At 38.4% G+C, this 72089-nt stretch overlaps 1 protein-coding gene and 2 pseudogenes across 1 annotated transcript; 2 read left to right on the top strand and 1 right to left on the bottom strand.

Moving 5' to 3' along the window:
* Positions 1–6427: 6427 nt before the first annotated feature.
* On the top strand, positions 6428–7353 carry LOC125359937 (annotated as a pseudogene).
* A 29230-nt stretch (positions 7354–36583) lies between these two features.
* Positions 36584–56186, top strand: LOC125359858. Its single transcript, XM_048357729.1, is given in 5 exon segments — positions 36584–37181; positions 38280–38463; positions 38584–38664; positions 55219–55870; positions 55872–56186. Coding segments are annotated over 5 exon segments (1830 nt in total).
* Positions 56187–66192: 10006 nt separating this feature from the next.
* LOC125359573 lies at positions 66193–68525 on the bottom strand (annotated as a pseudogene).
* Between the last annotated feature and the right edge of the window lie 3564 nt (positions 68526–72089).

Here is a 72089-nt window from a genome sequence, read left to right as displayed (position 1 = left end):
TTACTTTCTGAGTTTTTGTTTTTGATTTGTGTATGTTGGTGAATTTCACTTTTAGTTGCATTTAACTAGACAAGTCTGCTTCTTAAAAATTTTTTTTTCAGGATATTGGCATCTTTAACATACTCGAAAATTTTAGTCGTTATTTCTTTAAATATACTTTATGGCCATTTTTCTTTTGTTCCTATGGTTCTTAATGTTTCTTCTGATTTCAAAGTTTGTCTCTTGAGGAGTCTCTTGATTGTATACCTAATTCTTTTAGGATTCACTTATTCTTTTCTCTTTTAAATTTTCTTTTATTTTTTCATTGAAGAAATGTGATGTTCAGTTGACCTCATAATTAAAATTCTCCTGCCTTTGCCTTACAAATGCAGGAGATGTGCACAAACATGGATGACTTCATTCTTTTGTCTCTTTGTTAAATTAGGCAATTTTAAATATTCTCTTCAGGTCACTGATTCTGCTCTGTGATGGAGCTTATGGCTGAGATTTTCTACTGGCTTTTTCATTTCACTAAACATGTTCTCTGACATTTCATGTAAGACTTTAGTTATTTTTTCATCAGATAGTTTGCTCTAATTTCCACAAGCATACTTCATTTATTGCACTTCATTGTTTGTTATAGGCATTGTGTCATTTATACATGAAAGGTTTATGGCATCTATCCACAAGTGTCAGTGGTATTTTCTCAATCGACTGATCACTGCTCACATAATTTAGCAATGAAAAACTTAAAATATGTAGCTTTTAAAGATATAATTCTATCACATTTTTAAGAGACTATGGTATAAATAAACATGAAGTAGGAAACAAGGGAAAACTTGGGACTTGCTTTATTGTAACTCACCCTTTATTGAAATGTTCTAGCTCGGAACCTACAGTATCTCTGAAGAATGCTTTCATATTCCTTTACTTCACTGAACTATTTTATAACTATTATTAAAAATTGTTTTATTCTATTGTAGTAATTCTTTCCTTTTTTATTGGTTGATTGATTCATTCATTTGATGTAAAGATTCCTTGGTTTCTCATAATCTTTGTGTGCTGGTATTTTCTGTGCACGTGAGTGTGAGACAGACCTTTTGGCTCTTGTAGGTGTTAGCTGGCTCAGGCACTGGCTTTCCTCTGCTGTATCATGAGGCTTCTTACTGCACTCCACTCTCCCAAGTCTTACTGGACTTTGCTCTCAGTAGAAGCTACCTTCTACGGACTTTTAGGCCAGGTTGCTCATGGAATATTCTTCTGGCCAGGCAATGCCACTATTTGTGATCTCAAAATGGAAAGAAATTGATCTCTCATTTCCATTGCAGTCATTTTCAAAATACTCCACCAAAATGTACAATAGAAAATTGTATTCCTCTTGAGAGATACCCAGGAGTTGGATGATTGAACATGCATATCAACTAGTCTAGTCCTTAACCTTCTCTGAAATGCACAGGTGTGGGAGCCCCATGCCTTGCTGGGGCTTTTGTGAGTTGGGGGATAGGTGAGTCCCTGGCTTTTCTTGCCACAATACTTCTGCGAATATGGAGAAGTAAGAGTGCTTTTGACTGTGTGTGGCCATTGATTTAGTGGACATTTTGTCTGAGTGGAACCGCTGCTTATCTTCTTGAACCAAGCATCATTAACCTTAAGATCCTCAGAAAGGCATAGAGATGAAAGTCTGATGGACATTTTTGTGTCTGCTCAGAACTTGTTGTTTGACAAGTTCTATCAATTAACCTAAGGGAGGCCCTGGGAACTCTACTTTCATCAGTAATAACTGGAATAAAACTCTTCATCAACAGTACCAAAAATAATGCCAGGTCAAGTTCCCAAGGGAGCTCAAAGCACACCTCTCATTTTCCTAAGTGGGCTTGTGGGGAAATCAGTGCCAGCGTTTAATAGACATGAAATAAGAATTATCTAATTTCACCCACACCATTAACCTCCTTCTTGCTAGGACATGCTGACACTGCTCTTTCAGGAGGTTCTGTTTCCTTCTAGACACCTAAAGAATTTTGTATGCAAAAAGTAAGCCTTGTCCAAGTCCTTCCATTTCCTTACAAATGGGGCAATGTCATTTTTTTTCTGATAGAGGCATAAAATTCTATTGTGTATATGCTAGGTGAAGTGAGCCAGACCCAAAGAAACATGGACTCTATGGTCTCCCTCATAGGGAATAATTAGCACAGGTTTAGGCTAGTCACAGCAGAGGATCACAAGAGCCTAATAGCTATGCCCTTATGAATGCATAAGATGATGCTAAGTGAAATAAATTCCATGTTATGGAAACGACTGTTATATCACTGTTGTAATTACTTTCAACATGCCATGTGAAACGGTAGCTTTTTGTTGTTGTTTTTGATGATCCTCTTGTGTCCCCTTCCTGTGGTTGTCCCCACGCTATCACTGTATCTCATTTGAGTACCCTGGTACTGTATATACTTGTATTAGAACTAGGGAAGGGAAAGAGAATATCAAAATTGAGAGACAAAGGATAAAAAGATAAATGACTACAAAAGCAGTACTTGCAAAATAATTTGGTGTAAACCAACTGAACAACTCATGGGGGAAGAGGAAGAGGGGGAGAGGGGAGGGGAGAATGAGGGAGGAGGTAACAAACAGTACAAGAAATGTACCCAAAGCCTAAAGTATGAAACTGTAACCTCTCTGTACATCACTTTGACAATAAATAAGGGAGAAAAAAATAATTGCATAAGTTAAAAAAAAAGTAAGCCTTGTTCTTCCAGGTGAGAGCTGACTGAGATTAAAAAGAAAGCTCTTCTGTACTAAATAGCAAATCTTGTATTCATTTTGTCTTGAATTCCGTTACTTTTAGGAATGTTGCAGTGCTGGAAATTAGGGACAGACTTTGATAAATTGGGTTGAGTAATATCACAATTACTTTGAGGTCAATTTTACCACTGTTCTGTGTTTCTTCTTCTTCTTTTTCCCTTCTCCTTCCTCTTCTTTTGGTTCAGGCTCTTAAACTCTGGGTCTGGGCTCTGTATCCCTAAACTAAACTTCTTTTGCTCAAGGCTAGTGCTTGACCACTTGAGCCACAATGGTATTTCCAGCTTTTCCTGAGTAGTTTATTGGAGATACCCTCGATACTGTATATACTGGTATTAGAACAAGGAAAGGGAAAGGGATATCAAAATTGAGAGACAAAGGATAAAAAGACAAATGACACCAAAAGCAATATTTACACAACTATTTGGTATAAACCAACTGAACAACTCATGAGGGGAGAGGGAAAGGGGGAGGAAGTAGGGGAGGGAATTAGGGAGGAGGTAACGAATTGTACAAGAAATGTACCTACTGCCTTATGTATGAAACTGCAACCCTTCTGTACATCACTTTGACAATAAATATGTAATTATGCAAATAAAATAAGTGTCTTACAGACTTTTCTGCCTGGGATGGCTTTGACCTGCTTTCCCCAGATCTCAGCCTCCTGAGTTGCTAGGACAGGTATGAACCATTGGTGTTCGGCTATATTTTCAATTATGTACAGAACAAAATTTCTACTTTTTAATGACACAATAATGGGTATCACTATTAATTCTGTTTCTACATTTTCTTCTAATGTCTTTACATCTATTTCAGATTACTGATAGTTAAGATGATTTGTCTTCTTTTTTCTTTCTTATTTTATTTTCATTGTAAAGGTGATGTACAGATGGCTTACAGTTTCATAAGTCAGGTAAGGAATACATTTCATTTCTTTTTGATCAGTGTCATTCTTCCCTTGTTTTCGTCTCATTTTTCTCCCTCTGGCTCTACTCATCCACAAGTTGTACAGTTCATTTTCAACATAGTGTCTAATCAGTATCACTGCTGAATTACTTCACCCTTTGTCTCACCATTTAAATGTTTCCTCTTACCCGCCCCCAAACAGCTAAACATTCATATAAGGCACAAAGTACAGAAATAGCAAATAGTAACAAAAAGAGAGAAGCAAAAAGGAAACTAAACACAAAAAGTTTTAAAAAACTCATGATTTGTCTTTGTTTTTTTTTTCTAGTAAGGCTAAGAATAGAGAATGAAACAATTCATTATTCTGTTCCTCTCAGTGATATTCTAAGATGATACTGTTGCAGATTTCTGTGGTTGCAATAATTTTGAATTAATTCATATTTCTTTTGGTAACTGTGTCTCAGATGTGGGGGTATAATTTAATTCATAAGCATTAGTTGGAACCAGGTATCATCTTTGGAATTATGGTCTAAACGTCTCCAGAAAGACAGGAAAAATTCAAAACAACTGTATAGATTTACTGAGCAGGCATAATGCACTTTTAGGAAATTGTCCATTTAAATCCTCATAGAATTATATTTATGCATGAATGTTTTAAAGACATGTTACACAAAACAGAGATCTGAGGGTACCTATCCCTATGTGTCTCTGTGTGCTTTTGAAATTAAGATGTAGTCTAAGTGTAAATAATTGTTTACCAAGTCAGTGAGCTACAGAATATATCATTATTAACCTAATGCCAAGTATATGTGTAGATTCTCATTGTCTGATTGCTGATAATTATCATTAATGTAACTGAAATATTTTAGAATATCATATACATTTCTGTCAAAAATACACCAACATTCAGTATATTGACCTCTTTTATTTCCTGAGCCCCTCAGATTTAGCCTTCACTGTCACTGAGCACACACAGCCTTACCATATGCTGGGCTTCAGGGGTATCCTTTTTGTTGATATTTCCCCAAGGCATACCACGCCGCCATTGTCAGAATTCCCTTTTCCTGGACAGTCAAATTAGTAACTACTGTATAGAAAAGTATGTCTAGGATCTCCAGTGGTACAAACGGTTACCCCGGGGTACTGTTAACAAAAGTGTGTCAATAAATGGAACTGAGAACACAACTATAGTCATAAGAGGAGGTGGTGGGTGAGCTTGAATTTCAGAGGGGATTTGCCTGTGGGGACTCTCTAGTAATGGGACTTCAGATGTGAGATACATACATTATGATTTGGGGAAACAAAGACTTGTTCTCTGAATTAACAATATTTCACAATCTTTTAAACTTTTAATCAGAATGTTAGCTGGTGTTCATTCCACATCTAGGGAAATGAAATTACAAACTCATAGTGAAAACAAAACACATAATTAAAAACAGCTTTAAAAACATATTCTCTAGAAATTGAGGTAATAGGACCTATTTGTACTTTCTTTAGTAGAATGCTGAAAATTTGTTTTTTGTTCTTTTATTATGATTTATATATTCCAGCATCAAATATTTGAATATTCTTTTGTTTTGGACAGTTAATAGTTTATATGTTTAAATATTTTACATAAAATTTAGAGTGTATTGACAATAAACTTTATAGACTGTTTTAAATCCTAGAAATAGGAACATGAATAGTATGTAGATGAGTTGCCATTTTCTTTTCATTTTCAGTACTTATAATACCTATTTCTAATTTTAGGGGGTCTATATTATACAATAATTACTTGTGCTAAGGTATTCTTGGGAGAATAATGTTTTAAACTTTAGGAAATACAAATTTTCACAGGCAGAAAGTGAAAAAGTTTATAAATATAACTTAAATTTCTGCAAATAATGTTATTAGATATCTTCATCTTCAATTTCACCTTTTCATCGGCTCTCCCCCATTCATGACATTGTCTTACGGCAAGTAAATAAATTTAGTACTTGAGTGTTTTATATTAAATTTATTATTTGAAACACAATTTTTTCCATGTGTGTTAGAATTATTTTTAACTCAACCATAAAAAATCTCAACTTTTGAGAAAATCATAATAAGAAGGGACAAATGAATTAACAACAGAATGAAGCTAAAAGAGAAGGTTCTCACCAGGAAGAAGGAAATTAGAAACACTTGAAAACTATGGGCAGTAGAATGTTGGGAAGCAAGTAAAACTAAAACAAAGCCTATATATTTTTTTGTCAGTCATAGGGCTGGTAACCTATATTTTTTAAATCTTCTTTTCTTTATTGTCAAAGTGTGCTACAGAGGGGTTACAGATTCATATGTAAGACAGTGAGTACTGGAAGCCTATATTTTAAAAAACACTGTTGAATCAATGTTGAAATGTTTCCAATGGTTGAACTGCTTCAAAACACAGAAGAAAAAAAAAATACATGAAAGAGTATTTCAGCTGAAGCCAACCAAAACTTAAGAGGAACAAAACTTTGGCAGGTATTTCTTCTTCCTCCTCTTCTTCCCCACCTGGACTGTTCCTCATCTCCTCCTTCTCACTTGAAACATTATCCCACCTAACATAGTGTTATCCACAGCTAGCAATGTGATTTGACTAGCTAACTCACAGGAAATGCCGATTTGGAAGACTTTTCCATAGATAATAAAGCTCTGTGGACATAGTGGATATTTCAAACTGCGCTCCCTTTTCTGTTCCATTTAGCTGTGTTGGCCACTGCATCTGAATGTATTTCTAAGAGAAGCCATGTCCAATCTGACTAGAGTGACTGAATTCATCCTCAGGGGCTTTCAGATGTTCCAGAACTGAGGTCTGTGGTCATCCTATTTTTCTTCTTTGTTTATATGTTTTGTCTTCTTGGGAACTTCTCCATTATCATGTCTGTGACTAAAGACAGCAGGCTCCACTCCCCCATGTACTTCTTCCTGAGGAATTTGTCATTTCTGGATATGTGCTATACCTCAGTCACGATCCCCAAAGCCCTGCTTATCTCCTTCACAGGCTCTGGGATCATCTCCTATTTAGAATGTATGGCTCAGCTTTACATCTTTATTACACTTGCTGCTACTTAGAGCTTTCTTCTCACATCCATGGCCTATGACCGGTGTTTGGCCATCCTCAGGCCTTTGCTCTATAGTACCACCATGAGCCAGAAACTCTGCTCTGAACTGGTAGTCACGGCCTGGCTAAGTGGGGCCATTTACTCAGTCTTCCACACTGTCAATACCTTCTCCCTTCCTTTCTGTGGACCCAATGTTATTGAACATTTCTTCTGTGACATCCCTCCTGTCATGAGACTTTCCTGCCCTGATTACCACAATAATGAGCAGGTGGGCTTTGCTGTCAGCAGCTGCATTATCATGAGCTCCTTTGCCCTCACACTCCTCTCCTATGTCTTCATCATCTCTACAATCGTCCAGATCGCCTCTCTGGATGGGAGGTGGAAAGCCTTTTCTACCTGCTTCTCTCACCTGACCACAGTCCTTTTGTTTTATGGAACTGCAAGCTTCATGTACCTAAGGTCCACTTCTTAATACTCCTCAGCCCAGGGTCGCCTGGCCTCCATTTTCTACTCTATCCTCACACCTACTTTGAATCCAGTTATCCATTGTCTGAGGAACATAGAAATGAAGATTGCTCTACAGAAACTGTACTGCCAAAAAGAACACTAAGTCCTAGAAAGCTGCAATTGTGGGTTCTTCAGAAGTTCTGAAACATTACTATGGAACTTAGATGTCGCTCTTCTTCACTACTTTCCTCTGAGGCTTTAAACTGCTGAATGGCTGATCGCAGCATATCTGTTTCTCTCTCTCTCTCTCTCTCTCTCTCTCTCTCTCTCTCTCTCTCTCTCTCTCTCTCTCTCTCTCTCTCTCTCTCTATTTTCATATGGAACACATACCTGTACCTGTTCCCTGAATCTATTCTGATTTCAGGTTTTCAGGACTGTTTCTTAGTTTTTATGTCTCTATCAAGTGCCACTGGGAATGCTCAAAATTACTATTTGGAGAGTTCAAACATCATGTTTTTCTGTGACCAACAAATGTTGGACAAGTAGATCCAGTATTTGTTTCTCATAAAAAGTGATATTTCATGTTGTACATGTATGTGCATTGATAGGTTATAGAATCCGTATCTCCATTTGTAGTTTTACATTTTGTATTGAAATATTTCAGCTATCATAGTATCATGTTATGTCATATCTAATCTTTCCATATGTTAAAAAGACTATTGATTTTTTCAATATATGCTTATAGTGCCTTTGTCAAAAGTCAAACAAATTTAAGAAGGTCTCTATTTTCTGATTTCTAAATACTTAACACCATCACCTGTATTTCTAATTTATCCAAAGGTTCTTCCTGCAAAAAAGACAATTTGAAGTTGTACAACTAGAAAATAATATATTAAAAGCTTTGTAGTCACATTTACACTGTCTAGAGGAAATTGTGGGAAACACAATAATCAAGCAGTTATTACATCAGAATATTCGAACATAAAATAACAAAATTAAACCCAGGATGTAAACCTAGTAACATATAACTAGTGTTAAACTCTCCCCATCCATATTTATACTAGCAGTTCTATCTCATGATTTTTGGATCTTTTTGATTTTGTGCTGGTCCTGGGACTTAAACACTGGGCTAGATTTTCTGGTTTCTAAAACATATGCATTTAAAGTATTTTATCTGAAATAACAGGAATGGCATGTCAAGTAAGAAAAATTCTATTGATCGTCATATGCCTAAATACTTGGAATAGACAAGCAAGAAAATGATTTATGCACATAAAACTGTATTGTATTATTCATGAGGAATTGGATGCTGACCTATTTTATATCCACCTAATTTTTATTTTGAAGCATTGAATGGCCTGGACCAATCTATTTACCCTTGTTCTCGTCTTTGTTTAGATGACATGAATTTACACCTGAAGAAATAGTCATCTGGATGAAGCACACTCTAAGGCTTCCATATAACTCATAAAAGGACTGCTGTTTTGTTTTTATGATTTAGTTTGTGTCCTCAAAGCAATAGACTTGCCATTTATAAGCATCTATTTCATCATGAAATATTATTGCTAGGTTTCTACCTAATGTCTTCTACTAATCAGAAAAAGTATATTTAACATATTAGTCCAAGAATCATCTTCATGCTGCAATGCTCAGTTCTGGGTAATTGACCCATACTGCCACTGTCACTCCTCTCTGACAACTTGCACAATAATTTCAGCATGAAACTTAACTCTTAGATAACATGTATATGACCCCTGGGTCATATACAGATCTATCCTTCAGCAGGAAGTTTGCAGTTTGATTAAGTCATAACACAGCCATGCCCACAAATTACTATTTTAGAGAATTATGACATTATATTTGACCAACTATTGGCACAGAGGTTTCATACTGGCATATCTATAAATGCAGGTAATGCAATTTGATTATACTTTGTCATTTTGTTTTTCCCCTTCTCCTCACATCCAAATGAATCTCAGTGAAGATCATTGTTCAGTTTTCACACATAAAATACATTGACCATCTTCATGTTCCTTCACCCTCTCCATTTGGCCTTCCCCCATGCACTATTATCCATACCAAGGAAAGGTCTTGTTTTACGTTCCTGTAATTCCTATTTTTTAATTAGTGATGACTTTTAGTGTATGATAAACTCAAAATAGTTTCACTGGAGTATTTCACACATGCATTCATAGTATTTTCAAATTATCTTTCTCAAAAATTAAAGTTATTATCACTAAACCTTCACACTCGATTGATGGAGCATACCTCATATATGCCTTAGTTCTTTACATTTTATTTTTTGTAGTTCATGTGCTGTTTATATTCAATTGGATTGTTTTTTATGAAAACTGAATTTTATTTTCTTACTCTATTGTCCTTCCATTCATATTTTATATAACTTTGCCAATTATAAAAATATTATTGAGCATATCTCAAAATATTGTACATCTCAATTCAATAATTTTTATGATTTTTAAACATCCACTAATTTTGTACAATTATTTCCACGCAAAATTACCAAGTTAATGTCTTTAATGTGATCTATGTCATTGAGTCACATATTAATGAATAGTTTACAGGTACACATTTTTGAAGCCTAATAGTATGCCTTTGTAAAATTAGTTTTTGCTTAGTTTAAAGTAGTTTGTCTATTTAGCACTGATTGAATGAAAAAAAATGACATGAATATAATTTTACAATGTGTCCACACTACATAGAAAGTGAAGTTATACTTTCTAGGTGTTTTAGGTTACATAAGGCACATTAAGGTATTATCTTAATAATGCAAGAACAATCGTTATGCTTTTGAAAGTTATATAATACATATAAGAAAACAGAAGAAAAATGGCATCATGTAAAATACACAACCAAAAACATGGCACTAAGAAAGGGAAAATGTAAGAAGAAAATTACAACAAATAGGAAATGGTCATAACAAGCAAAAATTTATGTAACTGTAAGTAATTAGTTTGAATACAAATTAAAATTCACTAATTGAAACAAAGTTGTCAGAGGACTTTTTTTTTTTTTTTTGGCCAGTCCTGGGCCTTGGACTCAGGGCCTGAGCACTGTCCCTGGCTTCTTTTTGCTCAAGGCTAGCACTCTGCCACTTGAACCACAGCGCCACTTCAGGCCGTTTTCTATATATGTGGTGCTGGGGAATTGAACCCAGGGCCTCATGTATACGAGGCAAGCACTCTTGCCACTAGGCCATATCCCCAGCCCCGTCAGAGGACTTTTGAAAAGACCATGATAATTAAAAGAAATCCAATTTAAATATAAAGACATTGGTAGAATATATACTAGGCAATGGAAGAACATGTAGCATGCTACAATTATTCACAAAAAATCAGATAGCTGTATAACTTCATACAAGAAAGTTTGGAACAATTAAATTAATGAGACATAAAGGAATTTTTTAATAGTATGTAGCCATTCCACAGTAAGGTACACCGTTCCTTTACTTGTATGTACAATATTAAAAAAAAAACATCAAAATTCCAATATCAAGAAATACACTAATGATTGCTTTTATATGACATTTATAGAAAATTTTTACTAATATTAGAATATATTCTACACAAATAGACAGAAAAATCATCTTAGAGATTTACCATAGTCTGAATCATAAAACACAGTATTTAAAAATTATAGATGATAAAAACCCTCTGGATGACAATGATCCTTAAATTAAGAAGTCAATAACAATTATTTAAAATCCTTACTACTAGTAAATTAAGTAATATGACCCTTTAAACTATTTGTGTTATAGAAGACTTATTAAGAAAAAGTTTAAGTAAAATAAAACATAAATTCTATTAAATTCATAGAATGAAGACAGTGTTTAGTAATTTACTTCCTCATGTGTGTATATTAGCAAAGTTAAATGCTCAAATCACTTTATGGCCTGCACGAGAAGGGAACTTTTAAGTTGAAAGAAAGTATAATAAAAAACTGGAGAGCTGAATGAAGGCAGGGATACCTGGGAATTGGCAGGCAAGACAGGAGAAGGCATTGTCAAGCTCAGGCAGAAAGTCCAACACTGTGTTAGCCCAGGTTCCCACAATTATTTCCATACAAAATTACCAAGTTAGTGTCTTTAATGTGATCTATATTACAGAGTCAAATATATATGAATAGTTTAGAGGTACACATTTTTGAGGCCTAATACGCCTTTCTAAAATCCCCACCCCATGATAGCTGATGGGCCTGAGGGGATGCCATGGCAATCCTTTGTGTACTTGGACTGGCTTCTACTTGCAGGGGTTATAATAGAGAAGCAGCAGTTAAGCCTCCCAGCTTTCTTTGCCAGAAGACAGATGAGGGGACTTGGAAAATGTGGGCAAAATCCGTTTTGACAGCCTGTAGTGGTAGTCCATGATGGGCTAGCCAAGAATGTTACATGCTGGATCCCAGCCTCCTTGCCTCCATCCTCTGTTACCACAGTCTAGAAGTTTCAAATTGCACTGCACCAGGATGGTGGGTGGCCACAGTAAGCATCCTCACTCCGGATTGTCCACCCAGATCCTTTGTTTCCCTCCATGGCAACCCTGCTCTTGAACTGTAACAAGGCTCCTCTTCAAGACAAGCTTTCCATCTTTCCAGGGCCAGTAAAGCAGAGAGGCAGAGGAACCCTCAGAGAGGAGAGAGGATTGGGAGACAAACCACCCTTTAACAAACAGATTAGGCTTCGATAAATTGCAAATAAATAAATACATAACCTAAAATTAAGATAAGTAAGGGAAGGGGGTGGATGGGTTGGGAGGGTGGATGAGCATGTTGAAAGAGGTGACATTGGTCAAGATGCATTGTATTCTTAAATTGCCTTAGTGGATGTCAATTCCTTTATACAACTACTTAAAGATAATAAAATATTAAAAATGAGAAAAGGCAGGGAGTGGAGAATACAGTCAAGATTTCAATATATATACTATATATAGGATATATATATATGGATATATAGGATATACATATATAGGATATATATATGGATATATGTGGATATATATATGTATATAATTAAGAAGTGAAGGAAGGGGTTGGTTGGGAGGGATAGGTGAAAATGTTGAAAGAAGTAACTGATCAAAATGCTTGCATTCATAAACTGATTTTTACAATGACAACTCCTTTACATGCTTCTTTTTTTCCTTATTGCCAAAGTGAAGTAAAGAGGGGTTACAGTTGCATATGTAAGGCAAGTACATTTCTTATTCAACTTGTTACCTTCTCCCTCATTTCCCCCCTGTTTTCCCATCCCCCCTGCCGTGAGTTATACAGTTGGTTTACATCAAATGGTTTTGTAAGTACTGCTTTTGCAATGTTTTCTCTTTTTATCCTTTTTGTTTGTTTGTTTGTTTGGCCAGTCCTGGGCCTTGAACTCAGGGCCTGAGCACTGTCCCTGGCTTCCTTTTGCTCAAGGCTAGTACTCTGCCACTTGAGCCACAGCGCCACTTCTGGCCCTTTTCTGTATATGTGGTGCTGGGGAATTGAACCCAGGGCCTCATGTATACGAGGCAAGCTCTCTTGCCACCAGGCCATATCCCCAGCCCCTCTTTTTATCCTTTGTCTCTCAATTTTGGTATTCCCTTTCCCTTCCCTAGTTCTAATACATGTCTATACAGTATCCAGGGTACTAGGTATCCAGGTACTAAGATGGTCTCCCTCATAGGGAATAATTAGTACATGTCTAGGATAGTCATAGTAGAAGATCTCAATAGCCCAATAGCTATGCCTGCATGAATACATAAGATAATGCTAAGCTACATGAACTCACAAGTTATGGAAACAAGTGGTATATCATTGTTGTAATTATTTTCAACATGCCATGTGAAACTGTACCCTATTTTTTCTCTCATATTCCCTTCCCATGGTTTTATCCCTGTATCACTGTATCTGATCTTTATATGCTTCTTAAAGATAATTTTAAAAAATTAAAAAATGAAGTCAGAAAAAAATTTAGCAAAAGTCACTAGATCAAGTATTTGAGATCATGGAGAGCAAAACCCCAGGCTCTGTGGAATAGCTGTTTTCAAACATGGGCAGTTCTTTTTTTCTCTCTCTCCATTTTTAGTCACTCAAAATGTCTTTAAATTGCACAGAGTGGTTTCAGTTCAACATGTCAATTATGTGTTCAATGCATCTTTATCAGTGTCCTTTCATCAAGCCCCCTAATCAGTCCCAACCCCATCAGTCCCTTTTTACATATTACATATGTAAAGTGTGTGTGTGTGTGTGTGTGTGTGTGTGTGTGTGTGTGTGTGGTATTTGTGAACCATTCCTCTCTCCATTCCTCCACTGTATCCCCCCTTTAAATTCCACCTCATTTAGACAGAACATACTTCTCCTATTTTGATTTTGTTAAACTGTCAATTGTTCAAAGGGGTCACATCATGGAAAACCACCACTGTGAATAAATGCCTTGCCTGTGTATATATGCATAAGGACCTATGTATAGTTCATATACATTGATATTTTAAAACTTAATTTCTACATGTGAGAGAAAATATGTGTCCTTTGTTTCTGAATCTGGCAACATAAACATGAACTGTTGGTACTACGCAGGGACACAGTGCTGATGGCTATGATTAAGTAGCACACAGCGTGGCATCTGCAGTGGTGTGAGGGCTCTGCTTCAGCTGCTGCCTCTCCCACTTCCAGCTATAAGCCTGACCTAGCCCAGCTGGGCCTTGTGATGAAGACCCAAGAGACAGCAGCTGACAGTTTGGTAAGCTTCTCAGATACATTGTGACCCACAGAGACAGGCAGAGTACTTTATCCCAAGAAGGTAGTTCTCACTACCACAATGGCCCAATTAAACAGCTGTCTAGTGATTCTGGAAAAATCTTAGGATAGACTTTTATCTGCAAAAGACTTCAGCCCTCTGTTGAGACCCCTCCAAAGAAGGGCAAGACAGATGGGACCTCACTGAGAAATGAGAGCTTTCCAAAGGCTTCACAGCCTTAGTTACACTTTCAGGGGGACGGGGGTCTGGGCTGCAGCCACTAAGGAGGATGACAGGCCAAGAGCTGCATTTAACCTTATTTAAATACAATAACTTCTTTTTGAAATGAAGGTTTTATATGTTGCATGCAATATGTCTTTGTCTTCGGATAGCTTTTTAAAAACTTTATGCTTTCTCTCTTTAGAATTTCTCATCTATTTTCTTGATAATTCTTTTCTATCAAAGTTCTCTGCTGATACACTAGAAACAAATGTATTTGGTCTGTTTAACTTTTGATGTTTAACTAAGATATTTTTTTCCCTATGCAGTTTACTCTGCACTCACATAAATATATGGGTATTATTTTAGCTTTAAGGAGTCACCTCTCTCCATCATGTCATGTTATTAAAAATTAATAGGATTTGGGCTGGGAATATGGCCTAGTGGTAAAGTGCTTGCCTTGTATGCATTAAGTCCTGGGTTCAATTTCTCAGCACCACATATATACAAAAAGTCCAGAAGTAGTGCTGTGGCTCAAGTGGTAGAGTGCTAGCCTTGAGCATAAAAGAAGCCGGAGATAGTGCTCAGGCCCTGAGTTCAAGCCCCAGGACTGGCAAAACAAAAATTAGTAGGATTTGTTGGGCCTGGGTAACTACAGCCTTAGTCAGGACACGGGGGATGCAAGGTGAGTGAACCAGTGCATGCTTTATTTCAGGAGGGCCAGGGTTTATACAGGGTTAGAAATCAATTTTACAACTACAAGGGTAAAAATTAATACAGCATGATATCCATCTCAAATACAAAAGTGGAGGATGTTGCTAATATTAGGGAGGAAACTAGTACAAAAGCTTTCCTATTACAGGAGGAAGTTAATACAAAGATTGTTGATATAAAAACAAGGGATTATAACCAGTTGACGCAGAATTCTAATTATCACCTAGCTACTATTTCCTCAAGACTAAGTAACTTTGACCATGACTTCTCTATTTACTTGTGAAGAGACTTTCCTATCTACAGTGAGACAGCTGGTCAAGCAAGTCTCCTCAGGGAGACTCTAAGCAGGGGAAAGGGAGATTCTCATAACAAAAGGTGGCTTCCTTTGGCCGACAAACACAAAGGAACTCTTTACTGGGAATAGGTTCCAAAGGGCCTATTAGTATGCTAATGAAGCATCAGAGTAACTGTGCCAAGGCTAAGTTTTCCACTGGTCAGAGAAGTTAATTCTCCAACAAAGATTTAATTTTGAATGAAGCATAGGTACTCTTGTTTATTTACTAGACTTCCTCAGAAAGACATCTCCCTAGACTTCAGTGTACATGATGGAGAGTTTATATGTAAATGTCATTGCTGGGAACAGTTAAATGTGTGTGGAATTATGAAGCCAGTGGATCTCCCTTCAGAGCTGTGGAGTCTCAGCCTGTCTTGTACACATTGTCACCTCATGTCTAACTCCTAGCTTGGCCCACCATGACAGTGTGAAGATGACTCATAGAAACTCATAGAAATGGCAAGAGTATACAAAGAAGATGGAGGGCACTATAAATGTGTCTGTGCTTGCTCTATTATATTGGCTCTAGAATAACATTTACTGTTAAATATAAGCATGAAATGAAACAAATGTGACTACATGCAATTTATAAGCCCTGCATCCTAAGGATTATTGATAAAGGCTAGCTGTGGTAGCTCTGTATGGAACCACCAGGTTCCTATTACATGCTTGCAAGTCAGATTCCTTCTCCATCTCCACCCCTAGAACAATAAAATGTCAGACCCAAATGAGATTTCTTAAATTAATTAGTTGTCAAAGTGATATACAGAGGGGTTACAGTTTCATATATAAGACAGTAAGTATATTTCTTATCAAACTTGGTACCTTTCCCTCATTTTTTCCACCTTCCCCCTCCTCAAGTCCCTCCCCCCACTTGTACAGTTTATTTACAACATATTGTCTTGTAAGAATTACTGTTGCATTGGTTCGCCTTTTACCCTTTGTCTCTCCACTTTGATGTTCCCCTTCTCTTCCCTAGTTCTGATAAACATATATACAAATCATAGGTACAAAAATCAGTTACAGTGACAGTGAAACCATGGGGAAGAAAGATAAAAGAAAATGGCATAATTTCATATGGTATGTTGAAAATAACAGTAACAATGATAAACCACTTTATTTCCATAACTTGGAGTTCATTTCGCTTAGCATCATCTTATGTGTTCATATGTACTAACTATTGAGCTATTGTGATCTTCTGCTAAGACTATTCTAGACATGTACTAATTATTATCAATGAGGGAAATCATATAGTCTATGTTTCTTTGATTTTGGCTCACTTCACTTAATATGATTTTTTCCAAGTCTTTTCATTTCCTTATGAATGAGGCAATGCTATTCTTTCTGTTGGAAGGGTAGAATTCCATTGTGTACATGTACCACATTTTCTTATTTTTTTTTTCAAAATTTTATTATCAAACTGATGTACAGAGAGGTTACAGTTTCATACATTAGGCATTGGATACATTTCTTGTACTGTTTGTTACCTCATCCCTCATTCTCATTTTCTTGATCCATTTATTTACTGAGGGGCATTGGGGTTGGTTCCATATTTTTATGATGGTAGTTGTGCTGCAATGAACATATTTGTGCTGGTAGTTTTTAGGTGGTCTTGCTTGTAATCCTTTGGCTAAATGCCCAAAGCAGGCTTGCTGGTTCATAGGGGAGTTCTATGTTTAGCCTTTTAAGGAACCTCTACACTGCTTTCACTGACCAGCCTCAAGTGAGGACTCAGCTACATTTCCTTCAGACTAGAAGCTAGCTCAGAAGTGTTTCTGTGCTTCAGAATGCAACTAAGCCTCACAATTTCCTGAGCTACAGGTCACAGGCTTTGCCTCATTTCTGTCTATCTATTCCCTGGTTGTCTTTCTCATCTCACTCTCTCTTTTTTTTTTTAGTTTGTGAGGATGAAATACTTCAAATATCCAATGGTGATCGTTTTGCTAGGAGATCCATTTATTCCGTTGGATCATTCCAGATCTAAAAATGATGGCCCTTATTTTTAGAATTTCAGATTTTAAAGCAGCCCTCCAATTACCATGAAATTCAGTTTAGTCCTTTCAAAATTTAAAAACTAAGACCTGAGAAATATGCTGGAGAATAAGAAAGACAAAAATCCCTTCCTACCTTATATTGAATCATGAAGGATAAGATGTAAAAGTAGTAATTCTATTGTTAATTGTTTAATTACCATAATATATGCATTGAGTATTGTAAGTACTCAATAAATAATAGACATTATCATTTTGCTATCTTATAGACAGAGTCCTTTAGTAAAAATTTTTGTCCCAACACTGAGTTTTCAAGTATTTTTTACATCATATCTTATAGATGCAATATCTGCCATATGTTCTTGTACCTTCTTTTTCCCTGTGACTCACCACATCAATCCATGTGTGGCATTTTCCCCTTGTAACATTGCACACAGTCCACACTTAAAGCATTTTGAATTTCAAATATTCAGAGTAGAGATTCTGAACCTGTAGTTACCATTTATAACTGAGTTCTGATACAGTCTTTTGTATATTTGTAAAGTATTTATTTTAATACATTCTCTTACATTCTTTCTTTACACAGAGAATGTACTATGACATTCAGTTTTTTTCTTAGCATAAACATTATTTTAAGTGCATTCATATTTTACTGTGCACTAAAGCAAAGAAGTATTTAGTGAATGATATGCCAAGTCTTACATTATGCTTCTCTAAGTATAGATTACAGGACAAGTTTGTCAATCATTCACTGATTCAATTTTCTTATCTGTAAAATGAAGAAATGAAGGTAGTACTCCATAAAATACAGGCATGTTAAGAGACTTAAAATGATTTATATGAACTTGATTTTGAACTGTGTTTAAATGACATGACTGTTATACATTGGTAACATTTGTTGTTATTAACTCTTAAGCAAAAATGTATTTGAATATTCTTATTTTAGATCTTCTCATTAACTGACCTCAACCCATGTGGTAATGGAGCTGTTCTACTTCCTCTTTCATCAGCTAGTCGAAATCAGGCCTGTTACATACTCAACAATGACACTGTCCTTTGCTTAATCACTTACAGGACAATTTCATGTGAAAGGACTGCTATCACCAGTCATTGCCTTGGTTGGAGAAGAGGCTTTTTTTTCTTGTTACCCTAGCCCATCTATGGATGCTAGCAACGTAGCTATAACATGGTATTGTATGGGTTAGCTTTGTGCATACCCATAGGAATGGTGAAGACTATACAGAGGGGAAGGCACAGGAGTACCGAGACAGGACAGATTTGCTGGTGGAGAATATCACCGATGGACATGTGCTCCTGAGGATCCATCCCATCTGCCCTTCAGATGGAGGGATTTACAGATGCTACTTCGTAAGCTCCAAACACTTAGATGAAGCCAAGATCACACTGATTGTTGCTGGTAAGCCTAGGAAATGAAAGTTCTCTGTTTTATTTTATTTTATTTCCAGTCCTGGGGCTTGACTCAGGGCCTGAGCACTGTCCCTGGCTTCCTTTTTTCTCAAAGCTAGCACTGTACCTCTTGAGCCACAGCGCCACTTCCAGCTTTTTCTGTTTATGTGGTGGTGCTGAGGAATTGAACCCAGGTCTTCATGCATGCAAGGCGGGTACTCTACCACTAAGCCATATTCTCAGTCCCGAAATGAATGTTTTCTGGAAAATTAATATTGTGTTTGTCTCCAGTTAGTACTTAAACTCAGTGTGAAGGGACAGAGAGCTGTAGTCTACACAACACTAAGATGGAATGCCAGAATAAAATTCATTTGATCAACCCATTCCAAATTTTTCATGTGTTAACTGAAATATATTCATCTCTCTCTCTTTTTCTTTTTCCTTAAAATGATGGCATAGGATCAGGCACTACCAGTAATCTGTCCTAATACTGAAGAATACCAGAAACTCACCTCAATCTACTAATGTCATTCTCATTTCCAAATGTTAGCTAGACAGGGACAGAACAATCTAACTAGCTTTTTGCATATTAGAGTACTTTTCTGGTGGCATTACACCATATCTACCCTTTACAACATCTTCATGCCATCTTTTTGTAGTATAGCTCTATAGCTTTGCACTTTGAAACCCTTCTGCATAGGTATTTCCCACTGAGAGAGGAGGGGCCTTTCCTGATGGGATAAAAGGTAGGATTGTGACTCAACTATAAGTTTAGGTTGAATCAGCTTCTCTGTATAAATATCACAGGCCCTTGTTCTACATTCAGAGAAGAATTTCTGTTTCTTGTTCCTTAAATGCCACTAAGCTGAAACCAACCCATTACTAGACTTTTCAACATTAGGAAAATTTTCCTCCAGTTCATTCTGACAAGTACGCAGTTATCTACGCCTATCATTATTTGGTAACTGGTGAAGAGATGACTCCTAATCCATCATAGGCACTCCAGATAGACCCTAGATCTCAGTACCAGATTGATGGGGTAAATGGTTAGCACTTACAAGATCTTTTACAAATACACTAGTCTACAGAAAAGTGAATTGCTGGTAAATTTTAAACAACTCTGATAATTACTTTCTACTAGACTTTTTTGTTTTATATCTTAGCATCTTTAAATCATTTAATATCATTTTAATATAATTTTATTATCGTTATTAACATGCTGTACAGAAGGGTTATCATTTCATGATACAGGCCAACTACATGTTTTATAAATGTTCCACTAGATCTCAGCAGAGTTGGGGAGAGGAAGGTTTCCTCCCTGGCTAGTGTATAGGACCTCAGATAGTATCCCAAGAGCTGTTCTACTTAGACCTGTGACTCATTCTCAGTGAGAACTGGAACCTCACTGCAGTAGGATTCTCATTTGTGCCAGTCTTAGGACAAACACAGATCCTTAGACTGCATCTTGATCCTCTCTACCCTGTGATCTCAGGCTTTCTGTGGTTTTCCAGCTGTGTGGGTTCTGAAAGCATTCTTTAATTTCCTTTCCCCTCCTGGAGGGGGAGAAATGTGGCCCATGGTTAAGAATAGGTTTCCACTAGAGATGCAGTCTCTGAATAAACCTCAATGTCCTCCTTGAAACTCTGTGAATTTTTCCCTAGTTGGGGAGAAACAAGGCAGCCTGTCAATTAGGCTGATCTTTAGCCTTCCTTAGTCCTTAAGGTCATCCTCTCCTTCCTTTATGTCACTCTTGTTCCTACTCCATAACAATCCCACAGAAATATTCAAGGGTCCAATACACTATATACATTAATTTTAGCTGTACAATAAGACATGTCTGTGCTCTACTCTGAATGGAAATCACTATGCATTACAGTCAATTGTCATCTGAAGCCTACTAATAAAGGGCACAGTCTAAAAGACTTGTTGGACCTGGAGATTTTTCTTTATCCTTTATATTTAATGCCCTGACTTTGTCATAATGCAGCCTCCTTTTACACTTAAAAAATTATCTTTAAGTAGTAGTAGTGCAAAGGAGTTGACATTCAACAAAGCATTTTATGAATACAATGTGTCTGGGTCAATGTCATCCCTTTGAATATTCTCATCTCTCACACCAAACCCCTCCTCCCTCACTTTTCTTAATTGTGTAAGATATGAATTGGGTTTTTGTAAATTGCATTCCACCTGATTTTTCTTCCTTTACACTTTTGAAGAGGACACACTGTTGTCCTAGGCGTAAGTCCTTGGCAAAAAGGAAACAACATGAGTCAGAAGGCTTGACTTTCTAGGTCTCCACACACTGGGAGGAGTTCAAAACCAGGAAAGTTAGATCCTCTAGAATGGTCAGTGTCATAGAATTAATGTCTACCTTCAGGAGCAAAGAGCAGCTAGCAGCAGCCAAACCTCATGACATCAGTATGGGTCTCAGGAAAAATTATTCATGTTACACTCCAGCATCAGTTCCTGGATGTTGAGACTGGCTGTGTTTATGATTCTCCTTGCTGTCTGCTTAATGACTGCCTGTGTCCTCTATGTTTGTATTAGACTAGCCAAAGGTAAATTGGATGAGTGTGGTGAGCTTCATTTGTGTAGAGCTCATCCAACACTCTTTACATACTAGTCAGTAATGGGATTAGTGATGTTTTATATTTAAAATCAAGAAGAAAAGTCCTGAAGAAGAAGAATCATTCCCCCTGAAAAATCTTAGTGTTGGGTTGAGTCTTTGTGGTATGGAGGTTTGAACTCAGAGCTTCACATTTGTTCTACTTGTTTCTCTGGCACTCTACCATTTGAGTCATACTTCCAGCCTGTCTTTTTCTGGTTATTTTAGAAATAGCATCTTTGGGGCTTTTGTTTCTCCGCTGGATTTGAATTATTATGCCCCCTGATGTCAGCCTCCTGGATAGCTAGTATTACAGGCATGAACCACTGGGGACCATCTACCTCTAGGCTTTTGTATTTACTTTCCCCACTTGGTGGAATCTACTTTTTCTTTATCAGTTCTAGATTATCCCTGCTTCTCTGTGGGGACCAGGTGAACATTTATTCTTGTGCTGAATGCTGGATCCCACAGCCAGGTACTCCTCCTTATGACATTGCATGGTGCTCCGTGAATGTGACTAGAAGGGGCATGTGTTTGTTTATGCTGCTACTACCTGTGGCCTGCTCAGTGACCAACTAGGGTTAGGAGAATGACCAACGAGTGTCATTTAAGTAGAAAAATTACTCTTCTTTTTTTAATTTTCTATTTCTTCTTTTTTCAGATTATATAGGACAATAGAAAATGAAATCTGTTTTCTCTTGGTCTATGGATTCAATATCATCTGGTACCTAATTTTCACAAGAACTCTAGTGTCTTGTAATTAATCTCTTCTACTGACTTGATCTTATACTATATTGATTTGAACTTCATGCCTTTGGTTGCCTTACCTGGAATGAAAACAGATGCAAGTGAAAAGCTTCGGCCAGATGCTGCCTGCAAAGGAATACTTGGTCAGACTCTACCTGACTTTAGGAGAAAGAACTGGAGTTAGAGATTCTAAGGACACTCATATATAGTAAATGTTCACTTGACTTCCTAATATAGAGAGACTTCTCTGTCTATTCCATCCCACAGGGATGGAAATGACATGCTGTTTATTAAATGGAATGCAGCACCACCACCAAAACTCAATGCCCAACTAGAGAAAATGTGTCATGTTTCAGAAAGAAGGAGCTCAAATCAGCATGAGTGTGTCCGAGTGCTGTCAACACAATACTGTTAGAAGCTGACATGTTTCTGGTGTGACCATTTCCTCCATGGATGAGGATATTGCTCAATAATTTATGTTTCACTTCATGCCTTTGACAAAGCTGTGCCATGTTCACAAAGTTTATGAAATATTTTAAACAAGATAAAAAGGCAATATTAAAAGCATTGTTTCATAGCTTTTGATGTAAATTCTTTAACCTTAGACTTCATAGTAAATTATAGAGTTCTTTACTCAGATTCATATATTATACTCTTTGCAAGATTATTGCTATTTACTGCCTGGAAAAAATATCACTTGACTTTGTTAATGAAATAAAAACACCCTTTAAAAGTAGAATTTTAAGCCAAGAAAAATAATAAAAACCAGTGTCAAAATTTATAAGCATGTATGAGGTCCCACTGGCATGATACTCCTTGCATTGAGCAGTAATTGACAGGTTATTTCTTCATGCCCCACTGGGAAGTGAGAATGTATTTCTCACTACAAGGTCTTCAGAACAGAATGTAGGCCTTTCACTGAAGCAAGTATTCAGTTGATTTTGATGAGCAGGTCACAAATATTTTCAGAAGACTGAGAAATGCTATAATAACAAGGTGAACAATGAAGCCATCATTGATAATTAATAGAGAGCAGGTGTGATGCTATTAAATTGTACAAGACTTGATGGCAATCACTTCTACAGAGCTGATAACATCCCCTAGGGAAGTCGAGGGCAAGTTTCTATTTCATTCATTGGGACCTAAACTACAGACACTTGGCAAAGTGTTAACTGGTACTTTACAAGTCATGTACAAATTCCAGGATCAAATTTCGTGGAAACTCAGAAACAAATGAGTCTTAACTCTACAGAAAATAACTGAAAAACCTGGTAAGTATGTATGTATATATTTATATTTTTCAGTGAAGCACAAACACACGTGCGTGTGTGTGTGTGTGTGTGTGTGTGTGTGTGTGCGCTTCACTGAAAATTCAGCCTATAACCACATGAAGTAAGGTCAGATCTGGCCAGTGCCGTCATTGGCCACATGGTGAATTGTAGGGTCCAGCACCTTCTCTACATAAGTGTGCCTAAATTCCTAGAGGAAGGGAAGTCCAACCCCCAAATGATGGGTGTTCCTGAATCCCTGGAGACAGGGGTGAGCACTTGGCCTATAGGTTACTGAACCTCTCAGTCAAGTGCCTGGGACAGGGAATTTCCTGAGACCCTGCCTCCTGACCTGGCCTTATGTAGGGTCAGGCCAGCTTAGGTGCCTACGCTTTCTACCCATACTTTCGTTGAATCAAAAGTCTCTTGTTCTGGGGCTGGGGATATGGCCTACTGGCTAGAGTGCTTGCCTTGTATACATGAGGCCCTAGGTTCGATTCCCCAGCACCGCATATACAGAAAATGGCCAGAGGTGGCGCTGTGGCTCAAGTGGCAGAGTGCTAGCCTTGAGCAAGAAGAAGCCAGGGACAGTGCTCAGGCCCTGAGTCCAAGCCCCAGGACTGGCCAAAAAAAAAAAAAAAAAAAAAAAGTCTCTTGTTCTCTCCTTCTGAGCAGATGGGAAGATAGTGGGAACTACATGCTTTTCTGTGAGTGAGCTTAATTTGGTGTTACTTACAGAGCAATGAGTGATTCCTGGGAAGCCTCTCCAGCAAAGCCTCACCAAGAGATTATGTCTCCCCCCACCCCCACCTCCACCTGCCCAGCCATGGTCAAGGAGGATGGAAATGGTAATTTGTGATATTGCCAAGATGGCAGTTGTTCATAGTAACTACATTCTTGTTTCCTGGTAGAAATGATAACACTGTTGGTGTCAATTATCTCACTAATTTGATGCACACGTAGGTTTATCCTTCTGCCTCAAGTGGAAGCAGGTGTCTCTGGTCAGTTATCATGACAGTTTCTGTCTACAAATAGAATGGGGATAGCTACATCAAGCCTAGAAGACCATTTTCCCCATATCCCACTCTGTCTTCTGACTCTTACAATTTTTCCACCTAGTTAAATATATATATATATTTATTTTTATTTATTTTTTTGCTGGATTCTTGGGGGAGTGTTATATGTCAAGAAGCTTAAGGGCTTCTAGTCTGTAAAGAATTAACCAAATGAAGCAAGTAGAAGTGAGAAATTTATTAGGGTATTGCTAACCGAAGAAACTAGGAGGCAAATTCAAGGGAGTGTGGCTTCTATGTTGACATGTTGTGGACGAGCTTACTAATGCAGAGCAAAATGAAAGTAACTCAGAAGTAAGCCCTCTGTGGGAATGTGGGCTGACTCTAGAACGAGCATTGCATTGGAGGTCCCAAAACAGATTGGGGGGTGAGGTCTGCAGAGATGAAGGTGGTCAGTGCTAGAAAATTGAGCTATATATCATCTATTCCTCCCCTGTAATGGGGGGAAGGGTGAGGCTTAGCATTACGTGCCATGCTCCAACATGTGAGGATGTGAGATATACAGAACTACCCTGCCAGGAGTTATTGACTTGACTTGAATTATTGTGTACAGGACCCTTGTTGTTTACTAAGTAGAGTAAGTGGGTTTTACTACCAGCCAGCTTCTATGGAAATGGGGCTGATTTAATCAACAGATCATTAGGCTTAGCAGATGACAGCATCTTTCTATGGCCTAATAGAACAGGGCAGCCAAGGATTTATCAGTCATGTGGGATATATGGTCACAGGAGGATTCAGGTTACTATCTTGACCTTCAGGAGAACAGAAAAACTACAGTAAAAAAAGATGTATTTTCTTTCCCAGCCCACTTGCCTATATGCAGTGATGTCTGTTCCATTTAGGTTGTCTAGGCACCATGAGCCATAATTGAAGAATTCACTCTTACCCAATTTTCCCTGGTGCATACAGATACAGGCAAGCCACCAAAGACCAGTGCAGACTTCCTCACTCCAGCAGGGCACTCTACCTAAGCCTGGCCATAACCTTCCATCATGGGCCCAACAGAAAAGCCCCCTCCTTTGACCTAAAGGCTTTTTCGTTGACCTCTGCTTCCTTGCTCAGACCTCATAAAAACTCAGCTCCTGTCTCAGGTCTACATACAGTCTTCAAGCACCCCTAGAAGGCTATGTCCCTTGCTGCTCTGTCTTGATAAACAGTCCTTGTCTGTGAAAGATCGAGTCCAGCCTATTTCCTTTCTTTCTCCTCAACTTTCCTAACATTAACCATATATATGCCCACAGTTAGGGACCATTGATATACTAGCATATCTTTTATTAGGAGTTGCTTACCAAGTGGTGATATATGACTCTCAGACAGCTACTTCACAGAAGTCCCCATGATCATGGGTTTCTTTTATCAGTGGGCAGCAAGTGGTAGGGGTGGGGTAAGCTAGCAGAGAAGGAGTGGTGATTAGTGATATCATGACTGGAAAGTTATTACAGTACCAATGTCCCTGATGCTGAGCAGAATGTTCAGTCTTGACACCATTTCAGTGTCTATCATCCCAACCCCTTAGTCTGATGTAAAGTTTTGTTAATGTTCTTGCCTCTGTTAAAGGTTAGGTTCTCTGACAAGGCATTTTCTGCCCACAAATGGTGACAGGCATGTAAAACCTAGATGACCAGTTTTCCTCACAGAATTATCATGGAACAATGAACATATTTAACCTCAAATTATCTCCTTGCACATTATTACTGAGCTTTGCAATGGCTACATTTGACAGACAGCTTGTAAAGCAATCACAATGACTATTGACAGACAGGAACAGCCATAAGATGGTGATATCAAAATGATCTTTTGATTTCCACCCTATCCTGCACATCACCTGCCTTTTCTCTGTGAAGAAATCTATACAAGGGCTTTCAAACATGACACATGACATTTTCCTGCTCACTTTGACCCATAATGACTTTGCATCTTCTTGGCATAAAAAGGAAAATCCCTTTTATTGTTCTGCATGCAGCTGCTTCTTCTGAGAACAATAGCCTCATTTTCCTTAATTGGTGAATATAGTCTGGATTCATTTGTTGAAGTAGCATACTTAACCTGATAATAAATGTTATTACATATTTTAATATATAAATATATATTTCATATATATTTTATATATGTATATATATTTAAACATATTTATAGTGATTCTTCAGACTCAGTATTATGATTATAGTTCTTTTTTTGGAATGTACACAGAAGTGGGATCACTAGATCAAATAGATTTAGTTTTAGTTTTTTGGCACCATATCCATATAATATCTCTAGTAAGTTACAGTCCCACTAACAGTAAGTAATTAACTCTTTTTCCACTTCTCTGAAAGTCTTTGTAAGGATTTAACAGTAACCAATCTCACATATCTCAGACCATATCTCTAGAGCTGCAGTATGGAAGATGAAGACTACTAGATGGTGACTGAGGTAGGAAAACGGCCAGGAGAGACAATTGTAAAAAAGAACGAATAAAGATTTGGTAAAGAATCTTAAAGGGACAATGCAGGATATATATATATATATATATATATATATATATATATATATATATATTCAGACATTTAAGAAATGAATCATGATGCATCCTGGGTTGTTAACAAATAAAGAAGATACTTGACTGAAACATAAGGCTTATAGATTGGATGGCTTACTTGTATGCAATTCTTGAATATCTATGAAGTCATTTGTCTCTTGAGAAGATTATCTTAACTTTATGTGCAAAATAAACTGTATTTCACACATATGAGTTTTTCTTATTGCTATATTTAAGGGTAAGTGATTTACTCTCATATTAAGGGCATGATAATGTTTACCACAGGTAATACTTAAAATTTAAATTTACCAATCTCTCAAAGTTGACTCTCTACCTATGACTGGCTTCTTTCACTCAAGTTGTACTCAAGGTTTATTCATGTTGTTGCATGTGGCAGAATTTCTTTTTATGGATTAGTAACATTCTATTTTATGTTAAATTATATTTAATTATTTATTCATGTGTCAGTAGACATTTAGATTATTCCTAAAAGCATCGGCATTATTAATAGTTCTTCACTTAACACAAAGCACAAATATTTCCTTGAAATTATTCATCTCTTTGGATATGTACAATAGAATTGATGGATTCCTTGGTTGTTCTATTTTAACTTTTTGTGTGGAAACTAAACGTTGTTGTTGTTGTTGTAATTATTATTATTATTATTATTATTATTATTATTATTATTATTATTGTCCTAGGGCTTGAACTCAGGGTCCAGGCTCTTGTGTTATTGTACTCAAGGCTAGGACTCTACCACTTGAGCCACAGCTCCACTTCTGGCTTTTCAATGATTAATTGGAGGCAAGAGTCTCATAGACTTTCCTGCTCAGGCTAGCTTTGAAATGTCATCCTTAGATCTCAGACTTATGTGTAGGTAGGATTACAAGCATAAGCCAAAGGTGCCAAAGCTAAACATTATTTTTATAGTATTAGTATCATTTTACATTTCCACTGTTGAGGCCCTTTGGAGGGGGCCTGGACCCTGGAACTGAAGTGACAAAAATCAGAACACGGGGATGCAGAGGCAAATGAACCAATGCATGTTTTATTTTAGAAGGCCAGCACTTATATACTGTTTTAGAAATGGGATCATAAGACATCAGCTTGGGTCATAAGACATCAGTTTACAACTTCAAGAGTAAAGTTCAGACAGAAAGATGTACATATCAAAGCATGGCTACATTTACTAATACATTAAAGGATTAGACTGGTCAAGGCAAGGCTACAATTATCCCCTAGTTACTGTTTATGCTATGCTAACTATCTTAACAATAAAAACTCCCTACATACTGTGAAACCCTCCCCCACCAGCAGCTGGGTAAACAAATCTCCTCAGAAACTCTCTTTTCATGGGAGGAATGTCTCATGACCAAATGGTTTCATTCAACCATCAAACACAGAATAAACCTTAGTGAAAGTATTCCTCCATGGGCCTCTTGGTGTGCCAAGAGGTGTCAGTAAGTCTGTGCCAAGGCTGAGGCCACCACAGGTCAGAGAATCATTCTACCACATTCCACCAACTGAACAAATATTTTCTCTTATCTATCCAGTCACTAGTAATTGTTATTATACACTGTATAGTTCTATAGTAAATTGTCCGAGAAGCCACATATTGAAGGATCGAATTTTGGGGTTTTTATTAGAGCATTAGCAGTCTGCTGGCATGTAGTAGTTACAAAGGCCTGCAGCCCACAGATACCCTTAATACTGTCAGGAAACAGGCCAGAGAGGAAAGCAATAACTAAAACAATACCAACAAACCAAACTAGCTCCAATGAGGAGCTGATTTAGGATGCCATGGTGACCGGAGATGAGCCAGGAGACAGGACACAGGACATGAACATGGAGACATGTGGCATAGCATGATGGTGCCTGAGCTGGCCTGACCTTAAATAAGGTCAGGTCAGGGTTCTGGGTCACAGGAAGCTCCGAGACCCAGACACTTGACTGACATGTTCAGTAGCCTATAGGCCAAATACCCACCTCTGTCTCTAGGGATTCAGGAACACCCATTACCTGGGGAGGGAACTTCCCTTCCTCTAGGAATCCAGGCACAATCATCAAGACAAGATGCCAGACAGTACAACATACCATGTGGCCAATGATGGTACTAGCCAGATCTGACCTCCATATTACAGGATTATATATTATTATTTTTATGTATTTTTCCACTCTTAATTTTTCTTCTTCCAGTGAGGACTACACCTATATCGCATTGAATAGCAGTATATACCAGTTACTCAGTGTTAGCAATTTCTTTGGGAAATAATGCTGCATATTATTTATTATTTGTTTTATATATCAAATTTATATATCATTTATAGTTTTCTGACATTTCAATTTTATTGTGAAATAGTACCATAACTTAGTACAAAACTATCATCAAAGTCATGCATCTTTCCTCAGATTCAATACCTTAGATATGCAATTCTTAAATGTTATATAATATTTAATACTGGTATTAATACTAGTATATGCGATTTAAAGGTGTAGATTCCAAATTATCATTATTACCAGATGTTGTTGATGACACTGAGAATACGGTTACAATGAAGATGAAAACCCTACCTCCTGGCTAAATATATTTACTGCAATTGGAGTAAATTTTAAACAAAAAGAAAAATAAAACACACCAACATCAAAAACCCTCCAATGGTTTACCTGGAGATCCAATGTACTACTTTCTTTTGTTTTTTCTTTCTGTTTAGTTACAGTTTTATGTTATGTAAATTAAGCTCAAGAGACAACTGTTCTACTAGAAGTCTTGCCTCCAGGGAAACAGCAACAATGAAGTGAGGGTTCCCTGCACTTTTTCCAAGTTCTTATAAAGTGAAGAAGTGATCATAGTTCCCCATTCATAGATTTCATCAATTTGAACATTTTTTCTATAAGGAAAATTGTTTTACAAACTTCTGTATATATATATATATATATATATATATATATATATATATATGACTTACATGCATGTTTATTCATATACAGTTATAATTACCATTAATTTGTTCCTAGAATTTTGGGAACACAAGAAGGAGGAAATCATCTTTCAAAGTGATTCCAACTACTTAATACATAAACCAAGTACCTATAATGAAACAATACTCTGAAGCAATTCACTTCAGTATTCATAGAAATTCTGAGATACACTTCATTAGCTAAGTGGAGAACTTATGGAATTCTCTTACAATTGATATTTTGTGTCATTTTTATTTTAAAACATTCTCCCACCACTATGAATTTCTTTAGTTCTTCTTTCTTCTGCTTTAATTTACTGACAAACTTAAACAGCTTTTTGAAGAAAACTTTAATATGTATACGTATATATATATGAATACATAACTTAATTGTTATTACCAAAGTGTCATATGAGAAGTTGTCCTCTTATTTATATGTTTTTTTCTAGTTTTTCCATTACTTAATTAAAAAAATATCGTAGAGGTGATGTACAAAGGGGTTATAGTTACATGTCAGGTACTGAGTACATTTCTTTTTGAACTTTGTCACCACCTCCCTCATTATTTCCCAAGTTTTTCCCTCCCAAGTCCCTCCTGAAGATTTTTAAATTGAACAAATAGCTCTATCTTGTTGTCAGTTAGGTTTTTGGCTCTGCTTATTGTGCTAACAAGCTCCAGGCATAATCAGGTGACTCATTCAAGCCTACCCCACATCAAATCCCAGGAAAAGCTCTTTATAGTAATAAACTTCAGTCCAAAATTACTTCCCACTTCTATGCCACATGTATTAAAATTACTGTGTCATGAATATAAGCATTTTATTAAACCACTTGCAGTTTTTTACATTAATTGCTAATTGTTATAAACAAGTTTAGTTCTTATTAATTAAGATATCAAATTTTGGTTATTATATTTAGAAAAGCCTTTATAAAGAATTATTTTGGGGCTGGGAATGTGGCTTAGTGGTTAAGTGCTTGCCTAGCATGCATGAAGCCCTGGGTTCTATTCCTCAGTACCACATAAACAGGAAAAGCCTAGAAGTAGCGTTGTGGCTCAAGCGGTAGAGTGCTATCTTTGAGCAAAAGAAGCCCAGGGACAGTGGCAAAAAAAAAATTCTGCTAGCCCCAATTTTTTTTCAAATTTTTATTATCAAACTGATGTACAGAGAGGTTACAGTTTCATACGTTAGGCATTGGCTACATTTCTTCTACTGTTTGTTACCTCATCCCTCATTCCTCCCTCTCTCCTCCCCCTTTCGCTTTCCCCCCATGAGGTGTTCAGTTCACTTATATCAAACAGTTTTGCAAGTATTGCTTTTGTAGTTGTTTGTCTTTTTTTACCCTGTGTCTCTCGATTTTGGTATTCCCTTTCAATTTCCTAGTTCTAATACCAGTATAGACAGTTTCCAATATACTCAGATAAGATTACAAAGATAGTGTAGATACAACCACAGGAAGGTGATTCAAGAACATCATCAATAGCAGAAGCTACAGATACACATGGGACGTTGAAAGTAGTTACAACTGTGATATAACAATCATTTCCATAACATGGAGTTCATTTCACTTAGCATCATCTTATGTGATCATAAGGGTATAGCTATTGGGCTCTTGTGATCCTCTGCTGTGACTTGCCTAAACCTGTGCTAATTATTCCCAATAAGGGAGACCATAGAGTCCATGTTTCTTTGGGTCTGGCTCACTTCACTTAGTATAATTTTTTCTAAGTCCTTCCATTTCCTTACAGACGGGGCAATGTCATTCTTTCTGATAGAGGCATAAAATTCCATTGTGTATATGTACCACATTTTCCTGATCCATTCATCTACTGAGGCTAGCCCCAATTTTGATACATATTTTTTCTCATCTTCATGTTGTTAAATGTGCATTTTGTTCTATGCTATAATTACAAAATATTAATAGTATTAACATTAAGTGAAAGGCAAACTTGATGCCAAATGCCTATAATCCCAGTTATCAGAGGCTGAGATAGGAGGATGACGAGGTCAAAGCTAGCTTGGGCTAAATGGAAAGAGCTAGAACTAGTCTCACAAAACAATGCAATATAACAGTGCAACAAAAAAGGATCAAATGATAAAATAATGAATAAGATAGAAAAAAATAGCAAAGCCCAAGTCCCAGGCACACTTACATTATTTGGAGCATTCATCCAGCATGTGAGGTGAGGGCTTTACATTAGACAATAACACACCCATCCTTACCTCCATCAAAGTACTACTTCTCCAAAACCTGTCAGGATTCAACTGCTGTGTGTGCTGCATTCTGTGCTTTGGAATCACTCCTTTTCCAAACCTAAATTCTCACAAATTAGTTCCCTTTGCAGTCTAATATAAATACATCAAAGACAGCTCAGCTTATTAAGAGCAGTGCAGCAGGTTCATTTGTCACCGTGCCTCTGCCCTGGATTTCTATGTAAATGGAAAAAAAATATTGGGCTTTTGTTGTTTTTTCTTGAGGAAAGAAAATGCAACTCTTCCACTCTTGTTTCTGTTTAAGTTATAAGGTGAGTATCATCCACAGACATTTTGTTTCACCTTGTTTTGTGCTTCCCCAGGTGTTAAACTTTGAACATGGCCTAGCCCTGTCTCTGATATTTTTATGTCACAGTCCTACTTCTGGCTCTTTGGTGGCTAATTAGAGATAAGAGTCTCAGAGACTTTCTGATTGGGGCTGGCTTCATTCCCTGGTCCTCTGTTCTTGGCCTCCTGAGAAGCTAGCATTACCAGCATGAGCCACCCATTCCACAGTGATTTTTAAAAATCCAATATTTTGTGCTTTCTCTTACTTCAAAATATCTGCAAAACATTTAGCTCAGTTTGAATTCTGATTCAATCCATGAGAGGATTGAATTGGCAGTATTATTTTCAAAGGCCAATATGATAGTCTTTGGCCTAAAACCTGTGACTCAGTGCCCAAACCTATTACACAATCATAAGTAGTTGTGTGTTGTAATTTGTTTTACTTTCATATAATTAATGTATAATTATACTATTACAACTTTATCTACCAGTACCATAAACACATTCACATTCGAATACATCAGATCTTCCAAAAGCACTATCTGAAACTTTTTAGAGGACTTCTGAATAGCAAAATTCACAATTAAATTCTCCCAACGGTGAGGAAGTTCACAGGTCTCCCATAAGGAATGTCAAACGTTGTCTTAAAGTTACTGTGAGACTGAATCAACTGGTTTGAATATCTGTCACACTTGCATGGTTCATGTGAATCTCTCATTGTTCAACATAAAATGACTACTTATTCTGTGAAAGCAAAAATATAATCCATTGGCATAGGTAGAATGCTTCCAGTGTCAAAGTGTCAGTTCTAAGACATTTCTCTTTCTTTTATAGTAAGTCAAAGTGAAGATTATGGATCACAAAAATAAGATTGGAGTTACAGAATTTATCCTGTTTGGGTTTCAAAATGAGAAAGAAGTAATACTTCTTATTTTCACTGTGATTCTGCTTATGTACACAATCTCTCTGATTTGGAACACCATGATGATCCTTTTAGTGTTTTGACTCAATACCGCGGGGGCTCTCTTGCCAAGTTCTCCTTCTTGGAGGTCACCATCACCTCCACAGTGATGCCTAAGGTGCTGGCCAGCACATTTTCCCTTGCCAAAGCAATATCTTTTGTGGGATGCCTCACATGGTCTTTCTTCCACTTCCTCCTGGGATCCACAGAATTCTTCATCCTGGCTGTCATATCCTTTGACTGATATGTTGCCATCTGCAACACTTTGAGGTATACCATCATTATGAACAGGCAAATGTGCTCTGTGCTGCTTCTAGAATCATATGTGGGGCATTTTGGGGAGGGGTGTCAATTTTGGCCCCTTCAATCTTAAATGTCCCTCTGTGTTTTCTGGACCAAATGTGATTGACCACTTCTATGAAAGTACCCTATGTTGTGCAGACATATTTTTGGCTGAACTGTCTGATTTGATTTCCTTTGCTGTGCTGGTTGTGTGCTCCTCACTTTTGAGAGGAATGTCCTACACTTACATTATCATCACAGTCTTTGGAATCCCCTCTATTCAGGGATGACAGACCTTCTCCACCTGTGGTTCACACATCACCATAATTACACTTTATTACGGAAACTCCAATTAATCTACACCCCTCCAAGAAGGACAATGTGACTGATGTAATCAAAGGTGCTACTGTAAGCTTATAGAATGTCCCCCGGCCCATAAGCTCTGCCCTTGGCAATGCGACTCTGCCCCTGGCTACCTGAGGGGCAGGTGGAGCACCTCCCACCTTAGTTGCATGAGGGTATAAAGACCCCCCTAAAAGAGAGTTCAGGTGCCATTTTCCTCTCCTCTGTGGAAACTTGGCCTTGCCAGTCCTGCTGTCAATAAATTCTTTTGCTCTACGTGACTTTGTCTATGGTCTGTGGTTCATCTGGGACAATTTTCCTTTCATTGGTGCCGAACCCGGGATAGGTTCCCAAGCGGATTAGCTCCCCCATCTTTCGGGGGGAGGGCCCAAGCTGCTGCCAGGACCTAGCCCGAATTCCTAACCAACCCAGAAGACCACCAAGCTGGCCTCCTCCTGAGCGAACACTTCCCTACATACAACAGTGGCAAATTTGCCCTCACACCTGGGGTAAGTGATTTTCTAAACGAGGGCTCGGATCCGATTTTCCAATTTACCATAGGGCCACACAAAAAATCTTGGCGCCAAGTTTTGAGCCCCACTCAATAACCATCGCATATGGCCACAGGGTCACGGCCACAGGGCCACACTCCACGCTTGGTCCGAGACACATTGATTGGGGTGACGATTCCATCGCTGATTGTCTCTTACATTTCAGCTGACCAGAGTAATACTGAGGATGCTTGGTATTAACTCCTCAGCTCTGCTAATCACTTACCATGGGAGGGGCACAGTCTAATATTCCTCAGGACTCTCCCCTGGGCTGTCTCCTAGACAACCTAAAAGTTCTAAAACTTGAGTCTGACATTGACCCTGAAGAGCTTATATGATTATGCAATAAAATCTGGCCCCAATATCCATTGGAAAATCAGTCCACGTTGCCCATTAATGGGACACTGGATCCTGATATTACACAGGATCTCGCCAACTACTGCAAGCGTTCAGGCAAGCTAATGGAGGCCAGCTACATAGAGGCGTTCTCTTTCCTCTACTGTAAACTTATTCCTGGGACCTCACATTCACCTACTCCAATACTTCTAGCCACGAGGCCGCTGCCACATAACCCAGATTCTTTTCCAGAACCCACGGATGAGTTGCCGCCACACTGGACACGTGCAGCAACCCCTCCTCCCATTTCGGTAGGACATCAGCCAGGGTAGGGGGCACTTCCGTCCCAGGAGGCGGGACTTCCATCCCAGGAGGCGGGACCTCTGCCCTCGAAGGCAGGACTTCTGCTGCATGGGATGGGACTTCCGCCCCAGGGGGCGGGACTTCCTCCTTCAGCATCTCCAATGCCCAACTTCAGTCCTCCGGTTACCCACTCCTGTACATGCTGTAACCAAAGCTCCTCTCTGTCAGCACCCCCTTTCCCACCTCAGGACCCTGCAAAAGAAAAAGGCAACTCCACGGAAAAACAGACACCGGGCAACAGACAAAGCGATGCCGTGGAACACCTTACATGTCTTGTGGATACACTGGGTGCCGCGCTTGCCCAAAACCAAACAGCTCAAGGTTCCAATCGCTCTGCCCCAGCTCCCCTACTCCCCTTACGCAATGTGGCGGGGGCAGAAGGTATAGTTTGGGTGCATGTTCCTTTTTCGCTAAATGATTTATCCCAGGTTGAGCCCGCCTGGGGTCTTTTTCCGCCAATCCCACTAGTTACATCAAGGAACTATGGTGTGTGCTCCAATCATATGAGGTAACATGGCATGATGTGTATGTAATCTTGAGCGGCACACTAATGCCAGGGGAACAGAGGGAGGTTTTGGAAAAAGCCCACTGCTATGCTGACGAGGCCCACCAAACCACCCCAGATCACCCAATTGGGACGGAAGCTGTGCCGGCCTGGGAGCCCCACTGGGATTACAATTCCCAGGATGGCCGTCAAAGCCGGAATCGTTTTATTACCTGTGTGATGGAGGGTCTCAAACAGGCAGGCCGCAAAGCCATTAATTATGACAAAATGACTAAGGTAATACAGGATAGAGATGAGAACCCATCGGCCTTTTGGGCTAGATTATGTCAGACTCTCCTGCAATATACTAACGTAGACCCAGAGTCCGTTGATGGACAATGCTGCTTAATGACTCATTTCATTAACCAAGCAGTCCCGGATATTTGAGCCAAGCTTAAAGCAATAGAAAAGGGGCCGCTAACACCCGCGGGTCAGGCTATGGAGGTGGCCTTTAAGGTGTACCATAGCAGGGAGGACAAAGCCCAGAAATTCAAGTACCAAATGCTAGCAAAGATCCACCAGCCTCAAGCCTGGTGGCCCTTTCTGGTGGCCTCAGGCCCTTCCTGATGGGGTCTACCTGGGTCCTGTTATGGATGTGGAAAAAGGGAGCACTGGAAGGGATCCTGCCCCCTAAGGAAACCATGCTACTGATGTGGCCAGTGAGGCCATAAGGGCACAGACTGCCTACAGCCATGGAAGCCAACCAGGCCATGACCCCGGTGTGGAAATTTAGGGCACTGGGCTGTGGACTGTCCATTATCCTCTCAGGGACAACGGCCATCCACCCATGCTCCAGTACCCCCTTCCGATATTCTGGCACTGGCTGCAGAAGAAGATTGAAGGGGCCTTGGACTCCTGGACCCAACCACTCCCATCACCAGACAGGAGCCCAGGGTAGTGATCACGGATGCAGGTAGGATGACCTCATTTCTGGTGGACACAGGTGCTTCATATTTGGTGCTCACTGAGTTTCAAGGCCAAACCTACCCAGCTGAAACCACCATAGTCGAGATAGAAGGTAAACCTTACAAGCCCCCAAAGACACCCCCTGTTATTTGCCTTTTCTCAGGAGTGACCTTTTACCACTCCTTCCTTGTTATTCCCCATTGCCCAATCCCGTTACTAGGTAGAGACCTTATGGCCAGATTTGGGGCCTCCATTACCTTATGCCCCTCCCAATTGACTGAACAGGATAATAATTCGGCCTCCCCTATGATTTCTCTATTGATGGCTTTAGTGGACTCGCCTGAAGATTCCTTGGGGTTTCCTTTCCCCGCCTCCAAAGTGGATCCCACAATGTGGGACACCCGCAACCCTTCTGTTGCCAAACACTACCCCACCATTCACATCTCTCTGAGGGACCACAGACACTTCCCTTCACAACCCCAGTATTCGCTCTCCCGCTGCAGCCTCTTGGGGCTACAGCCAATTATCCAAGAACTACTAAGAAAGGGGTTATTACGCCCTGCTAATTCCCCCTATAATACACCTATCTTAGTGGTGGCCAAGCCTAATGGCTCATTTCGCCTGGTGTAGGACCTCCACCTTATAAATGCTGCTGTTATTCAGTTACACCCCATTGTGCCTAACCCTTACACGTTACTTTCTACAATTCCCCCAACAGTTACCTTTTATTCAGTATTAGATTTAAAAGATGCTTTCTTTACTATCCCTATATCTCCCTCTTCTCAGGACCTCTTTGCATTTACATGGACTGACCCTGTCACCCAAATCTCAACACAGCTCACCTGGACTGTGCTGCCACAGGGGTTCAGGGACAGTCCCCATTTGTTTAGCCAATCCTTAACAAGAGACTTAGAAGACTTGAACTTAAGCCCATCCACCGTTATACAATATGTGGATGATCTTCTCCTTTGCAGCCCCACCAAACTATTGTGTTACAATCATACTGTAACAATCCTTAACTTTCTGGCCTCCAGGGGATACCAGGTCTCACCCAGTAAGGTGCAGGCTGTCGAGCAGTCTGTGACCTACCTGGGAGTTCAACTTACTCCCACACACAAGGCCATTACAACCCCCAGAAAGCAGTTGATTGCTAACTACCCTACTCCCTCCACTAAGTCTGAGCTTTGCTCCTTTCTGGGCTTGGCTGTCTATCTCAGGGCCTGGATCCCCAACTACTCTATCTTGGCTCGCCCCTTATATGAAGCAGCCAGAGGATCACCGGAGGAACCCCTTTTATCCCCCTCCTCTCTCATCTCCCTTTTCAGGAGGCTACAATGGGCCCTGTCACAGGCCCCTGCCCTCAGGTTGCCAGATCTTACACCCCCATTCCTTCTTATGTAACTGAAAATCAAGGCTTTGCATTGGGTGTTCTAGGCCAATAGAGTGGACCTTCATTTGCGCTGGTTGCTTACCTATCAAAACGTCTGGATCTGACTATTCAGGGATGGGCCCCTTGCCTCTGCACCCTGGCTGCCTCGTCTGTCTTGATACAAGAATCAAAGAAACTAACCTTTGGCACAGCTCTCACTATTCTCTCCCACCATCACCTTTCTGAGTTACTAACCTACAAGGGGCTACATACAATGCCACTCCCTGACAGTATATACAGACTCTAACTATGCCTTCTATACTCTTCTTTCTCACGCAGCCATCTGGAAAGAACGCGGGCTTCTGACAACCAAGGGGACCCCAGTCATAAATGGCCCCTACTTTAACAAGCTTTTAGAAGCCTCCTTTCTGCCCTCAGCCATTGGCATAGTCCACTGCAGAGCCCACAGGTCAGATGACTCCTTTATAGCTGAAGGAAACAACCTGGCTGATGAGACTGCCAGGCGGGCTGCTATGTCCTCAAAACAATAGGGACTAGTGCTACCAATAACAGAATGTTCTACCTCTCCCTCCAGACAGGACATTCTTAAATTACTTACACTGTCTTTTTCATCCTCACACAGGCTCCTTAAGGGAGTTCCTTCAGCAGAGCCTCCCTTTAACACCAGCCGATATACAATTTCTCACACAGCTTTCACAAACCTGTAAGGTGTGCCAAAAGGTGAACCCCAACACCAATGTGCGCTCACCTCCTTTTCCAACCCATCAGGCTTGAGGTAACCTCCCAGGGGTGGATTGGCAAATTGATTTTACCCACATGCCAACAATCCACAAGTACAAGTACTTGCTGTTTCTTGTAGACACCTTCACAGGATGGATAGAGGCCTTTCCCACCACAAACAAAAGAGCCTCCTCTGTGTCTCAGCTTCTTTTACAGGAAATAATCCCCCACTTTGGCCTTCCAGCCTCCATCCAGATGGACAACAGCCTGGAATTTGTCTCCTCTGTAACCCAGCTCCTGGCCAAGTCTCTAAATATCTCCTGGCACTTCCATATTCCCTACCACCCTCAGTCCTCAGGGAAGGTGGAACATGCCAACCGGTCCCTCAAACAGATTTTTAACCAAGCTGTTCCTTGAGTTACACCTAGACTGGTTAAAGCTCCTATCCCTGGCCCTTCTCCGCCTGTGGGTTCTACCTAGAAGGCCTTTGATGCTAAGTCCTTTTGAGGTGATGTATGGCCGCCCACCTTTGCCCCCCGTGTTTTAAGCCTCAGATTCCCCCCACCCCCCCTCCCCGAATGCTGTCTGCCCTCCTTCAGCACCTGCATACTTTTCTTTGTAAGTATGCTAACCAATCTTCCGAGCCCTCCATTAAGGCTGGGACCTGGTGTACATTTCAAAGAACTACCTGCCACAGACATCAAGTTCCACCAAGCTTTCTGCTAAGTGGGATGGGCCTTATCTAGTAACTCTACCCCTACAGCTGTATAGATAGGTTCAGGGACATCCACACTGGATCTATATCCTCCACATCAAATGATACCTATCTGAACCACCCTCGTACACCTGCAAGCCAACTGGACCCCTGTCTCTACGGATAAAGTTGGGACCCAGCCTCCCTCCAGTCACTGAGGACCCAGAGGATCCCACAGCAGATTAATAACACCTCTATGACCTCAGCCAACTTGGACAGTACTGGTCTTCTTTTTCCCCTTTCTGACTACCTTGCCCCTTTCAGCAGGAAGTAGATCCAGAAGATAAGACCTCCGTCCATACCCCCTTGCCTGGTACTGCACACAATAAACAACAAAGGGGGGAATGTAAGCTTATAGAATGTCCCCAGGCCCATAAGCTATGCCCTTGGCAATATGACTTCACCCCTGCCTACCTGAGGGGTAGGTGGAGCACCTCCCACCTTAGTTGCATGAGGGTATAAAGACCCCCCCTAAAAGAGAGTTCAGGTGCCATTTTCCTCTCCTCTGTGGGAACTTGGCCTTGCCAGTCCTGCTGTCAATAAACTCTTTTGCTCTACGTGACTTTGTCTATGGTCTGTGGTTCTTCTGGGACAATTTTCCTTTCAGCTACAGTGCTGGACACTATCATGACAGCAATGTTGACCCTTTCATATACTACCTCCCAAATGGGGAAGTTAAGGAGTTTCTTAGAGTTGTCCTTAAGAAATATGCATGTGTGGCAATAAATTTAAGCTCTCAAACATGATATCTTTATAAAAGATCTGTGGGCAAAAGCATTTTATCCTGTAGCTATGCAACTAAGATGATCATATTAGGGAGAAACCTGGAAGAACACACATGGCCTCTTAGTTCCTGTCCAGGATCACTTAACAGAGGCTTAACATACTTTTGTAGAGATTTCTAAATATCTAAAATGCCACTATTTGTATCACTTGCATACATACAAACAGGAAGATAGACATAAATATATATTGAATTATCATTCCATTTTCCTGTTCCTCAAGTTTTTGAAATGTCACATTCTCCTAAAATGTTTTGATTTAAAGTTAAACAAGGATACTTAGGAGGCAAGGTTATCATGATCCAAGTTTGAGGCCTATCTAGGAAAAAAATACAAGAGGCTTATTGCCAGGCTAGATTTACCTCCTCTGGTGCAGGGATGCTAAGCTTACTCCCTTATCAGTGCTCCCCTTTCCACCCTCTCCCCTGGGCACCTGACCAGCAGGTGGCCAAGGTGGAGCGAGGGACATGGGCTAGCCTAATGTGCACGTGGCTGAACGAGATCCCCTTTTCCTCCCTCCTTACCCACCAAGGAAGCCAAGCGCAGACGGATCTCGGAGACACTTCGGAGAGCAATCCAATTTAATCGGGAGGGACTCACAGTAATATAGTAGTGATGACGAGGATTGAGCATGAGCTGGCGATAGGCTGGCGAGCTTGTCCATCCAAGAGCAGCTCCCAAGGACCTCTCTCATGGGCTAATGTCACTTCCCATAGTACCACCCTCTGGGCAAAGCGCGAAAAGGGGAGCACACATGCTCACTGGCACAAGGTGGGGGATGGTCTCAAAGCTACCCCTTCAGGTTCTGGACCCAGAAGGAGATAGGTGTGGCTCACTTCCACACTGCCCCAGGGCTGGGGGAAGGGTGGTGTCTCGGGAGCGCTCTCCTCGCCCTTCCCCCCTTTAAGGCCAAGATGAATCCCCAACAGCTTATCACAATCAATAACTGAGTGTAGTCATATGCCTGTCATTTCAATATATGGGAAGCTAAAATCAGGAAGATCTTAGTTTGGGGGCCAATTTGAACAATATATTTTATGACTATCTCAACAAAAAAGTTGATTGTGGTGGTATGTTCCCATAATCCCACTATGTTCAGAATGGTAAGTAGGAATAACACAGTTTAGGCCATCTCAGGAGTAATGAGCAAGAACCTATTTCCAAAGCAAAATGAGCTTGAGATGTGACTCAAGTGATAAGCAACTGCAATCCCTGAAAGGAAAAAAAGAGTAAGAAAAACCCCAGAGTAATAATAATAATCTTTCCAGAGTGGGCTTGTCTTAGCCAGGTTGCTAGGATATTACTAGAGCCATTGCACAGTATTCTGAGTGTTACTGAAAATCTCAGTCATAGCAAGCCTGTGGAGTTATTGTTTTATTTTGCTATTGTTTTCATGACTAAAACATGCACATCTAGTTAGTGATTGTAGGAGAGTGCGTTTGAACTCTTAGTGAAAACCATCTCTGCAGTATGTTTCTGCTTGCTTGACCACTTGCATTGGAGGCTAGCTGATCACCTTTTCCTTTCCACTCTCATAACCAGGAAGGTAGATCACCTTTATCCTCTTCCCTGTTGTGGAGCCTCGGAAGAAATTCCATGTCAAACAAGGCTGTTTCCTGTTATTTAAACTTGGGTCACACTCCCTACCACAGTTGAGTAAACTTGTTTCTTATAACACAAACTTTAAGGAATAAAGCATTAAGGTGACTGTTTTAAGTTTTATATTTGTATTACTGACTTCTTTGGGCTATTTAAATTTGTGTGTGTGTGTGTGTGTGTGTGTGTGTGTGTGTGTGTGTGTGTGTGTTATGTGATTTCGGTTGTGGAAATTAAATAACCTAGAAATTTAAGTGTTATTTTTATCTTGTGAATGCAAATGTAAAATTGGTTGCATTTACTTGATTCTTTGAAGTAATTTTGTAAATGTGGGCTGTTTATTTCACATGCATATGTACAAACAACCTAGGCAAAATTCAGCAAATGTCAGAAGACGGATAAAATATTTTCATGTTTGATTAAACATGTTTCTATTCTTTGATATTGTGAAATACATCTCAAAACAGAACACGTTGACATAAAATTTCCAGCTAACTTCTTCAATACCTAGTATAAATGTAATTGTGTAGAGGATAATTAAATCTATGAATAAAACATATTTGATACATTTTATTTAGACTCTATGAAATGGTGGTGAACACAAAGCAAAGACAGTGATGTTACTTCTAATTTCACAAAACAAGGAAAGCCTGTGATTTCAGGAAATTCACATCTGCAGTCATTATTTCTTAACTTTATATGTGATTTTATTTCTCATGAGTGCAATGTTAATCCACACATGGCAACAAAAATGGCAAAGAAGACAACCCAGATATCCTGTATCTAGAGGATACAGGAAAGAAAGACAAATTATTAAAAACAGTGGACAAATACCTGTTTTAATGAGTAATCTCACTATAGTTTATTTACACATGGACTTATCTAGAGTTTTATAATGAATATTGGCACATGCCTCCCATTAAACATACATCCTTACATTCTAATGTAATGGTATTAAGATGTACATAAAGTTCATATTCTACCCTTTGAGAGTTAATCCAGAGGCATCACACTGTTATATAATTGTCACTGCTATCAATATGCAGAAATTTTTCATCATCCTAAATGAACATCTCTCTCTAGTAAACAATAACTCTTTTTTGTTCTTGCTTGAGTCATGGCAACTATCTTACATTTTTATATGAAGCCTACTGGCTTTTGTTTTGTCAGTACTGAGATATGAACTCAAGACTCAAAACTTTCTTGGCTGTTGAATCCCAACTCTAGCTCATTTTGCTTTGGGTATTTTTGTTTTGTTTCTTTGCCAGTCCTGGGGCTTGAACTCAGGGCCTGAGAACTCCCTGGCTTGTTTTTGCTCAAAGCTAGCACTCTACCACTTGAGCCACAGCACCACTTCCAGCTTTTTCTGTATATGTGGTGCTGAGGAATCAAACTCAGGGTTTCATCTATATGAGGTGAGCACTTTATCACTAGGCCATATTCCCAGCCCTACTTTTGGTATTTTTGAGACAAGGTCCTGTTTACCTCTGAACAGAAATGTAAAATGTAGATTGCTGCTTATTCATTTTTTTATCCACTATAATTAGTGAATCATTTTGAAGGTTTATTTCTATCATAGCATAGTAGACAATGGAATTTCATTTCATTAAAAAAAAAAAGAAGACAAAAGAGTGATCAATATGTCATAAGTGTATGCAAAACAGTGTTTTTCCTGCTGAATGTCAATACACATGTATTCTCTATCTTGGCAGTTAGGACTGAGGCCTCTGTCATAATTGCTTCTACTTTCACTTGTCTTTTATATTTATTGTCATATTTCCATTATCAGCAACATTAAGTTTCAACTTTTGCTAATCCTCCTGAACTTTATTACCTTCTTTTAATATTTAAATAGTAGCCCTATTTACATATAAAGTGGTATCTCTTTGAACTTTAGGATTATATTCAATTACTACTGATATTGAACATTTTGGCCATTTCTCACAAAAACTAAGTCTTGACTTGTATACTGATTTTTACAGTTAGATGTGTGTTTTTTTTTATTCCTAAATTTTCAGAGTTCTTGATATACCCTCCCTCCCTCCCTTCCTTTCTTTCTCTTTTTTTTCCTTCCTTTCTACCTTCTCTTTCTTCCTTCCTCTTCTCTCTTTTTCTTTCTTTCTCCCTCCCTTCCCCTCCCTCCCTCCTCCTCCCTTGCTCCTTCCTTCCTTCCTTCCTTCCTTCCTTCCTTCCTTCCTTCCTTCCTTCCTTCCTTCCTTCCTTCCTTCCTGCCTCTCTCCCTCCCTCTCTCTCTTTCTATCTTTCTTTCTCTCTCTCTCTTTCTTTCTTTCTTCCTTTCTTTCTTTCTTTCTTTCTTTCTTTCTTTCTTTCTTTCTTTCTTTCTTTCTTTCTTTCTTTCTTTCTTGTGCTATGGCTTGAATTCAAGGCCTTGTACTTACTCTACCCCTTGAGTAACATTTCCCACCCAGCCTTTAGTTAGACAAAAAGTTAGTGAAATGTTGTCTCAAAAATAACTAAGAAAAACCCAAACCAGGCACCAGTGGCTCACAGGTATTATCCTAGGCACCCCACAGGATGGAAGCTGGAGGATTATAAGGGTGAGCCACTGGTGCCTGGTTTGGGTTCCTTATAAATTTTTAATATGAATTTTCATCAGACATATGATTTGAAAAATATTCATAAATGTACTTTCTCCTTCCTTCCTTCCTTTCTTCCTTCCTTCTTTCCTTCCTTCCTTTTCTTTCCTTTATCTTTTTCCTTTTACACTGTCACTGGTGCTAGGCCTTGAACGCAGGCCTTGAGCAATGTCCCTCGGCTGTTTTGCTCAAGGCTAATGCTTAAGCCACAGCTCCACTACAAGCTTTATTGGTGGTTAATCAGAAATCAGAGTCTCATGGACATTCCTCCCAGGCTGGCTTGAAACTGTGCTCCTCATATTTCAGCCTCCTGAGTAGCTAGAGTTACAGGCATGCACCAACAGTGCCTGGCCTGAATTCACTTTTAATAATGTCCTTTCATTATACAAGCTTTTTTTTTTTAATTTCAGAGAGGCTAAATATATTTATTTTTCCTCTTCTTGACTGTATTGTTGTTGTCATCTCAAGTAATTCGTAACTAATCCAGAGTCATAATGCATTTCTACCAGGTATTGCCTTTAAGTACAGACCTTTGATTCACTTGCATATTTTAATACATAACAAATAGACGTTGCTTAGTTTTCTCTGCCCATATTTTGAAAACAATTGTTCATTCATAGTTCAAAAGTTGAGTCACAGTTATTGAAAAAAATCATATGTACAAATCTATATGAGTTTATTTGTTCATTTTGTTTAAGCATGTGTCTTTGTACTGGGACACACTAATTCAATTACTGAGTATTTTGCAATCAAGAATTGTGAATGCTTCAAGTTTCTTTTTCTTTATCAAGGTGTTTTAGATACTGTGTAAGTTTCAGTCACAGTGACAAAATAGCTGACAAATATTAACTTAAAAGAAGGAAAGGTTTGGGCTCGTGATTTCAGACATATCAGTCCATATTGCTTGGAATGGTTATTTATTTATTTTTGCCAGTCCTGGGGCTTAAATTTAGTGGCTGAGCACTGTCCCTGGCTTCTTTTTGGCCCAGGTTAGCACTCTACCACTGAGCCACAGCACCACCTCTGGCCTTTCCTATATATGTGGTGCTCAAGTATCAAACCCAGGGCTTCATATATACAAGGCAAACAGTCTACCACTAAGCCATATTTTCAGCCCCAGAGTGGTTATTTTTTAAGTGTGTGATGAGGCAGAACATTTTGGTGGAAACATGTGGTACCAAAAATGTTCTCATCTCCCCTGATGGCACTGAGGGAGCAGAGAGAGAATTTGCTTTCTATAATAAGACCACCCTTCCAAAAGCCCCTGAAGCTATGAATTCATTCATAAATACACTAATCGATTGATGAAGTCAAAGAATTAATGATCCAACACTCTTTTTTTTTTTTAATTTTTGGCCAGTTCTGGGCCTTGTCCTCAGGGTCTGAGCACTGTCCTTGCTGCCTTCTTCTTCTTCTTCTTCTTCTTCTTCTTCTTCTTCTTCTTCTTCTTCTTCTTCTTCTTCTTCTTCTTCTCCTTCTCCTCCTCCTTCTCCTCCTCCTCCTCCTCCTCCTCCTCCTCCTCCTCCTCCTCCTCCTCCTCCTCCTTCTTCTCCTACTCCTTCATCTTGATATTCCAATGCATTTATGTAAGGAAAAATATCATTGAGATGGAAATCTATGTATGGACTTCAGTTAATGTTATTCATAATAATTTATCAGTGGTAACAAAATATACAAAACGAATGTGACAGTTTGTAATATGGAAATGTTGGTATAGGATATCTCAATCTTTATGTTCTTTCCTCCTCCTCCTCCTCCTCCTCCTCCTCCTCCTCCTCCTCCTCCTCCTCCTCCTCCTCCTCCTCCTCTTCTTCTTCTTCTTCTTCTTCTTCTTCTTCTTCTTCTTCTTCTTTCAAATATTGCAATGCATTTTTATAAGGGAAAATATGAAATCTATGTGTGGGCATCAGTTAATGTTATTCATAATAATTCATCAATGGTAACATAATATACAAAACTAATGGGACAGTTTGTAATATGAAAATGTTGGTATAGGATATCTCAATCTTTATGTTCTCCAATATTCTATAAGTCTAAAATAAATTCATAAATTCATGGATCTCCGTTGCACTAGAAGGTTTCCAAAGATTTATCAATAAAGACTTCCATAAACATAGACTTGAGATCTCTCCACAGTCGTCTCTTCCCTTTTTAAGCCACCTACATGGCATGAAGTACATTTTTTTTTACAGTTTCACATGACATGTTGAAAATAATTATAACAATTATATAACACTTGTTTCCATAACATGGAGTTCACTTAGCATCATCTTATGTGTTCATATGGGTAGAGTATTTTGATCTTCTGCTATGACTTATGACTAGCCTAATCATGGACTAGCTATTCCCTATGAGGGACACCATAGAGTTTATGTTTCTTTGTGTCTGAGTCACATCACTTGGTATGATTTTTCCAACTTCTTTTTGCTCAAGGGTAGCACTCTGCCAACTTGAGCCACAGTGCCACTCTGGCCTTTTCTATATATGTAGTGCTGTAGGGCTTCATGTATACGAGGCAAGCACTCTTGCCACTAGGCCATATTCCCAGCCCCGACCCAACACTACACCAACCTCAATTCTAGAAGACTGATGCCCTGATGAAGGACTAATACTTTAACACATGAGCTTTGTGGAAAATTTTAGATCCACTATCATAACAGTTATCAAAGGTCTCTTAAAATTTCAAATGAACTTAACATAGGGCTTCTATGTGTGTTGTTATATACCATGGTGATTTTATTTACTTATTTATTTTTGGTGTGCTGGTACTGGAGCTTGTACTCAGAGCCTCTCACTGTGGCTTGGTTTTGCTTGGTAGATCACTAGTGATCTGAGCCATATCTCCACTTCTGGCTTTTTGCTGATTCATCAGAGATAAGATTCTTCTGTGAAGTAATCTATCTGGGTGGGCTTCAAAACACCTCCTTAGATTGGGATTGGCTTAGGTTGCAGCTGTGAGCTATCAGCACCAAGTTTGATTTGAAAAGGTATTGTATTGCATATAGTATGGGCTCTTTGAATAGTATGGGCGCATTCAAAATATTTAGTATGATGTCTCTCATTGTATGACCACTTTAAGTAAGAATCTTTTCGTGTGTTCATTATAGGAATCTACTTCAATGAACAAATTTAACTTTATTTTGTTTAATTTTTATAGTTATTGTAAGTAGTGTTGTTTTCTTACATTCTCTTTCTGTATCATTGGCTATTATAAACATGCACTGGTTTCTTAGTTGGAAAAAGAGTTTTGTGGGATCTTTTGTGTTTTCTACATATATAAGCTCACTTAATTTGTGATGAACATTTAAATTTTCCTTTCCAGGATGGGAAACTCTATTTTTTCCCCTTCTATATTGTTACTGACTACAGCATCTAATACTACATTGAGTAGAAGTGACAATAGCAGACATCCTTGTTTGCTTCTGATCTTAATGTGCATGATTTCAATTACTCACTTTTGAATAATACGTTGATTATGGACTTTCATACATGAACATTCATTATGTTAACATTTCCTTTATAAGTTTGTTGAGCACTTTAACAATGAAATACATTCAATAATGTCAAATGCTTGCTTTATTTGAACTGGGATAATCATGCACAGTTCTCCTTATGTTAAATTTTACACTGCATTGACTACTGAATTCTGGAAATATAATCCACCTAGGCCTATTGTGAAGTTTTTCCAAAAGACTTAGGAATTCAGATTGCTTGTATTCTTTTGAAGATTACTGAATCATTAATATGATATATGATCTACTGATAGGTAAATAATACTAATACACACAAAAATGATATTACATATATATACTTCTGTCTGTATATCCAGTTAATAAAATGCATTATTCATATTACTTGAAACCATTTGTGTTCATTTTTAAAACATTTCTTGAAAAATTGCTTCCCTAGCTTTGTTGCAGTCTCTATATAATAAAGTTGTTATGGGCTGCTAAGACAGAATTTTCTGATAAGAGACTTGGGTACTCTTCCTTAACTCATGGATTTTCACTGATGGGAACCTGGGCTGTGAAATTTCTGATTTTCTGTGTAATGCAATTCTAGGTGATGGCTGTGATATTGTCCTGTGTTGATTTATTAGTATCTCAAACACAGAAGAGATCTGAGATCATCAGTTTCTATGAAATCTCATCCTCTGGACAGTGAAGCCCAATTTCAAAAGATAGAAGAATATGTCTTTATATTTATATCCATCTATAGGTAGATAGATAGATATAGACATATATTTATCATCTAGATATAAATACAATGTAATTTCTGGTATACATCATTTATATTTACAGATTGAGAATGTTTAATATGTATTATATTAGGGAAGCTTATTTCCATATCAAAATCACTAGGTGCATTGAGATTAGATATTTTACATGGAAGTTATAAGAAAACTTTATAGTAATTCTATTTTCCAATCAGATAGCTTATTTTGCACAAATGAAATAAAACCCAGCACAAGAAAGATTCACTACTGAATTTTATCTGACTTTAAAGAACTAATACCAATACTCCTCACTCTATTCTTAAAACAAAAAGATCTTGCAAAATTCTTTCAGCCAAATGAGGATACACACACACACACACACACACACACACACACACACACACACACGATATCCTTGATGAATAAAGGTGCAAAAATCTTTGCAACAATATCTATGCAGAAATCAATAACATAACTGTAAATGGAGTTTAAAAACATATTAGTAGGTAACATGCCATGACACTGGTTTCATTCCAATAATGCAAAAACTGCTCAGCATAACAAATCAGTAAACAGAATACAATATATAAATAGAATCAAAGATAAAATCACATGAATTTTCTGAGCTAATGGAGGCAAAATATTTTTTAATATAATTAAGCATTCTTTCATGACAGAATCCCTACAGACGGAGGAACAGAAAGATTATACTTCAGTATAGTAAAAAAACAAGAACAACAGCAACTCAAACCAACATCATGTCAAATGGTTAAAAAAAATATGAAAGCCTTTATTTCAATCAGGAATGAGTAAGGGTGTCTGGTCTCAAAATTATTAGTCAATATTCAGCTTGTAGTCAAAGAACTAAGGCAAGTGGTAACAGTGAAAGTGAGATGAATAAGAATAAAAATCAAACTCAGCTAAGTACTAAGTGCATAATCTGCCTTTGAAGATTGTCTTTCTAAATATGAATAATGAATTCATTGACAAGAAATAAATTTCATTTTAATGGTCTCAAAACAAACAAAATGTAATCAGGGAGTGAAAGATCTCAAGTAAAAACATATACACTCAAGAATAATACTGAGGAAGATACTAGGAGATGGTAGAACCTTTTGTGTTTCTGTATTGGTGCAGTCAGATTGTTAGTATGGCCATACAACTAAAAGAAATCTACAAATTCAATGCAATTCCATCAAAATACCAATGACAGTCTTCAAATGAATGCAAAGTGAAGACCCCTAAACTTCAATAGAAGCACAAAGGAACTCTTACACAGTGTTGGTGGGAATGTAAAGCAAGACAGACATCATACAGACCAGAATGGAGGATCCTCAAAATACATACATACATATGTACATATGTAAATAAATACATAAAAATATAACCTCCATTTGCTACAGCACTCATTGGTACTCACTGGAAGGATTAAAGATCACATATACAAGTGATATTTACACACTCCTACTTATTGTGACACTATTTACAATAGTCAAGATACAGAATCAGTCTAAACATTCCTCAGTAAACCGAATGCCAAACAAAATGTGGTGCTCAAATACAGTGGACTATTATTCACCCATAAAGAACAATGGGGGCATGTTATTTGTAGAGAAATGGATTAAAGTCAAATTTATCACTTTTAGGAAAGTAAATTGTACATAATAATAAAGGGATAGCATGTTTGATCACATTTGTAGAAATTTAAAATAAAGAAAATTAAATGGAAAATAGAAGATAACTATTAGAGCTGGGAAATGGATCATGGGATGTTGATGGCAGTGCAATGAAAGAACAGTAGACAGGGAGTATAAGGTGGAATCATGGCATATTCATGCATGGAGATGTTACTGTGAAGCTCATCAAATGCACAATTAATGTGATTAAATAATTACAAGGAAAAGAAACCAAAATTAAAAAACAAAAGTAGGATATCATTAACAAAATACTTTGAAAAATTTGAACCTCAAAGTTGAGATGTTTCTCTCCAAGAATTAATGGAGTTAGATGTGAATGTAAGTAGGGAATTACAAATTACAGTAATGAACTGTTTACCATTAGCAGTAAGTGGAATAATTAATTTTTTTTGAGTTTTCTTACAATGAAGTTAACTTTCCCTTGATAATCCAGCAAAAACTTTGCCTCTGTTAATAGATTTTATACAACCCATTAAAGTTTCCACTCTGGTTTTGTAATGCATAGAAAAATCTTATTTACTTTTACTTCAATCCATTGACAGTAAATATAAAATTGGGATGCATAAGGGAAGGTATAAAGAGAATATGGATGAATTTCTTGTTACAATTAACAATGTAAAATCAGGAAAACAAGATTTTCATGCTAATAAACACAGTTCTTTATAATCTATCTCCCACCTAGCTGAGGAGCTCATTGTGAAGAAATGACAATTACTAGACAGCATTAAAAGTGATGGTTGATGAATGGCTGTGATTCTCCTGACATCTCCTTTAGAGGTAATGATTAGAAGCTTTGATCCCTCTCAGGAAAATGTGTTCATACATTGCCAGTATTGACTATTGGCGAACAGGTCTCCTAACCTCAAGAGGCTGAAAAAGTAAGTGAACTTCTCTTCACATAGACACTTACTCCAACACAGAATCTGAGCCTTGTGGTTCTTCTTGAGTTCTCTCTCACTTTTTTCTCTGTTTTCTGTCTCTGTCTATCTAGCTGTCTGTTTCTCTCTTTCACCAGCTAGTTGCTGTGTGTCATATGATGTATTTACTACATGGCTTTGGTTACTTACAAAGGAAGAAAAAGCTTTATGACAAGAAGGTACAAAGCAGATTGTTGTAAATACAACAATAAAAAATCACTACAATCAATAAAGAAAAGAAAAAAAGGAGAGGAAAAACAGCCTAACAGGAAAATGGAAGGGAAAAAAAAAACACTCTTATTCATGATCTCTTTGAATATAAAAGGTATAAACTCTCCAATAAAGAGGAGCAGACTGACAGAGTGGATCCGTAAACAAAAAGTTGCCATCTGTTGTCTTCAAGAGACCCATCTTACAGCAAAGGACAAAAACAGGCTCCCAATGAAAGGATGGAGCAAGATCTTCCAAGCAAATGCACCTACCAAAATGGCAGGAGTAGCAATCCTGATTTCTCAAAAAGACAAAGAAGGACACTACATTTATACAAAGAAAAATACAGAATCAAGACATCACGGTGATAAATGTATACTCACCAAACAAAAGAGGCCCCACATAGAGGTCAAGCAAATTCTCACAGAAATACAGAACAAGATAGACCCAAACACAATCACAGTGGGAGACTTTAATACTCCACTCTCTCCAAGAGACAGATGCAACACCCAGAGGATTAGCAAGGGAGCTGAAGACCTAAGTAACACCATAAACATCTGGAGAAACAACAAATGATCAACTCTAAAATGACTAGCAAGAGAGAGATCAAAAAGATTAAAGAAGAGATAAATCTGATTGAAAATAGAAAGAACATTCAACAAATAAATAAAACTAAAAGCTGGTTCTTTGAGAAAATAAATAAAATTGACAGACCTCTCACAAGACTTACAAGAAAAAGAAGAGAAGACACTCATATTTGGAAAATCAGGGACTCCACCAGAAAAATTACAACAAATACACAATATTCAAACAATCATAAGGACTATGTCCAGAACCTCTATTCACTAAAAAAAACAATAATTTTACAGAAATTGATCAATTCTTAGAGAAGTATAAACTGCCCGAACTGAATCAAGAAGCAATAAATCAACTAAATAAACTAAAAACTTACAGTGAGATACAAGAGGTAATCAAGAGCCTCCCAACAAAGAAAAGCCCAGGCCCAGATGGATTCACCAATGAATTCTATAAAACCTTTAGTGAGGAGCTAATACCAATACGCCTCAAACTCTCCCGCGAAATAGAAACAGAGGGAGAAATCCCAAACTCATTCTATGAAGCTAATATTATACTCATCCCCAAAACAGACAAAGACGCAACAAAAAAAAAAGAGAACTACAGACCAATATCACTAATGAACACAGACACAAAGCTCCTCAATAAAATATTAGCTAACAGGATCCAGAAACTGATCAAGAAAATTATACATCATAACTAAGTAGGCTTCATCCCACAGACACAAAGATGGTTCAACATCCGTAAATCTATTAATGTAATTCACCACATAAACAGAACTAAAATCAAGAATCACATTGTTATCTCAGTTGTTGCCCAAAAGCCTTTGAAAAAATACAACATCCATACTTATTAAAAGCTCTGGAGAAAACAGGAATAGATAGAAAATTACAATAAAAGCCATATACAACAGACCAACTGCTAATATCGTATTAAATGGAGAGAAACTAAAATCATTCCCCCTAAACTGAGGAACAAGACAAGGATGCCCAGTCTCCCCACTTCTTTTCAACATAGTGCTGGAATCCCTAGCCATAGCAATAAGGCAAGAGGAGGACATCAAAGGGATCCACATCAGCAAAGAAGAAATCAAGCTATCCCTATTCACCGATGACATGATCTTATATGTGAAGGACCCAAACAACTCAGTCCCCAAACTCCTACACCTAATAAACCATTTTGGCAAAGTAGCAGGATACAAAATCAATCCATGAAAGTCAGCAGCTTCTTTGTACACCAGCAATGTACAAGCAGAAAAGGAAATTATGGAAATAATATCATTTAAAGTAGCTAAAAAAAGAATAAATTACCTAGGGATCAACCTAACTAAAGACATGAAGGACCTATTTAATGAGAACTATAAACATCTAAAAGGGAAATCAAAGGAGACACAAGGAGATGGAAAGACCTCCCATGCTCATGGGTAGGCAGAATCAGTAAAGTGAAAATGGCCATATTGCCCAAATTGTTATACAAATTCAATGCAATCCCCATCAAGATCCCAGCTACATTCTTCACTGAAATAGAGAAAGCAACCCATAAATTCATATTGAACAGCAAAAGCCCTAGAATAGCTAAAACAATTCTAGGCAAAAAAAGCAGTTCAGGAAGAATCACAATACCAGACTTCAAGCTCTATTATAGAACCATCATAACAAAAAACAGCCTGTTGTTGGTATAAAAACAGATCTGAAGACCAATGGAATAGAATTGAAGACCCAGAAATAAAACCACACTCTTACAGTCAGCTGATATTCAACAAAGGAGCTAAAGACATACAATGGAAAAAACATAGCCTCTTCAACTACTGGTTCTGGGAAAAATGGGCAGCCATATGCAGAAAACTCAAAGTAGACCCTAGCCTATCACCATGCACCAAGATCAACTCGAAATGGATCAAGGACCTCAACATCAGATCTAAATCCTTGAAACTACTGAAGGACGGAGTAGGAAAGACACTAGAACTTAAAGGCACAGGAAGGAACTTCCTGAATAGAGTCCCAGGGGAACAACAGATAGGGGAGAGACTCGACAAATGGGACTACTACAAAATAAAAAGTTTCTGCACAGCTAAGGACATAGCCACCAAAACAGAAAGACAGCCAACCATATGGGAAAGGATCTGTACCAGCACAGCAACAGAAAAAGGCCTAGACATCTGCACTTCCATGTTTATTGCTGCACAATTCACAATAGCCAAAATATGGAAACAACCCAGATGCCCCTCCACAGATGAATGGATCCAAAAAATATGGTACCTATACACAATGGAATACTACAGCGATTAGAAATGGTGAAATATTGGTATTCGCAGGGAAATGGTCGAACTTGAACAAATAATGTTGAGCAAGACAAGCCTAGAACACAGAAAACAAAGGGGCATGATCTCCTTGATATATGACTGCTAAGGTGGGGGAGGGGGAGACAGTAGAGACCAGGTCTATGAAACCAAAAACTTCTTGTCAAATGGTATTCCACAGGTTTGGGTCGGCGTCTCAACATTATGTAACTAAAACCAAACAACTACCCAACATATAAAGGCCAAAAATAGACCTCTCAGTGGATCACAATAGCTCAAAGCTATGTATGTATGTTCATATAAGACAAGGATAAACAAACTCTATTTTTGACATTAGGTTTAAAGTCCTAGGTGAATTTCCTTTGGCGTAGGCCACATGGCTACTCTATATGTTTTTGGTACACTGTATAATGTATATATGTCTACCTGATCTAGGATAGTGAAAGAAAAACAGGGTGTAAGATGTCACAAGAAATGTACACACTGCCCTATTATGTAACTGTACCCCTTTTGCACACCTTGTCAAAATATTTAATTAATTAATAAGTTAATTAATTAAAGGAAAAATATAAAATTTAACATATTTGGGGAGAATGTAAATAATTTCAAGCTTCGTGTTTTCAACATAAGATGTTGGTCAACTCACTTTAATTTATTGGCTTTTATTTTATTTTTAAGAGATAGAAAATTAATGTGTTGGTTATAGAGTGTTTCTGTAGTATTTATGATGCAATGTAAAGGTGTGAGTAAAAATTCTCACACCCTTGTGTAATTTGCTAGAACACATAATGTTTTGAAGAATGTGATGTGGAGTTTTCACATCCAAGGCAATTTCACACACAAAAAGTGTTCTTTCCATTTCAAACTCACTTATATCTTAAGAATTAAAAGAGATATTTGAACCTAGAAATTTTATGTAATGTCTTTTTGTTTCTGTCTCCTCTGAACAGGCATATGTCTATGGCTAAAGTGGAACATGAGAATTCCAGCACCATCACTGAGCTATTCCTGATGGGATTTTCGAACTACCCCCAGTTGAAGATTCCCTTCTTCTTTTTGTTCATTTTGGTTTACTTAGCAAAGTGCTTAGGGAATACAGCTGTCATCTGGCTTTCCTCATTTTTTTTTTTTTTTTTTTTTTTTAGCACAGTTGTGGTCCTGAAGACGCTCTTCAATTTTCTCGCAAGCAGGAAGGTTATATCTTATACATTCTGCCTTGTTCAGACCTATCTCACCTTATTCCTGGAGTCAACTGAGTGCTTTTTCCTGGCAGTGATGGCCTTGGATCGCTACGTGGCCATCTTCTACACACTCAGATACCTGATCCTCATGAAGTGGTCTGTGTGTGTGTCATTGGCGTCTGGGGCCTGGATCATAGGCATTTGTACTTCAGTGGCTCCTCTGTACTTCACCATCCTCCCACTGTGTGGACCTTACACCGTTGACTATATTTTTTGTGAGTTGCCCATACTTCTGCATATGTTCTGTGCAGACACATCCCTGGTGGAAACCATGATGGCTATAGGAGGGGCTGGCAAGGGGCTGCAAGTTGCTGGTGCCGTTCCTCTTCATTATTCTCTCCTATCTTCGAATCTTGGTGGCTGTGATGAGAACAGACTCAGGGGAGGGTAGGACAAGAGCCTTTTCAACGTGTGCTTACCATCTGACCGTGGTGACAATCTATTATGGAACTGGCTTGATTGGGTACCTGAGGCCCAAGTGGCTCTACTCAGCAGAGGGTGACAAACTGATCTGTGTGTTCTATGCAGTTATCAACCCTATGCTGAATCCTTTCATTTACAGCCTGAGGAATAAGGAAATGAAGGGATCCATGGCAAGAATCTTAGAGAGAAGCAGTTGAACATGCCACAAGTGTTAGATGTTGACCACCTGCTACTTTGCATTTCTAACAGTTCTCACGTGCATTCAGTAATACTAAACTTTATCAGTAGAATACAGTTTGTCAGACTTGCAGAGGAAGATGATCATCATGCATTTGTTATGGATATTAACTTATGTATAAACATACTTCTCTCAGCTCAGTCAAACACTGTCAATATAGCCATTGGCATCTATATTTGCAATGTCATTATTTGCAATCACAGCTTTACAGTAAATTTATGTTTTCTTTTTACCTCCCAAGACCTCACACTAAGCACTCTTAACACTAAGCCATATTCCCAGCCCCAAGATCTCAAATTTTAAGTTGTGCATTCCTATCCTCTGTTCAATGCACCTTACTGGGGATGTCAAAATGAAGATGAGTCTCAGCTCTTCTTCAAAGTAAGAGAAAATCAATGAAACAAATCTTATCCAATATTATAAGATGAAAATATGAAATTATTACAGTATTTTTAAAGGATTATAGACTTCTGTTTTTAATTTTCAGCTTTTTATTGCCTGCTTGTTTTGTATAATTTTAGGAACAGTATATGTTTCTCTTAAATTTAAAACTAAAAATAAAATTCTTCTCAATTACTTTAATTTAAATTCAAATACCCTTTTGTAAGGAAGACAGTACATGTAAATGACTAATAACAATAATTTTATTAATTTACTTGTGATTTTATTGCCAGTCCTGAAGATTGAACTCAGGGCTCAGGCTATGTCTGCAAGCTTCAATTCTTGCTCAATACTAGCACAATACCACTTGAGCTACAGTGCCACTTCTGGCCTTTTCTATTTATGTGGTACTGAGGAATCGAACCCAGGGCTTCATGCATGCTAGGCAGGCACTGTACCACTAAGCCACATTCCCAGCCCTTACTTCTGATACTTAAAATTACTTTATATATGGTTAAACAATTTGGCTACAATATTTACCAAATATTTTATTTCAAAAGGCTGTATACTAATTATTTTAATACTGATGAATTTGGAGACAGACTTTAGATTTAATTCCAGGTTCAATCATTCCCTTTACATAAATTTTCCTCAGGAAATGTGTGTTTGTGTGTGTGTGTGTGATTTCAAAAGTGAACACATCCATTCCTAAGCCATAATACTATTATATTGATAAAATAGATGTTAGAAATGCTTTTATATTTGCCAGTGAGTGAGAACAATTTCTCACTGAAATTTACCATTGGACCTAAAAGTAATTTGTTGGCATTCCACTCAATGTACAACCCTTTTTCTCTTTACTAATCACTGTTGGAGTTGCTGCTCTTATAGAGATGGATATTTTCTTTAACATATTTTATATAACAATGATTAACCTTATATCCTAAGTTTGGAAAAATGGTGATATCTTCAGTTAGCTGAATGTGTCTTCCAAATGAGTAACAGCTCTTATGTGGAGAGATGATTGTGTTTTCTTGTGAAAATATGAGATGTCATGACTGCATCTCTAAAACAACAAGCAAAATTCTGGGCTAGAGGTATCACTCAAGTTGTTGAACACCAGCTGAGTGAACAAGCCAAGCATATTCACTTAGTTACATGGCCCTGAATTCAAATCCTGGTATAAGAAAATAAAAATTACAAACTTTGCTACAGCCTTAGAGTATTATGAATCTTAATATGTAGTATTAAGAATTCCACTGTTGTAAATTTTCTGCTATAAATGTGCAGACTTTGTTTCCACCTAAAAACTCCCTTTAGCAAATAATATAGCACAGGCCTGCTGGTGATGAACTCTCCTGACTTGTGTTTAGGAAAGTTTTCTCCTTCCACACATCTGAGAGACAAAATTACTGGGCAAAAGATTTTTGATGAACAGATTCTCTTCCTAGTTACAGCACCTGACTCTCCCTGGTCTTCAGTATTGCTGTGGAGAAGTCTACTGATAAGACTGAACATGAGATTGGCATGGTGGCACAGGCCTGTAATTCCAGCACTCAGGAAAAAGGTGGGACAATCATGAATTTGAGGCCAGCATGGAAAGAATAAAAAAGAAAACACTCAGAGATTGAAAGTGAAAAATAAGAAATTTATGCCATGCAAATAAAACTAAATACAACTAAACTTAAACAAAATAGACTTTATGTAAAAAATTGCTAAACAGTAACAATAGGTATTACAAGACAATAAAGGATGAATTAATCAAGAGTATGTAACAAGAGCAATATTTCTATCATATCTGTTCAACATCAGTTGGTACTCCACAGGAAATATAAAGCATATATTAGAGGATCTGAAAGGAGAGATTATGATACAATGAGAGTAGGACATTCCAATACTATTCATACAGCAATAACCCTAGAGTTCGGACAACAAACAAATAATGAAACATTAGACTTTCAATACATATTAGACTAAGTATAACAGATATATGCATATCATTCACAAATCAACAACAAAGCTCACATTCTTTCCATTTTGAAGAATATTCTCCAGGACACATAGTAAGTGGCTTAACCACAAAGAAATTGAACAAATATACAAAAATTGATCATGATGATCTTTTTCATGGTATGAAACTAGAAATTCTCACTCCAGTCAGGATGGCCATCATCAAGAATATAAAAACAGGCTGGGGATATGGCCTAGTGGCAAGAGTGCTTGCCTCGTATACATGAGGCCCTGGGATCAATTCCCCAGCACCACATATACAGAAAACGGCCAGAAGTGGCGCTGTGGCTCAAGTGGCAGAGTGCTAGCCTTGAGCAAAAAGAAGCCAGGGACAGTGCTCAGGCCTGAGTCCAAGCCCCAGGACTGGCAAAAAAAAAAAAAAATATATATATATATATATATATATATACAACAAATGTTGCTGAGGATGTGGGGAAAAGGGAACCCTAATATACTCTTGATGGGAAAGTCAACTGGAGCCATGTAAATCATTAAGGACATTCTTTAAAGATGAAAAGTAGAACTCTACAATCTTGCAATATCACTCTTGGGAATTTCTCTGAAGGAATATGTCAGGATATAATACATATAGGTGCAACTCCATGTTCATTTCTGAACTATTTACCATAGTTAGGCTGTGGATTCAGCCCAGATGCCCTACAACAGATGATTGAATCAAAAACCAGTATCTTATTTTCTTGAATATTATTTTCTATACTATTATTGGGCCATAATAGAAGAATGAAATTATGTCATTTATAGGGAAATGAATGGGTCTGGAAATCATTATATTAAGTCAGTCAGGTTCAGAAAAATAAAGATTATATATGCGTTTTCTTTTCATACGTGGATACAGCATTATTCACAAGATCCACATTCAAACTAAATGCCAATCAATGGATAAATATACAAAGATAATCTGATTTTTGCCTAATGGAATGGCATTTAGCCTTAAAAGAGAAAAAGTAATGTGAGGACAATATAGTTGAATCTAGAGAAAATTAAGCTAGATGAAATGAGCTAGATACAGAAAGATAAATGCCGCTGTTTCACTCATGTATAAAATCTAAAATAGTGTCACTCACAGAAGCAGAGAATAGAATATTGATTTTTAATTGGAATGAAGACAATAAGAAAATAAAATAGTGTAAAACTCAAGTAGAATAGAGTAATAATAAGCTCCTATTTGGTTTAGTTTGTTTTGGGGAGTCTATTGCACAGAATAGTGAAGATAGTTTATATATTTCAACATTGCAAAAATTTAAATATTCAAACTATGAAAAATAACTTGGTAATATATGAATACATTGATTTGAAAACACTGGAATCTACAAATATTTTAGTCTGATTTTTAATTATCTATCATTATAAACGCACATCATAATATCACTCTCTATACCATTAACACATACAACTTGTCAATATTAAATATATTAGTTCATGCGTGCAGACACATACAACACATACCAGAGGTTATTCTCTTTGTAAGCTAGATCAGAAACAGTGGTATCTCATAACTGACGTAATTTATTTAAATACTAACTTCATCTCAGCTAGTCAAGCTGATTCTGTTTAAAGACCCTGATTATATTTAAAATGTGAACAAATGCTAAATATTTATGTGTGAGAATATTGAGCCAGAAGTTAAGATTGTTTAAGATTTCTGGGAAAGCTATGTAATCATTATTTATATGAAAAGTTCTAATAAATAATCCTTACCAAAACTGGCCTCATTCCACACTTTCCCATAATTGTACTTTCTTGTACTTGTGTGTACTTGTATATGATTCCAGCCAAAAAATGTTTTCAAAATATTTTAACTTTTCTGTATTTTCAGATTAATAGCAACCAGTCAAAAATGTAGTTTGGTGTGAAGGTTAAATTTTATTTAAAAGTGTGGATTAATTAAATATTTGAAGACTTAAATGGAAATTTTAGACAAACTCTTGTCATTTTCTATGGATTCAACAAACATGATAATATAAGTAATTAGCCTGGAATGTCTTCTTACTACAGAGGAATGGATGACCAAGTCACTAGGAAACAGATAAAATATCATGGTCAAATGAAGCTAATCATCATTTCCATTTTCTTTAACTTTTATCATTTATTTGGGAAGGCATCTTTCAAATTCCTCTTTCCCAGGCTTACATAAAATATATGATAAATTGCTGTAAACTGTGGTCATTCTCCTTTGCTACAGAATTCTAGAATTTATTCTTCTATTTAACTGTATTTTGGTACTCATTACCCAGCATCTGTTCATACCGTAACCCTTCCCAGCCTGTGTTGGACACTAGTCTATTCTTGAGTTCTATGAAAATAACTATATGGCTTCCATACAGAGTAAGAGCGGGTAGTATTAATCTCTTTATATCTAGCTTATGTTAATTCCACTAATGTCATAAATACAGATTTTTTTTCTTTTCCTGATTAGTATTTCATTACATAGCATACCAAATTTTCTGTAGTCATCTGTCTATGTTACTAAGGGCTGCTAGTTTACAAATAATTATTCTGAAATTATTAAAAGACATTTCACAAAATATATAATTATAAAATTCAATGGAAATAAATCAAACTAGATTATTGAGTATATATTATCTCTAGATTTACTCATCCAATAGTGTATTCTCACATAATATTCTTCAAATGTTTTATCTATTAGACCCAGATGAAAAATATTTATTAAGATTATAGAAAAGTCAACTTGCAGTGGATTTATTATTTTTTAATTAAATAAAAATTAATTTGGATGTGCCAAAGTGTTTCAAACTGAGTTAAGATTTTACACAGGACTTCTGATACCACACCTAGTGTTTTTAAGCCTCTAAAAGCCTTCATACCACAGAGTTCAGCCTTCCTCACAGGCACAGGTGTGTTTTCAGATAATTGAGAACAATAAACTCTTTGGGTAGAATCTCTAAACTATTCTTCCTATAGTCTTTGCTATAATAAAGATTAGTAACAGCAATGTGAAAATCTGCACTCTGTATAAAGCAGTCCCTTGCTGGAGCAATGGTAATAAGACCAGAATACGGCATGGGTGGACAAGTGTATTTGTATGATGGATGACTCAGTGTCAGCTTGCAGCAAAAGTCTCTATGATGTCCCCATGACAATGTGATGAGTGAAACCACTTTACTTGGGATTCTGTATACTATTCACATTTATGCTTGCAAATGTTATATACTCTGCAGTTGAGGGTGAAGTGATAAATCACAAACTAGGTATCAGTGTCTCATTTCACATCAAATTTTGTTTCCTTTTTACTCTAATGATGTCATATAGCTGAATGAAATAAAACTTTATGATGGAGGAATGAGTCCATATTCTTAGGGCATTTGGGCATTGAATTCCTCTAAAAGTCAGGTTCTATGGGGGAGGAGAGGAAGAAGCTTGGACACAGCTGTGCATGGTGTTCACTGGAGATGTTCTTTGGAACTCAAACGTACCTGCAGTATAGTTAGGATCTCTAAAGTATTAAATATCCTACCTGATGGAAAGAATCTAAATTTTCAAGAGTGGTAAACAGAGTTTGAAAAGATGCTATTCAGTTGAAATTTTATACATTACTTTTTCTGACACAAAATTCACCCCCAAATATGGAAAATGACACTATCTACTGTACATTATGTCTTCACTATGTCTTAGTTGTGCTGTTCTTATTCACACAGACAGGATCCAACATATTTCTCTTTCTGATTCATCAATGAGGAATAATGCAGAGTGGGTGTTTGACAAAAGACATAAAAACGATGTTGTTGAACTTGGAATTAACCACTTCAGTATGCTTCCAGATTCATTAATATCATGGTAATTGGTGTATATCTCCTTGTAAATATATTATAGCCAAATATATTTAACCAATAAAAAGTACATTTATAAAACTACTATTATTAGTACATATAAGCTTTCTGCCCTGTGGAGCTAACTAGCATGTCATTGAAAAGAGCTCCTTTCAATTTTAAATAAAAATTATATATACTACCACTTCAGAGGAAATTATATATTTTTAAAAGGAAGTGAGTATGGGATTCTATATTATTTTAGAATGTTATCATTAGCTATATTCCTCTGGTATGATTAAAAATTATAATTATAATGTGCATCACCAATCCTTTTCTTTTGGAACTTTGAAAAAGCTATTTCCAATTGGAGAAGAACAGTGGAATAAAAAAGACCACATATCATAAATTGAAGATGTGAAAATGAATACATTACACAACAAAATAACCAGTGCTGGTGGCTTATGCCTGTAATTCTAGCTACTTAGTATCCTGGGATTTGAAGATCTCAGTTCAAAGCCAGCCCAGGCAAAGAAAGTCCATAAGACTCACCTCCAGTTAACCATCCAAAACTTGGAAATGAATCTGTGACTCAAGTGATAAAGTGCTAGCCTTGAGTAAAAATGCTCAAGGACAGTGCCTAGGTCCTACCAGCACACACACACACACACACACACACACACACACACACACACACACACACTATAAGTTAGTAACTGCATGATTTGACACTGAAGCAAATCTTAGTCTTTAATTGAACAGTTGGTCTCACAAGCACATTCCTTGTTGTTGGTTGTTTTTCATGGAGAGGTAGGAAAAACCATCATTTTATGATTCTCAAATACAAAGAATGTCATGAGTAAAATGTTCAACTTTGGACTGGGTTTTAGATAGCTGATAGCTAAGAATATGTTGTAAGTACAACACTAAGCTTGAATTTCAGACTAACATGTCAATATTCTTGCTATGTATTAAAGAAGCCTCAAAGGCTTTACACCAGAAACATATCTAACTACAGTAGCATGAAATTTTACTTTTCTATTGCCAGTCCTAGGGCTTGAACTTGGGGCCTGAGCACTGTCTCTGGCTTCTTCTGGCTCAAGGCTAATAATCTACCACTTGAGCCATAGTGCCACTTTTGGCTTTTTCTGAATATGTAGTACTGAGGAATCGATCACAGGGCTTCGTGGATTCTAGACAAACCCTACATCACTAGTCTTGAAATTCCCACATTCCCACATTCCCAGTCTTGAAATTCCTTTTTTAAATTTTTAACCACATACAGAAATCATGAATAAACGTCATAAGAATGAATTCTTTTTTTGTTCTTTTTTTTTGGTTAGAATTCTAGGCTCTTTAATCACTGAATTTCAGGCTTTACAAATAGTCTTAGGACAGACTATTTGGGTGACGAAAGTTTTGTGAGGGCACTTCTTGTACATAATGAACAATTACATGCTCCATTTTTTCTGAACACAACTATTGGCAAGGATAACAAACATTGTCACAGAAACAAAATTTAAAGCTTCAGATCATTGCATTTACATTTACAAAAAGCCATAAATAAACATGCATCTCCTTTATTAGTACAACTTAAATAGAGGTTTAAATATTAAGGCTGTGATAATTCTAAAACATGAAAATTTAAGTTAAGGCTTTTTGTTTGCTCTGAAACCCACATTCCTAGGCATCTATGACCAAATCCAAGGTTTTCTTCTGGGAAGAGTCCTTCTGGCATTACAAGGCCATCTTATTAACCCATTATCAAGCCCAGTGCAATAAGTGTATGGGTAGGCTAATAGCAACGGGCATCCATTTGCTTTAACAAATCAATTTCTTCTTACATTTTATTTTGGGGACTTAGCCACAGGAAGAAAAGTGAACTTGGGATAGACTTAGAGAACTCACAACTGCACTCATTCTTACTGGCCTGCAAGTTGGGCAACAACCATGAATTCAGTCTGCTTAGCACAGAAAACCCCTTACTCCTCTATGATTTTGCCTCTAAACAGAAAAAAAAGTCCTTGAATACCAAAACACTAGGTTTTCAACATCTTCACAGAGTACCACATTGGAGATAGACCTGTTGTGTAATTGTTAGCGTCAAGGCAAGTTACTGGACCAAAGTGTTTCCTTGTTCAAGGGAAAGGTGAGCGTGGATGGGAGGAAAAGGCCCCGCAAAAGCGTGGACTGAACTCTGGTCCTGTCTGTTGAGCTCTGGCTATACCTTTAAAAGGCAGTCCTGAGAGGCCTGCCTCTTCTCCAGCCCTGGGGCTGCTTGGCTGTTAGTTACTCTTACCCCCTTCCGGGTCCAGAACCAGAAGAGGTAGCAAACCAGCCCCGCCTTCTGCCTCAGCCACATGTGTGTCAAAATGGCACCGCCAGGCCCCAGGGGCGGTCCTAGAGGATGTGATGACCGCCCATAGAGGAAGTTCTGTGACATCACTATGATGGGCAGCTTCTCAGCCTATCCTAGTATGCAGTTAGTCCCTCCCCTTCCTTCCACCATTACTGTTATATAAACCCCTCCCCTGAGTAAAACCGGTGGAAGTTCCAGAAGCTTGCCCCAGACAGCCCACGTGACTCTTGTGTCTTTCTTTAAGTGTACAAAGGGAGGAGGGGCATCTCACGATTATGCACCGCCAAGGTTTGCACATTGGGCCACACTCCAGCTTTCTGCCCAGCGGGACGGGGCGGCATGCGCACGAGGGTGAAAGGGGTCCCGACACTGTCAAGCTTAGGGACGCCATGTATTGAGACTGGGCTGGGGCCATGGGTGTCCTTTCCAACACAGAGAGGGACAGCGAGACTGTGGGAAGCCACCCAGGGCCTCATTTGACCCCCTGGAGAGCAAAGATGTATTGTGAAACACAGAGCCGGTCTGCTTCCCTGTCATCTCCAGAATGCCGTCTGTCTGGTTTGCCTGTTGCTGGGATGGATGGCTGATGGCTGGTAGCTCCTGGATAGCTTCAGGATAGGAACTGGACATGGGGGAGACTAAGTCCATGCAAAGGGGGAGAAGGACTGAAGGTGAAGCTAACCAAGCTCATGTAATGAAAGCTCCGTACGAACCCCAAAGCACTGGCTTTGAAGCACTTGTAGGTAGCTGGGAGGTGTGCCAGGAGGAGGTGGAGGCCAGTTCCCCTTCCCCCACCTCTCCCCAAGTACCTCAGCAATAACATGATTTTCCTGACTTCCAATAGCTGCTCTAGCACATTAACTATATCACAAGACACCCAGCCAGGGTCTGCTGCCAAAACCGCACATCTGGTCACCCAAGTCATCTCTGTCCATGGTGGGGAGCAGAGGAAAATGTTTCAAAAGCAGAGCACCACCCAGTGTACCCCCAGGATAAACCCAGAGCCATGACTTCCCCATCTGTCCCCGTGGTTTGGCTGCCTTAATCTTGCAGGAGGATGGCTAGGTGCACTGCTGCTCTTGTGCGAGACAGTACCCGCAGCAGCGGACCTCCTTCGAGGACAGACGGAGCACTCGCCCTGGCAGCAAGAGCAGCTCACGGGAGAAGGGACAGTGACCATATGAAAATGTGCAAAAGCTCAAAACAATGGCGGTTTTCCTTGGTGTCAGACGAGGCTGTGGTGGTGGCAGTCTCCGAAAGCAAAAGCACTGGTGAGGGCATGGCAGCAGTTCATGGCGCATTAGGAAGGCTTGAGGAGTTTACACCCCAGTACCTCGCAAGCCTAGCTTCAGCTAAGTGGCTGTATGGATTTTAAAATCTAGGTTTGAAATACACTTTTTTTAAAAAGACGAAAAGACAAGATTTATACACAGATTTTGTGTTGACAAGTACAAAAGGCAGAGGGAGGGAGGATCCCCAGTCACTACATTCCATAGTCTGCATCATTGTCGGTGTTCTCAGTCTGCATGGTGGCGCTAACGCCATGCAGGGCGCTCAGAAGGTGGAGAACGCGCTCAGCTCTGCACACATCTGGGTTTCCACGGAGCTGAACTGAGACTCCATCGTATTCCAGGCCAAATCAGCCAGGAGAAAGTCGTTCATTGTTGTCTGAGTCTCATTGCTGGTGAAGAACAAGCTCCCCAGGGCTTCAAAAGCACAACTCATGGTCTGTGTCTCTGGACTATTCAGCTGAACCTTGCTCTCCAGAGCAGGGATGGATCTGGCTACCGAGGCTCCTTCTGTCTGGGTCTCTGTGTCAGAGGAGTCGGTGCTCATGGAGAAGCTGGAGTATTTCAGAAGGCTTCCCGGGGCAGGGGAGGACCACTGTCTAACAAGAAGTTCAAGTCAGTCTATGTCTGCGTGTCAAACATCTCCAGGCCTAGGAAGTTCGAGCTCCCCCTGCAGCCATAGGACTGAGCAGAGGGGTCTGCAAGCAGGAAGTCGGTCTGGGTCTCTATGTCCAGTGACTCCAAGACTGGATCAGGATTCATGACACTCAGTCCACTCTCTTCAGTTTGTGTTTGGATATTTGAGGCTGAAAAGAACTTTTCTATATCAAAATCGATCCTAGGATTTCTGGGTTGGGCCCGAGGGAATCTGGGCGTCAGGTCCAGGGTTTGAGTCAGACAAAAGACTCCAGTTATCCAGCATCTGAGCAGGCAGGTTACTGTACCAGATGTTCTCTAAATCACTCAATAAATCAATGGTTTGGGTCTGGTTATCCGTCATGTTCTGAGTGGGGAGCATCGTGCTCTGCGTGCTGAAGTCTAGCACAGCTTCAGCCCTCTCCATGTACTGATTTAAGTCTTGGGATCATTCTGAGGTAGCAAAGTCTGAGTCACTGTCTCTGCTACTAAACTGCTGCTGATTTCCTTGTCTGTAGAAACACTGTAGTATGAGTGCACACTCCCAAAGATGCCTCCATACATGCCGGTGTGGTTGAGGGGTACCTGGGCATGTGCGGGATTTTGCACGCCACTGGTTTGGGTTTCTCTGGAGATCACACCTGGCTGGAAACAGGCGTCTATGAAAGCTTCAGTCTGAGCAGCTATGGACAAAGTTACCTTAGAGCTGGACAGGAGCATCTGGTTGTGAACACTAATGGGAAGGAACACTTGGGAATCAAAGGACAGATTGGTCTGAGACCAAGACAACAAGGAGTCATGGTCAAGCCACAGAGCAGAAGGTGTAAGCCTTGGTGAGGCATAGGACAGGTTCATCTGTACATTGGTTGAAGAAATACTGTTATTGTGACATGTGTTTTCTAGTTCTTGTAAGGGATTTGATGGACTTTTACCCAAGTTCACTTGAACACCTGTACTAATTGGTTCAACAGGACTGGCAATTTGAGAAAGAGGTAGGGACTCCTTCAGAGAGCAAGCGTCTGAGTCCAGGCCAAGGATCAGGGTTCCCACGGACAAGGGCAGCAGGTAAACAGCCCCCATTGTGGAGCCCTGATCCACACCCAACACCACAGGCTGGTCCAAAGACGCAGCTGCAAGCACAAAGACCAGCATGGGAGAAAATTGCATGACCAAACCAGAGCCACTCTGGGCTTCGGTAAAAGCAACTTCTGATTTCTTGGAAGTGCTGAGATATTCTGCTTCCTGACATTAGAACCAGAAGAGTCCTCAAAAGAGGTGACCAGTTTTATTTCTGAAGTTCTGAGTTTTTGGGAATCTGGTTGAAGAGTTGGTTGGTTGTTTAATGATTCAATGGTCTTGTTGGATGATTTTTGGCTTTGCAGGTAGTTTTCCATCTTCCTTTTTTTACGAGGTGGATCCCTGTGCTCTGCAGGGATCTCATGGCCGGTTTGGTAGATGTGAAACTGCAGCGCTGTCCTGCTGGCGTAGGGACAGCCCCACGTGCACTGGAAATCCTTCCCGCAGTCTTCTGCGTGTCTCTTCAAGTCCCATTCTGTGACAGACGAGAGTTGCTGCACTTGCTGCACTTATGCTTCTTCTCAGCATGCATCTTCATAAAGTGCTGCTTAACAAGAGAAAATTGAGAAAACGACCGGTCGGGACCTCTAGGACATCCTTCAATTGGACAACAGAATTTTGGTACTGTTTTCAAATATTTCCTTATTGTTGGGTTTACTATGCCATCCTGTAGGCGGTGGCTCTTCACCAGGTGCATGTTGAGAGTGGGGGCCGTTGGGCAGGATCTTGCCGCAGCCACGCATGGTGCACAGGATGTTGGTCCTCACGGCTCGGGACAGCTTGCTCACCGAAGGCTGGATCAGCTCCCAGGCCGCGGGCTGTGCGGCGGCCTTTGAGGCGCGGCCTCAGCAGCCCCCAGGGGCCCAAAGCGGCGACGGCTCCCCTTGCGGCAGCCGGGACAACTGGGGTTCCCGCCGCCGGAGCCGTGGACCCCCCCACCTCCGAGGCCGCCATGGTGGCCCGCACCAGAATTTTATTCTTATATACAGCTAACTAGCATCTTTTAATCTTCTATCTCTCTTAATGCTCTTATACCTCTCCACATATAGCATGGAGAATATACAGCCGATTACAGATTTGGACTCGAGTTTTTCTGTATTGTCAGTGAAGATTGATTGACCCAGGTACCAGTTTTGTTTGGCTAATTTAGGTACAATTTAAGTACATTATGGAAATGTTCATTATTGACTTCCAAAAGACACATTTCATAAACCAGTTGTTAAAGATTTCTAAAGTAGTGATACTTGTTCCATAAACATAAATAATTTGAACTTATTTTATGTGTTTATCACCTTCTGATAAGCAGCATTATTGAAGGCATTATTGAAAATCATAACATAACTAAAGTAGTTTAGATTTTGTATATGCAATTTGGTTAAATTAAATTCCGGAATATATAATCTGGTGTCACAAGCACCAGTATTTTTAAGTATTTTGTACATTTCAAATAAATTTATGTGTATTATGAGTTCAATTATATAATTAAAACTTTTATATCTTCCAGTCCATTAGAGTAACAAAAAACTAAAGCCTCAATTCATTTCTCTGAAATGTAGACAGAAAGCTATATAAAACTTCATTTTAGCTCCTGCTTCTACTCTGCATTTTTGTCAAATAATATTGAATCCCCTGATGACATCTCCAAATGAACTTTTATAGAAGGGTGTCTCATACCTGAAAGTGGAGCAAAAAAAATGACACTGGTTGGGGAAAGAAGTGTGGGAGAAGACAGAATGCTGGACAGAGTGACTGACCAAGATGTACGGTACACATAATTGGACACATTAAATTTTGTATTATTCATGGCTAATGGTAATTGTAACTATTTGATAGGATGAGATTTTAGGATTAAGGTTTGGAGCAAGCTTGTACACACATGTCTGAATAATACTTATTTTCAATTAAACAACAAAATGCCAGAAGTGGAGCCATGACTCAATTGGTAGAGCATCAACATCAGTGAAAAAGTTAAGAGAAATCTTAAGACCCTGAATATGAAAACTTAAAATTCTTCTATAAGTAATTGATACTAAAAAGTTATACTGATGTCTTAGCTACCCTAAAGTATATATATGTGTGTGTGTGTGTGTGTGTGTGTGTGTGTGTTTCCATCTATGACTTCAGTTCTTAAAATATCTTTCAGTCCACATACTCACTAAAAGTTAATTTACATCATAAAGCAATTCTCCAGAATCTCCTCTTATAAGAATTTCACCCATCTATCCAATTTATTTTAACAATATAGTAACATATTGTTATTTTAGCGATAGTGTAGATTTGATACTAATAAAATTATGATGTACCGTAAAACTGATGAACAATACTTATAACCCTAGACACATAGCTTCATTTTCTATACAAAATTCAAATATTAAAAAATCACACAGTGTACATCTGCACAATAGATGTTTGCAAGTTGTATTTTTAAGATGAAGTCAATAGAAAAATAAAAAATTGTTTATTGATTCTTATAGTGGAAATAGATATTTTAATTTTTCTTTTTTTTTTGAGAGAACAGTCCCATTGCTATTAAAGAATTAAACACATTTATAATACTTTTTAATGATACAACATACTCAATCTTCATTTTGCCAGAGACTGAATCAGTATGTTACTCAAGTGGAGGTGACAGTTTGCTTGGTAGAAATGAGTACATGTTCAAAACTACCTGAAAGACATAGGCTGCCATCCCATTTTATTTTCTTGTGCTGTATAATTTTAACTCTGTTCCTGCTCTTCTGATGCTCACCTGTAATGTCACAGCCATAGTTACTAATGACTTAAAAACCAACTGCACAGTTCCACAGAAATGTCTTCTAGTTTGCTGGAGCCAAGATTTGTATTTAGATTTGGACCTAGGATGTAAAGGCAGGGCAAGGTCTAAGAAAAGCCCAAGGGAATTCATGAATAGAACCCAGTCTTCAATTTCCCATCAAAATGCCAGCTATTAGCTTTGGGTCATAGCTACACTTTTCTACAGTTACTCTCTGGATAGAGGCCCTAAATGAGAAAGAAATTTCACTTTAAAAATATACTAGATGCAATCTTAAACTAATTTGATGTTTGTACCAAGGCATGGCATATGTATACAATCCCAATACTAATCACTTAGAAGGCTGAAACAGGAAGATTATGAGTTTGAGGCCATAAAGTCTCAAAAATATAAGTATACAAATTTATATCTGAGGAATCAGAATCAACAACCAATTATAAGAATGTATACTTTTTTATTTTTAATATTACTGATTTGAAATTCTGAATGCAGAAAAGCTAGCAAATAAACTGTATAAAATGAGACAACTAATTTCCTAAGGCATCACAAATACATAATTCACATGCAAAAGTCAATTATAGATCAGGGAACTGGTGGTCCACACCTGTAATCCTACTCAGGGGTTTTCTGAGGATCATTGTTCAAAACTAGTCTGGATAGCAAAGTCCATGTGTCTCATACCTCCAATTAACCACCCCAAATCCAGAAGCAGATCTGTGGCTCAAGTGATGCTAGCCTTGAATGAAAGAACTGTGGGATTGCAACCAGGCCTTGAATTCAAGCCCTGGGTTCAGCACATAAAAATGAGTGAGTGAATGAATGAAGTTAATTATAAAGTAATTCACCACTATACTAAGATATTAAATGAGATAAAATATAAAATGACAGCAATCAACTTATGTTGACAGAAACCCATGCTAAATCTGTCCCATAATATGTACTGTATTATACACTCATCATATTTGCATGGAGCAATAGGGATGGTGTAGATGGTCCACAATAAAGAACTGCATTCTCCAAATTGTGGAGCAATTTTCATTCATGTAGAGGATTTATTCTGTATGTGCAGACACGCCATTCCTAGGGCTTGAACTCAGAGCCTTGGTACTATCCTGAGGTATTCTGTTCAAGGGTTGTGCTCTATCACTTGTGGTACAGCTCCCTTCTGGATTTTTAGTAGTTATTTGGAGATAAATGTCTCACAGATTTTCCTACATGGGTTAGCTTTGAAATGGGGTCCTCAGATCTCAGCCTCCTGAGTAGCAAGGATTACAAGCATGAGCTACTATGCTTCAATTTTCACAACAGCTAATTTCCAAGTTGGCAATTGAACCATTAACTATCTTTCCCCCCTTACTATAAAATCATCTCAATACATTCCTTAATTGCACAGAGCTTTTAGTATGAGTTTGGCAGGTGAAGAGTTAAAGATGTCCAAAGATTCCTCTGTGGACATCTGCCATCATCTGACCCTTACCACTATGATGATCTCAGGCTCTATGGCAATGAATGAGGTGACCTCAGGGTTCATGAACTGTGAGAGAGATGC

The sequence above is a fragment of the Perognathus longimembris genome, chromosome 11, assembly GCF_023159225.1.
Source record: "Perognathus longimembris pacificus isolate PPM17 chromosome 11, ASM2315922v1, whole genome shotgun sequence".
In the NCBI taxonomy this organism is placed as follows: Eukaryota; Metazoa; Chordata; class Mammalia; order Rodentia; family Heteromyidae; genus Perognathus; species Perognathus longimembris.
Note: the sequence above shows the minus strand (reverse complement) of the source record. Positions and strands in the feature narration are given on the sequence as shown.